We start from the raw sequence: 72,089 nt of genomic DNA, 5'->3' as shown, positions 1-72,089 counted from the left end.
AATCATAAATAACGCAATGAGAAAGATAATACTGGTCATGCACTTCCAATATTTAAAATTAATTAAAACCCCAGGATTATTATGGATTCCATTTTGCATATGCCATTTTAGTGATCAGTACAATGTACAACCATAGATGTTTTGCTTTATGTATAGAACATTGCATTTGAATGCATCAATATATCAGTACATACACACTACATTGGATGCATTTAACTTTCTCTTACCATCATAACAGAGAAGAAAAGCGCAGAGATGTGTTTTATTTTTTTACAAATTTATCAAGTAAATGTTTTCACAAAACATTTTCTCCCATAAACAGACTGCAATCTTCCATATCAAATATAATAAATCATTCATTTTTGAGTACAAATATGGCTTCTTTCAGTTGTTACTATCATTGCTTGTATTTTGAACCCTTTTCCTTTTATTTCCTAAAATATGGATAAAAGGAAAAAAAGTAAAAGTCTAAAATATAACTTTAGGGAACAACAAATTTGCTTTTTATCGAAATACTTGTTATATTTTTACAAATTTTTAAAAATTATGCTTATCATGATTTTACTGAATATGAAAGCACATTATTGTGTTAGAAAGCAATAGCTAGAAGTAACTTGAAATTAAACAATTGATTAATTATCAAAACTAAAATCTTATTTGTATATTCAAAAGGAAAATATTTTTTCATTAATTTCTAGCATTAAAATATCCACTTCGTTTTCGTATCGAAGTTCACATTTCGCTTAATGAATAGGATGAAGATAAGATCTAAAAAATAAAATGTAGTACACCTTCTTGGCTGCCTTTTCCTCCTCCTTACGACGACGCTCCTCTTTCCTATTCTTATTTTTAAGTTCCTTTTTACGAGCACTGGCAACACATTCAATGTAAGTAAAAAGAAGTTAGATTGATAATCAAATTAGCCAATACTTTTTATTCTCTTCTGATTTCCAAGTTTATTTTCTTAAGAAACAAACAAGTAGAGACGGAGGGAGGAAATGAAATGTACTTTTTCTCTGTGTTTCACCGGGAACAGACGAATCCAATGCTAAATCAAAAACAACTTTCTCCGTTTCTTCGACGGAGCCTTCCATGTTGACAGTACGCGACAAAGAGAGTTTGGCGTCTAGATAAAGTGAAATGTTAAAGAAAAGACAACCTGAGCTAGGGTTTTAAAACAAAGTGTTGACCTTTTTTTGGTAAAGTATACAAATTGTCCCTCAATTATAGGGTTTTACTTTGTTGAGTCCCTCGGTTATTAAAAGTTATAAAATGGTCATTCAACTATAGGGTGTTGTTTTGTTGAGTTTCCTGACTATTAAAAGTTACAAAATGATTATTCGACTAGTCGTATGTTAGAAACTTATCATTTTTCGTTAAAAATTAATAGTCTTTTAATCTAGATGTTAGCCTGTTGATTAAGGGTTGATCCACAAAATAGAGCTAAAGTGGTTTGGTGATCAGATTTTAGCATATGACATTCAACAGATTAATGTCTAGCTCATATGATCGCCAATTTTTTAACAGAAAATGATGAATTCGAAATATATGAATAATCAGATGATCATTTTATAACTTTTAATAGTTAGCGGACTCAACAAAGGAACATCTTATAGTTGAGAGACCATTTTGTAACTTTTAGTAGTCAAATGACTTAATAACATTACTCTATAATCGAATGACCATTATTGTACTTATTCTTTTTTTTCAATATAAATATTGGACTATGTTAGTATAGTAAATCCATATAATAATACAAGTTTTTACTATATGAAAATAGTAATGATTATCAATAATCTCTAGAGTAAAGTGGTTAAAAGTTCTTATTTGACATTTCATTTTTCTCCTAAATTGTAAGTTCAATAATTATTATGAATAAAATCTCACTTATCCCTCCATATAGATAGGTTTTGTTCAAAAAAAAAAAGGAAAAAAAAGAAAAACAATGATAATGATTTGATGAACCCGGGAATGGAGTTCCCTTAGGGCCCAAAGTGATTCGGTCTATGTAAAAATTTATATATTCGATAAATTTTAGTCTACTATTATTTTGGTTCATGTAAAAATAAATATTTAAATTAAAAAATAAAAAAAAAAATATTAAATATTTAATTGAGTAGGGACCATACTAAAGATGAATAATCTCATGTTATCAATTTTTTGCTCTAATAACAATTTAGGTCATTGTAAGTTTAAATATGAGACAAATAAGCACTGTCTTGTGAATTTTGAGTTTAAATCCTAATAAGTCATTATATTTTTCTTAAAAGATTCAATATTTTGGCCCATACCAATATTTAATCATGGCTCCGTCCCTGGTTGAACTCATCAAATATCATTAATGATAAAATAGAATGCTATTATTCTCTTTAAAGATTTTGGATTCGAGAAGCTATGTATGCATAATGTTGTCAATTGATTAAGAAAATTCTATGCATATACTATTTTTAGTCACCTTTTTATACTGATAAGATTTAAAGTTAAAAACGGTTATCATTTTATTTATTTTATTTGGTAAAAACCGGTTTAAAATGTTAGGATTCATATGTTACATTTGAATTTAATAAAAAAATTCATGTGTTTTCAAGGGGTTTTTTATTTAAATATTCCTTCATAGAAGATTACTATCAAAACAATATTTATTTTAAATTATCTTCTAAATTAATATTCTTACATCACTTTAGATAAAAATTAATATTCCTGCAATGACCTTGAAAGGCTGACTAGGAATTTTATTTGGGGCCATACGAATGAGAAGAATAGTGTCCACCTTGTTAGCTGGAATGTTCTTTGCAGCTCGGTCAAAGGAGGTGGACAAAAGCATCTACGGACCCAAAACGAGGCTTTCCTTTTTCAAACTTGCATATAAACTTACTAATAGAAATGATCTTTTGTGGGTGTAGGTTGTGTGTAATAAATACAAGATGGACAAGTTACTTCCGGAAGAATTGCAAAAACGGGTGTAGTAACCGATTTTCGACGATACGAATTTTTTGGAAAAAAATGAACTAAGAAAAGAAATGAGAGTCGCCATCAATCATTTTTAAGGTAAGATTGGACACTTAAAATCATGTAAATTTAATAAAATATTTTATTTTATCAAAAATACCAAGTTTTGGTATGCAAAATCAGAAATTTGGTTCGGGAGTCAGTTACGCGTGGGGAAGGATTAGCACCCCACAGAGCCCAAAATTGGTACCTACTCGATTACCCTATATTTTAAAAATTGAAAGTTTTGAGTTCAAAATTTTATTTAATTTAAAATTCACTATGTATGCATATTTTAAAAAAAGATGTCGATTTACCAAAACTAATAACGACCACCCCAAGCAAAAGCGGAAGTTTCGTTATCAATCACAATAAATTGACATTGCCTTAGTAATTAAAAAAATCATGATGTGGGGCTTTGCAAAGGATGTTGATTTACTTTGAGAATCAATAGCGGTTACCCCGGACAAAAACGGGGATACACTATTAACCTTTAATAAAATGAACATTGTAGAATGAAATAAATCAAAATATAAAATTTAAAATAAGATACTTCAGAAAATTAAAAGATGGAATTTAAAGGATTGAAATTTCAATACTAATAAGTAAAGGCACAAATTAAAATAACATAAATTTAAAGGTTAGAAATGTAAATAACAGAAAATAAATCAATCGAAATATAAAATTTGAAGTTAGGGGTTATTAAATAGAATTTTACCTAGACCATGAATAATGTGGATCATACCCAAGGCGGGTCACCATAAGGTCATATTATAATAAATAAATAGAACGATAGCCAAATTAGGAAATAAACAGTGGCCAAAATGCATAAATTAAAACTACCATGTCAAAATCATAGGTAAATAAAGAAAATTGAACTGATTAGTGACTAAAATAAAACAAAATAAAAATAGGGATCAATTTCAAATACAGAGCAAACGGATGATGACTAAATTGAAACAAATAAGAATAATGAGTCAAAATAAGAATAAACCAACAAAATGAGATCCCAGTGACCAAAACGTAAAAACACAGTTAATTAAGGGGGCCTATATAGTGTTTGACCCTAAATCTAATGACTTAAACATAAAACGTGGGAAAAAAGGGATCTAAATAGGATTAACCCCAAAACTTTAATATCTAACCTAAATATATTAAAGTAAAAAACACTAAAATTAAACTAACCTAAAGTAAACTTATATCCAAATCATATTCAATCATGCATTGACCAATTATCGACATGTACCGTAAAGCATGCATAGAGTAGTAAAGTATTACCTCAAATTTCGAGCTACATCGATCGATCATTTACTCCATTCGATCACTCTCGAACTTGAATTCGATGTCCCATGATATCTCGGATACATAACAAAAGAAATTACATCAGAAATGGAACTTAATCATGAAAATAATATCGAATAAGGTAAATAAGTGAAAAATATCTTATCGGATTTGAATTTGGAAAATTTACATTGGATTCAGACTCATGATGTTGAAAAACATATAATATGACATTTCAAAAATTTTGAATTTTTAGTCAAAGTTAACGATCAAACTTGATCAAAGTCAAAGTTAACAGATCAGGTCAAAGGATCAGATCGATTTTGGTTGACTCAGACCGGTTCGGGTTAACTCGGCTTGATGTGATAAACTCTTGCAGTAGTTTTCGATGCAGCCTCAAAATGTACCAGGCCTGCCACCTTTTCCACTTCTAGCCTTCTGAGGTCCTGCTACAGACTGCTTTGGAAATAATTCTGGACACTCCCTTTTAAAATGACCAGGTTGTTTGCAATGAAAATATTTTCCCTCAGCAACCAAACACTGGCCTGTATGTCGCTTTCCACAATATTCGCATTCAGGAACAAGTCGTACTCCTGAACTTCTAGTACCCATTGAAATTGCCTGTCTCTGCTTAAACTTTCCTCCAGAAAATCATTTTCTGCCCGTGGATACTGAGGAAGCATAATTTTTCTGTTGCTGACCCTTGTTGCGTTTGGTAAAGGGTGCAGGTGCAAAGTATGAGCTTCCAAACCTTTTGTTAGTCTGAGCCTTCTTCGCCTCTATATCTTTAAGGTCAACTTTTTCCATAGCTTTAACCTTGTTTACCGCTTCTTGAAAAACAGTGAAATGATGAGAAACCAAAATTCTCTTATACTGAGAATCCAATCCAGAAACAAATCTATAAATTCTAGATTTCTCAGTCGGAATAAGCTCCGAAACAAAATGACCCAGCTTGTGAAATTCACATTCATACTCATAAACTGTTATGCGGGATTGCTTTAAATTTAGGAATTGTGGCATCATCTCATTGACAAATACGTCCCCAATATACTTTTCCTTGAATTCACTCAGAAAGAATTCCCATGTTATCTACTCAGTGAAAACTCATGCGACTGCTGTATTCCACCACACACTGGCTTGCTCCATCAGTAGAGACACAACCCCTTCTAATTTTCCTTGATCATCACAAGGAATCTTGTTGAGCATATTATTGATATCATTCAACCAGAAATCAGGAGCCATCGGATTAGCATCCGAATCACCTCGAAATTCAGGTGCTCTCATCTTCCTCAGTTCTTTCGGAACTGACACTAGGGGTCGACGGTTAATAATAGTGTCTAGTGCTTGTATGAACAATCCCCGATCTTGAACATGCATATCCTGTTGATTCAGATTAGACAGCTCTACATTCGGCTGAGCATTGGGTGGATTCTGATTCACCTCGTTACTCCCACTCTGTACAGGAGTAACATGCTCGCCTGCCCTACTCGATTCTTGATGATCTGACATCTGAACACAGTCAAAATCATCGTCCATTAGTAAAGAGTAACTTTACTCCTAATAAGCTTCATCACAATATATATACAACTATCAGTAACTTTTGACATCCTAGTGGCATGTATATACTTTTTATTTCAAAACAAACTCGGTTTAGTCCTAGAATTGGCTAAATCTGTAGCTCTGATGCCAATAAATGTAACACCCATAATTCGTATAATTATACCTGTACTGATTATAAATGTTATCCGAATTTCTAAAACCATTTTACAATTCAAAAACGATTTAAAATTTATTTTCTTAAAATGATAAATGATATTATAAAATATTGTATCAAATAAACCATGTTTTGTTGTAACCAATTTAGTTCAAAAGATTTCTTTATGAATAGTGAACAATACCCGTGAACAGTGGGGGAATCGGTTCCCTGTTGGGGGGAATCGGTTCCCCTTTTACATTCTGGAAAATTTGCTAAAACGTGGTTACTGTTCATTGCTTCAGTAACTCCGAAAATACATATATGTTCATAAAATTCCATTTTTTTTTATGTTTTCCAATTTTTGTTCAACAAAGCAAATAAAAAATAATAATTACATGCCACTAATTAAGTCTACAATACGTCTTAGGATGTCTTACTGATAAAGAAATATACTTCTTGATGCTTGATGTTGCTTTGAACTCTCTATTCCTCTACGGGCTTTTTACCTACGCGTGAAAATCATCACACACTAAGTATATAATTAGTGAGGCAATTAAAACAATAAATAGTGCAATACAATTCATGCATGAATTTATATTTCAAATCTAATGCCATAAAACCATGCTAATAGCATATTCAATATTTTTACCATGATCAAAATATCATAATTGAATATAAAAATATTATTTCCAAAATACTTGCCATTCATTCCAATAACTCGTAAGCTTATTTGTAAAACTTACCATTTATTAACCAATAAACCATAAACCATAGACAATAGCCCAATATAAAACCCCGAGGACCCTGGGTACACGAGTCGAATATAAGCACCGTAGTGCTATCCCGTATGACAGATAAGTTCGTGTCCACCATAATCCGTATGACACATAAGGTCGTGTCCACCATCTGTACTAAGTATCCTTAAGTACAGTCCCGTATGGCACATAAGGTCGTACCCACCATATACACTAGGTATCCTTTAGTGTATCCCGTATACAGCCTGCTGCTGGACTCTATGGCATGCCAACTATACCCTGTCCCTCAATGACTTACTTGGGTGTACAACCTATTTTATTTGATCCATCCATGGCAAAGTATATTATCAATATTTGACATTGGGCAGTTCATACCCGAAATAACATTCCTGGTAAAATATCACATTTTCCAACTCAATGCATTATAATTTCAATCTCTGACATATCAATGTCATGTCAATTTATAAAAAATATGATATAATATCATGTTGTATTGCACTCACCTTGACACTTTATAATTTCATGCATGTATTGCACCCACCTTGACACTTTATAATTTTCCAAAATATAAGCCTCACTATTATCCACAATAACCCTTTTCTTTTATACTCGAATCGTTTTGAACACCGAGTAAATCACTCTGTACAAAATATAAATTCATACCTATATATGTTAGTATTGTACTAACATAAAAATATTTCCAAAATAAATTCCATAATCGTACTTCAACTATTCACCATAAAAATACTTTATTAGTATTGGAACCAATTTTTCCAATTTACTCAAAATGGTCCTTCACCATTTTACCACCTAAATCCTTAATACCAAAAATTCCAGCATAACACATCAATTATATAACACTTACACAACAATCCCTCAATTTTCTAGAATTTACAAATTAATCTCCAACTTTTCAAAACTTACAAAATGATCCTCAAATTTTCTAAAACTTGTAGCATACTTCCTTCATCATTTTCAACCCATGTATAATTTTTCCATAATTTTTCTCACTCAAACAATCCATGACCAAAACTCATTGAACAAGTTCTAAAAAGATTAAACATGTTCTAATCATCACACATGCTTGAATATGAATCTACTACCCCACAACAATAAAAAATCCATCATCAATTTCATGATCATTTATAAGAATACAAACCCTTAAATTTTGGATCTTTGAACACCAACAAGATTACCATGCAATATTGGTACCAAAAGATAGAGTTTTTCATGTATAACAATTTTCTATTTACAACTTACTCAAAATCCTAAGTAAATTACTTGAAATTTGAGTTTAATCTTTCCCTTACCTTGAAAGAGAACCCACGGCTGATTTGGAGAAAAAGATAGCAAATTTGGGTGCATTCATCTTATTTTACTCTATATTCCACTATAAATGAATATTATATTCATTTAATTGGGATATGACCAACTCACCCTTAATGAATCTTCCTATTTACTATAAAACCATGACAACTCATCCTCATCATAATTCAAAGTCAAAGATGAAATATTTTGACTTTAAATTTCCGAATTTTCCCATGAAATTTCAAAACTTGCATTTTAGTCACTAAATTCCACTGTTTCGATTAAATCTAAAAAACTGCATATTTCTAGACCAAAATTATCTGATCCAAAATATTAAAATAATATTTCCAACTATTTTATAACATCTTTCAAATTTTTGTAATATTCCAATTCAATCTGAAATTACCGATTCCTTACCGGTTTTAACCATTTCTAATTTTTTCTTTACCAAATTCCAAATTCAAAATATAATTCTATAAAACCCCACTCTCAAGAGTAAACTATATATTTATGAAATAAAATTCTTTTCAAGAACTTTACCACTTAATTACCTAAAATTTCTTCCAAGTTTTATACTTTGACCATCAAACTTTCAAAAGTTACATTTTGGTCACTAACCAAAATTTGGGGTATTACAATTGTCCTCTCCATAAATAAAATTCGTCCTCGAATTTTTTTAGTACATTTATGATAAAAACATATGAGGATATTGCTTCCTCAAGTCTTCCTCTCTTTCCCACATAGCTTCCTCGACTTTATGATTTCACCAAAGTACTTTAACAAGGCGAATTGTCTTGCTACGCAATTCTTTGATTTCTCTAGCTAAGATCCGAACTGGTTCTTCTTCATAAGTCAAATCTGGTTGGATCTCAAATTTCTCTGGTGCAATGACATGTGAAGCATTTGATCAATACTTTCTAAGCATTGACACATGAAACACATTATGAACCTTATCCAATTCTGGAGGTAACGCTAACTGATACGCCACCGGTCCAACTCTCTTTAATATTTCATAAGGTTCAATGAATCTTGGACTTAGTTTTCCCTTATGCCCAAAACGAAATATCTTTTTCCAAGGTGATACTTTAAGAAAAACTTTATCACCTTCATGGAATTCAATCTCTTTTCGTTTTAAATCTGCATAAGACTTCTGACGATCAACTACAATCTTGAGATTATCTTGGATTATTCTCACTTTATCCTCAACCTCCTTCAATAAATCAGAACCAACAAGATTTTGATATTTCAACTCGAACCAATTTAACGGTGTCCGACACTTTCTTCCGTATAAAGCTTCGTAAGGAGCCATCTTAATGCTCGATTGATAGCTGTTGTTGTAAGCAAATTTTGCTAGAGGCAAATACTTTTCCCAAGATCATTCAAAATCAATCACACAAGCCCTCAACATATCCTCAAATATCTGGATAGTTCGCTCAGACTGACCATCTGTCTGTGGATGAAATGCCGTACTGAAATTCAATCGAGTACCCAAAGCTTTATGCAAAGAATTCCAAAATCTTGAAGTGAACCTTGGATCCCTGTCAGATACGATTGATACTGGTACTCCATGTAACTGAACTATCTCCTTGATATACAACTCTGCATATTTATCCAAGGCATAGTCCATTCGCACCGGAATGAAATGTGCCGATTTAGTTAACCGATCAACTATCACCCAAATGGAATCCTTCTTATTTGATGTCAATGGTAGCCATGCGACAAAATCCATAGTAATTCTCTCCCACTTCCATTCTGGAATAGAAATTGGTTGTAACAATCCCGAAGGCACCTGATGTTCAGCTTTCACTCGCTGACACGTCAGACATGTCGTAACAAATTCAGAAATGGCTCTTTTCATACCCGGCCACCAAAATCGACTCTTTACATCCTGATACATTTTTCTCCCACCTGGATGCATAGTCAGTGGACTATAATGTGCCTCAGAAATAATATCTTTCTTTAACTCATCATCATGTCGAATACAAATTCTTCCTCGATAATACAGACATCCATCTGACTTGACTTTAAAGTCCTTATTATCACCTTTTTCCACTAGTGAAATCTTTTCCAAGCATCTGTCATCTTTCCTTTGTAGCTCTATTATCCGATCTAAAAGCATCGACTTAATTTTTAATTCATCCAATAGTGAACCATTTTCTTTCAACAATAGTCGCACATCCATAACTCGCAAAGCTGCAAAAGTTTTCCGACTAAGTGCATCTGCTACAACATTTGCTTTACCTGGATGATAATCAATGATCAAATCATAATCCTTTAAAAGTTCTATCCATCTTCTCTGTCTCAAATTGAGCTCTTTTTGAGTCAACATATATTTCAAGCTCTTATGATCCGTGTAGATGTGGCATCTCTCACCATATAAATAATGATGCCAAATCTTTAGAGCAAAAACTACCGCTGCTAACTCAAGATCATGAGTAGGATAATTCCTCTCGTGTGTCTTTAATTGTCGAGAAGTATAGGCTGCCACCTTACCGTATTGCATAAGTACACAACCCAAACCATTACGAGATGCATCACTATACACCACATACTCTTTACCCGATTCCGGTTGTAACAACACGGGTGCTTCTGTTAAAATCTTCTTTAGAGCTTCAAAATTATCTTGACATTTTTCAGTCCAAACAAATGAGACATCCTTTCTCAAGAGCTTGGTCAAAGGAGAAGCAATCATCGAAAAGTTTTTCACAAACCTTCGATAATAACCAGCAAGTCCCAAAAAACTTCGGACCTCTGTAACATTCTTTGGAGGTTTCCACTCCAATATTGCTTGAACTTTCTTAGGATCAACTCTTATGCCTTCAGCTGAGACAACATGACCAAGAAAAGAAACTTCAGATAACCAAAACTCACACTTTGACAGTTTGGCATATAACTTTTTATCATTAAGTATTTCGAGCACAGTACGAAGATGAACATCATGTTCCATCTTTGTCTTTGAGTATACCAGAATATCATCAATAAAGACCACCACAAATTGATCTAAATAAGGTTGAAATACTCTATTCATCAAATCCATGAATACTGCTGGAGCATTTGTCAACCCAAACGACATTACTACGAACTCGTATTGTCTATACCATGTTCTGAAAGCTGTCTTTGGAACATCTTCCTCTTTAATCTTTAACTGATGATATCCCGATCGAAGATCAATCTTAGAGAAAACAGATGCTCCCTTAAGTTGATCAACCAAATCATCAATCCTCAGAAGAGGATACTTGTTCTTTATCGTCACCTTGTTCAATTGTCGATAATCTATGCATAAACACATTGATCCATCTTTTTTTTCACGAACAACACCGGTGCACCCCAAGGTGAAATACTTGGTCTTATAAATCATCTATCCAGTAGCTCTTGCAATTAATCCTTTAATTCTCTTAACTCTGTTGGGGCCATTCGATAAGGAGCCATCGAAATAGGTGTTGCACCTGGGAATACATCAATCCCAAACTCCACCTCTCTATCTGGAGGTAATCCAGGTAGCTCATCCGGAAATACCTCTGGATATTCTCGCACAGTTGGAATACTTTCGAACTTAATTTCTACAGTTCTGGTATCCAACACATTTACTAAAATTGCCTGACATCCCCGAACAATAATTTCTTAACAGTTAAAGCTGAAATCACATTGGATAAGGGATTTAACCTTTCTCCAACAAATATGATCTCTAAACCCGTTGTATCCTTTAAAAACAATCTCTTCAGATGACAATCTACCCAACCATAGTAGGAAGATAGCCAATCCATGCCTAAGATTATCCCGAATTCCTCAAAAGGTAATTCTAACAGGTTTGCAGGAAATTTCACTCCTTGTATCTTTATCGAACATTTGTTACTAATCCGACAGATTTTCGCACTATGGCCCAATGGATTGATTGCCACAATATCCCTAGAAATAGGTTCTAAGAAAATTCCCCTATCTCTTACCAGTTTTGTACTTATATACGAGTATGTAGAACCGGGATCAATTAATACAAAAACATGTTCATCATATAGATAAAAGGTACCCGCTACAATCTCAGGAGCATCTCTGTCATCATCAGTCTTGATGTGATAAACTCTTGCAGTAGTTTTCGATGCAGCCTCAAATGTACCAGGCATGCCACCTTTTCCACTTCTAGCCTTCTGAGGTCCTGCTACAGACTGCTATGGAAATAATTTTGGACACTCCCTTTTAAAATGACCAGGTTGTTTGCAAGGAAAACATTTTCCCTCAGTAACCAAACACTGGCATGTATGTCGCTTTCCACAATATTCGCATTCAGGCACAAGTCGTACTCCTGAACCTCTAGTACCCATTGAAATTGCCTGTCTCTGCTTAAACTTTCCTCCAGAAAATCCTTTTATGCCCGTGGATATTGAGGAAGCATAATTTTTCTGTTGCTGACCCTTGTTGCATTTGGTAAAGGGTGCAGGTGCAGAGTATGAGCTTCCAAACCTTTTGTTAGTATGAGTCTTCTTCGCCTCCATATCTTCAAGGTCAACTTTTTCCATAGCTTTAACCTTGTTTACCGCTCAGTGGAAACTCGTTCGACGACTGTATTCCACCACACACTGGCTTGCTCCATCAGTAGAGACATAACCCCTTCTAATTTTCCTTGATCATCACAAGGAATCCTATTGAGCATATTCTTGACATCATTCAACCAGATATCAGCAGCCATCAGATTAGCATCCGAATCACCTCGAAATTCAGGTGCTCTCATCTTCCTCAGTTCTTTCGGAACTGACATTGGGGGTCGACGGTTATTAATAGTGTCTAGTGCTTGTAAGAACAATCCCCGATGTTGAACAGACATATCCTGTTGATTCATATTAGACAGCTCTATATTCGGCTGAGCATTGGGTGGATTCTGATTCACCTCGTTACTCCCACTCTATACAGGAGTAATATGCTCGTCTGCCCTACTCGATTCTTGATGATCTGACATCTGAACACAGTCAAAATCATCGTCCATTAGTAAAGAGTAACTTTAATCCTAATAAGCATCATCACAATATATATACAACTATCAGTAACTTTTGACATCCTAGTGGCATGTATATACTTTTTATTTCAAAACAAACTCAGTTTAGTCCTAGAATCAGCTAAACCTGTAGCTCTGATGCCAATAAATGTAAAACCCATAATCCGTATAAATATACCTATACTGATTATAAATGTTATCCGAATTTGTAAAACCATTTTACAATTCAAAAATGATTTAAAATTTATTTTCTTAAAATGATAAATGATATTATAAAATATTGTATCATATAAATCATGTTTTGTTGTAACCAATTTAATTCAAAAGATTTTTTTTATGAATAGTGAACAATACCTGTGAACAGTGGGGGAATCGGTTCCCTATTGGGGGGAATCGGTTCCCCTTTTATATTCTAGAAAATTTGCTAAAACGTGGTTACTGTTCATTGCTTCAGTAACCGCTACAGTAACTCCGAAAATACATATATGTTCATAAAATTCCATTTTTTTATGTTTTCCAATTTTTGTTCAACAAAGCAAATAAAACATAATAATTACATGCCACTAATTAAGTCTACAATACGTCTTAAGATGTCTTACTGATAAAGAAATATACTTATTGATGCTTGATGTTGCCTTGAACTCTCTATTCCTCTACGGGCTTTTTACCTACGCGTGAAAATCATCACAAGCTAAGTATGTACTTAGTGAGGCAATTAAAACAATAAATAGTGCAATACAATTCATGCATGAATTTAGAGTTCAAATCTAATGCCATAAAACCATGCTAATAGCATATTTAATATTTTTACCATGATAAAATATCATAATTGAATATAAAAATATTCTTTCCAAAATACTTGCCATTCATTCCAATAACTCGTAAGCTTATTTGCAAAACTTACCATTTATTAACCAATTAACCATAAACCATAGACAATAGCCCAATATAAAACCTCGAGGACCCTGGGTACACGAGTCGAATATAAGCACCGTAGTGCTATCCCGTATGACAGATAAGGTCGTGTCCACCATAATCCGTATGACAGATAAGGTCGTGTCTACCATCTGTACAAAGTATCCTTAAGTACAGTCCCCTATGGAACATAAGGTCGTACCCACCATATACACTAGGTATCCTTTAGTGTATCCCATATGCAGCCTGCTGTTGGACTCTATGGCATGCCAACTATACCCTGTTCCTCAATGACTTACTTGGGTGTACAACCTATTTATTTGACCCATCCATGGCAAAGTATATTATCAATATTTGACATTGGGCAGTTCATACCTGAAATAACATTCATGGTAAAATATCACATTTTCCAACTCAATGCATTATAATTTCAATCTCTGACATATCAATGTCATGTCAATTTATAAAATATATGATATAATATCATGCTGATAAAACAAGGTCGACTTATCGCAAGTCTTCCTAATGATGTATAAAACATCCATATATAATTTCATGCACGTATTGCACTCACCTTGACACTTTATAATTTTCCAAAATATAAGCCTCACTATTGTCCACAATAACCCTTTTCTTTTATACTCGAATCGTTTTGAACACCGAGTAAATCACAATCTGTACAAAATATAAATTCATACCTATATATGTTAGTATTGTACTAACATAAAAATATTTCCAAAATAAATCCCATAATCGTACTTCAACTATTCACCATAAAAATATTTTAACATCTATTAATTTTTTTTAGTATTGGAACCAATTTTTCCAATTTACTCAAAATGGTCCTTTACCATTTTACCACCTAAATCCTTAATACCAAAAATTCCAGCATAGCACATCAATTATATAACACTTACACAACAATCCCTCAATTTTCTAGAATTTACAAATTGTTATCCAACTTTTCAAAACTTACGAAATGATCCTCAAATTTTCTAAAACTTGTAGCATACTTTCTTCATCATTTTCAACCTATGTATAATTTTTCTCACTCAAACAATCCATGACCAAAACTCATAGAACAAGTTCTAAAAAGATTAAAAATGTTCTATTCATCACACATGCTTGAATATAAATCTACTACCCCACAACCATAAAAAATCCATCATCAATTTCATGATCCTTTATAAGAATACAAACCCTTAAATTTGGGATCTTTGAACACCAACAAGATTACCATGCAATATTGGTACCAAAAGATAGAGTTTTTCATATATAACAATTTTCTATTTACAACTTACTCAAAATCCTAAGTAAATTACTTGAAATTTGAGTTGAATCTTTCCCTTACCTTGAAAGAGAACCCACGACTGATTTGGAGAAGTAGATAGCAAATTTGGGTGCATTCATCTTATTTTACTCTATATTCCACTATAAATGAATATTATATTCATTTAATTGGGATATGACCAACTCACCCTTAATAAATCTTCCTATTTACTATAAAACTATGACAACTCATCCTTATCATAATTCAAAGTCAAATATGAAATATTTTGACTTTAAATTTCTGAATTTTCCCATGAAATTTCAAAACTTGTATTTTAGTCACTAAATTCCAATGTTTCGATTAAATTTGAAAAACTGCATTTTTCCAGACCAAAATTATCTGATCCAAAATATTAAAATAATATTTCCAACTATTTTATAACATCCTTCAAATTTTTGTAATATTCCAATTCAATCTGAAATTACCGATTCCTTACCGATTTTAACCATTTCTAATTTTTTTTTCTTTACCAAATTCCAAATTCAAAATATAATTCCATAAAACCCCACTCTCAAGAGTAAACTATATATTTATGAAATAAAATTCTTTTCAAGAACTTTACCACTTAATTACCTAAAATTTCTTCCAAGTTTTATACTTTGACCATCAAACTTTCAAAAGTTATATTTTGGTCACTAACCAAAATTTGGGGTATTACAATACATACTGTGAATTTGCTTTTGATCTGATCTTCGAGTGGATGTATGTTGCTCTGCAGATCTTATGTCTGACCCTCTTGCTTCTCAGTACCTAGTTTAAAATGGTTACACGCTAAGTCATAGACTTAGTGAGGCATAAAACTACTATAATGCATTTCCTATAAATATGAACATGCAATGTAATTATTCAAATAAAATCATAACTATCATATCATGATTCCATCATATTACATATGATTCATTATAAACAATAATAACATGATAACATATAATAATGTAACCAAACTTATCATGATTCCATCATATTCCCTCATAATTCCTTCATCTTACAGTTTTAAGATAACTTAAGCTTTCCTTAAGTTTATGTATCATCCAATGATCATAAACCAAACTTAAATTCAACAACTAATCAACTCAGAATAAAACTTACCTTTGCTATAGTAGCTCACGGCTGAAGAAGAATAAGAGAGTTTTCTTGAGAAATCTTCATTTTCCCCTTTTTACACATCTCCACGTGTATATATCTCCTCTATATCTCATTTTTAATTCATTTATAGGTCAAATGACCATTTTGACCTTTCATTAATCCTTATTTTCTATTTAGTCATGTGCAAAATTTTCTATATAAGTCCCTGAACTATTCAATTTATATACTTTAGTCACTAAATCCTGAAATTTTACAATTTGGCCACTAACCCAGTTTTTAGGAAGTTACAAATCTCTCTCCCTTAAGTAAATATTTCCTCGAATTTTCACTGCACAAAGAGATGGGGGTACTGATTCCTCATGTCCTCTTCACGCTCCCACGTTGCTTCCTCTACGTTGTGATTCCTCCATAATACATTGACCAATGGAATAGTCTTGTTCCTTAACTATTTTACCTCATGAGCTATATTTGGACTGGTTATTCTTCATAAGTCAGGTCAAGATGAACCTCTATCTCTTATGGTGTTACAATATGGGAGGGATCGGGCATATATCTCCAAAGTATTAAAACGTGGAAAACATCATGGCTCTTCTCCATTTCAGGTGGCAAAGTTAATTGGTATGCCACTAGTCCCACTCTCTTAACGATCTCATAGGGTCCAATAAACCAAGGACTAAGCTTTCCTTTTCGCCCAAACCACAACACTTTCTTCCATAGAGACACCTTTAAGAATGATTTATCTCCAGCTTGAAATTTTATCTCTTTTCTCTTAAGATCGACATATGATTTCTGTCTATCAGCCGCTAGTTTGAGGTTATTATGAATCACTTAAACTTTTTCTTCCATTCATGAATTAATTCAGGACCAAGAACTTCTCGGACTTTAAGCTCATACCAATTCAAGGGCGTATTACACTTTCTCCCATATAGAGCCTCATAAGGAGCCATCTTGATACTTGACAGGTAGCTATAGTTGTAAGCAAATTCCGTAAGTGGCAAGTATTTTTCCCATGATCCCTTGAACTCTATTATACAGGCTCTCAACATATCCTCCAAAATTTGGATAGTCCGCTCAGATTTCCCATCGATTTGAGGATGGAAAATTTTGCTAAAATTCAATCAAGTTCCTAACGCTCCATGTAAAGTCTTCCAAAACCTCGATGTGAATCTGTTATCCCGATTAGAAAAAATTGAAACTGGTACACCATGTAATCTAATAATCTCCCTGATATACAATTCAACATACTTATCCATGGAGAAATCAGCTCTTACTGGAATGAAATAAGCTGATTTAGTCAATCTATCCACAATCACCCAAATTGAATATCTCTTGTTTAGTGTCAATGGCAATCCTGTCACAAAATCTATTATCATATTTTCCTATTTCCATTGAGGAATAGACATTGGTTGTAATAATCTTGATGGAACCTGATTCTCAGCTTTGACTTTCTGACAAGTCAAGCACTTGGATACAAATTTCGCAATACTTATTTTCATTCCTGACCACCAATATCGACTTTTGAGATCCATATACATATTGTTTCCACATGGGGGCATCGTCAATGGACTACAGTGATATTCTGTTAATAGTTCATTTTTCAACTCAACATCATCTAGAATCACTAATCTCCCTCGGCAATACAGATTCCCATCAGCTTTAATCTCATAATCATTAAGCTCTCCATTCTTTACTTACTGTAGCCTCTTCAAACACTTTTCATATTTGGTTTGCATTTCCTTAATTCTATCTAGCCATGTTGGCTTAAGGGTCAAATCTGCACATACTGCACCATCTCCATCAAATGAAAACCTGACATCTAAAGCTTGTAAGGATGAAAACATCTTCCGACTTAAAGCATCTTCCACCACATTTGCTTTTCCAAGATGGAAATCGATTACCACATCATAATCTTTTAGAAATTACACACATATCCTCTGTCTTAAATTCAACTCTTTCTTGGTCATCAAATACTTCAAGCTCTTATGATCAGTATATAAATAGCAACGTTCACCATATAAGTAGTGACACCAGATTTTAAGAGTAAACACTACTGTGGCCAACTCTAGATCGTGCGTTAGATAGTTCTTCTCATACAGTTTCAATTGTCTCGACACATAAGCCACCATCTTTCCCCCTTTCATCAATAACATCCCAAGCCATTATGGGACATCTCGCTATAAACCAAGTAGTTCTTGCAAAATTCAGGTTGAACCAATATTGGAGCTTCTGTCAAAATTTTCTTCAACGTTTCAAAACTTTCTTAACACTCAGGAGTCTAAGTAAATGGCACATCTTTCCTCATCAACCTAGTTAAAGGTAAAGCTATCATTGAAAGTTCTTAAGGAATCTTCGATAATAACCTGCAAGTCCCATAATACTTCAGATACATTCTTTGGAACCTCCCATTCTAGAATGGCTTTTATCTTCTGAGGATTAACCCGAATTCCTTCCGCATAAATCACATGTCCAAGGAATGTTACTTTATTCAACCAAAATTCGCATTTAGGTTGAGTTACATATAGTTAATGCAGAGACGCGTTGAACTATATTTCTTCTTGATAAACAATACTGGATCTCCCCATGGCAATACACTTGGTATAATGAATTCTTTATCCAACAATTCCTGAAATTGATTATTTAACTCCTACAACTCTTTTGGAGCCATTCTATACGGTGCCATTGCAATGGGTGCGGTTCCAGGAATTATCTGAATCTAAAATTCCACCTCTCTATTTGGAGGTAAACCTGAGAACTCTGTCAGAAAGACATCTGGAAATTTTCTAACTATAGGAATTTCTTCTAACCCTTTCTCCTTGGTTCTAGTATCCAGCACATTAGCAATAAAACCATGAAATCATTATAGTAATAACTTCTTTGCTGACATTACTGATATAATGTTTGCCAATTGATTACATCTTTCACTGTACACTATTACTTCCAATCCGTCTGAACTGATTAATGTTACCCTTTTCAGTCTACAATCAATATTAGCGTGATAAAGGTATAACCAGTCCATTCTCATTATCACTTCAAATTCCTCAAAGGGTAATTCCATCAGATTAGTAGGAAATTCAATTCCCTAAATTCGTATGGGACACCCTTGACACACTCTATTTACACAAGCATTGTGTCCTAATGGATTTGTCACTATCACATCACTACTAATAGCTCCTAATTGAATTCCTAATTCTCTCACCAATTTACTACTAATATATGAGTATGTAGAACCCATATCAATCAATACGGCAACACATTTATCATACAGTAAGAAAATGCCTACAATTATCTTTGGATCATTACGATCTTCATTAGTCTTTATATTATACACTAGGACAGTAGAGCACACTTATTTTTGAGTAGAGAATTCGGGCTGACTTCTTCCTCTACCCCTTATCCTTCTTCTATGAGACATCAAACCAGATCGCTTTGACTGTGCAGGTTCTTCGGCCCTCAATAGATAATCCCTCATGTAATGTCCTGCTTCCACACATCTAAAACAAGCTCCAGAGATTACTCTACATATTCCATTATGACTTCTTCCACAAAGTTGTTATTGTTTAACTTGACCCTGATTTGTTATTCCAGTACCAGACCCCACTGATTGAGTCTGTCTAGCTCTCATCTGATTTGATCCTCTAATAGAGAATTCCACTAACTTAGACCTCGTCTGAGATCGAAAACCAGAATCTCTACTTCTCTTGGGTGGTGCAGAACTTGATGAAGCCCCAATTTTTTTAGAAGGTTGGGCTTTTTTCTCCCTAAACCATTCATTATGAGCTATCTCTACAGCTTTAGCACGATTAACTACCTCCTAAAATGGGGACAAGTTCAACACAATCAACATCTCCTTTAACCTCTGGCGCAAGCCCTCAACAAACCACTCGCATGCGTCTTTCTCTGACGAAACCAACACAGCCGCAAAATGACTTCACTTGTTGAACTCGAACTCGTATTCATATACAGTACGATTTACTTACTTCATGTTCAAGAATTCTTGCTTCATCTGCTTAATGAATTGATCTTCTATATACTTGTGTATGAACTCTTCTAAGAACAAGGACCAGGTTACTTGATCACTAGTCATCCTCAGGGTAACATTTTTCCACCAAATTCTCGCTTGCCCACAAAGCAATGAGACCACTTCATCTAACTTTTCCACATCCGAACAGTGGAGTCCATCTAACATGATCTTCACATCATTGAGCCAAAGGTTCACAGCAACAGGACCTTCATTGGTTTCACCTTTGAACTCATGAGCTCCTAATCCCTTTAACTCATTTGCTATATTCATTCTCTGAGTAGAAGGAACATGAGGTTGGAAACGCTTTAGAATACAGTCCAACGTTTTGAAGAAAATGTCTTGGTCTTGTACATGCACTCCAGAAGGAGCATGTTCTTCACCTTGCCTGGCCAGGGCAGGTGAATTACTACTCTTAACTAGCCTATCATCTCCTGCTTCACTTCGGTAGCTACCTTGTCCGAACATCTAATAAGATATAACCATATAGTTCTATTAGCAAAACAACATACTCATTACCCTATCAGAATAGAAGTTCTCACATTTATGTTGGCATTTAAATGTAACACCCCCAACCCGTACCTGACCCGAATACAAATCCGAGGTGTCACATCAACTATTCAAAATTTTTAAAACTTATAAAAATAATGAAAATTCAAACTTTCATTAAAAAAAGTTAATAATTTACATAAGTACGATCAAAACATTACAAAACTAATTAGAGCATATGTGAATTACACTTTCCTACATGCCAACGCCTTTGATACAACAAAATAAATACTGTGAATTTACTTCTGATCTTCGAGTGGATGTATGCTGCTCTGCAGATCTTAGGTCTGATCCTCTTGCTTCTCAGTACCTACGTGTAAAACGCTTACACGCTATGTCATAGACTTCGTGAGGCATAAAACTATAATAATGCATTTCCTATAAATATGAACATGCAATGTAATTATTCAAATAAAATCATAACTATCATATCATGATTCCATCATATTACATATGATTCATTGTAAACAATAATAGCATGATAGCATATAATAATGTAACCACTTTTTATATCTTTTATAGGCCCATGTATATCACTTAGAACTTAAGGTATGCGAGTATATTGAGATTATGCACATATGTTGTCACCACAGCTCGTATAAGGGTCCACTTAGTGTCATGTGAGATATGTCCCGAAGGACCTATGTAACCCTCGACTCTTATATCACATAACATGAGCAATATTATTATACTTCATATATTCATGTACTCATGTCATTTCTCCTATAATCACATATTACATGTACATATAACCATTAACTTCATATCATATAACATATGTTATTTGAGTATGTTTACATGATTTATATAACATATATCAAACCATAATAACATATATAACTTATGCATGTGTTTATAATGACCATAATGTATGCATGTTCATAACTATTGGACTATGAAACTAACATAGGAAATAGACTTATCACTAGTCTTATTTCCACTGAACTATACTTATAGTATGCACTCACCTTAGCCTCACTTAATTCCAAATCCACTTCTATGATTTAATCTATTTGGATTGATCCTAACTCTACGTTGTTTCGGAACTTGCTTGTGCTCGATATCTACACAATCATACATATTATATACATATCAACATTCCAAATATCATGATTCGATCCTTATGTTCTTAGGCTAAAAGAAAGGTTTAATTCTATTTTCCACTTGAAGTAGTATCGGTACCCAATGTATGGTACTGATACTTCCCTAGTTGTGGTATCGATACCAAGCCTGTGTATCGATACTCATTTTGTATTTTGTAATCCTCATTTCAAAAATGGTATCGATACTGACCTTACGGTATCGGTACCCTTAGTATCTGTTAAGTTAATCGATCGATGGAATAGGCCGGCCAAGAGGGGGTGAATTGGCAATTAAAATTTTGGTGGAAGCTTTTACAGAAAATTGAAAAAATTTGTACAACGATTTAGAGTGGTTTGACTATCTCAACCAAAGTCTACGTCCACTACCTTAGCTATCCACACTAAGTATTTTCCAACAAATTCACTAATTTGTTCTTTCTTTTTGAGGCCAAAGAGATAACCTTACGACTCCCTCAAAAATATACCCCAATTCTTAAGAACACTCTTTTTCAAAGAGAAAACCACAAATTTGCAAACTTACAAGGAAAACCTCACAATGTAGATTGTTTGCACAATTCTAGAACAAAGAAAGAACACTCAAGAATGAATACAATTGAGTACAAGTAGTGTTCTTGAAAGCAAAATGAATATTGAATGAAAAATAGGCTTGAAGTGCTCAAACAATAAGTTTGATGCTTTCTCTTTGATTCTCTCTTGATTCTAGTTGATTGTTGTTTCTTCTTGTTTTTCCTTATAGATCAATGGCTTCTAAGCTTGTTTAAATACTCCTTCAATTGATTCTGAATGTTGGGAATGATTACTGGAGTCAATAGAGCCGTTTAAGTGTGAAAAACAATTAATAAAAAACAATGGGAGCGTCTGGTGCATCGATGCATAAGGCTAGTGCATCGGTATACTATGTGTAAAATTCAAATATTTCGACCGTTGACCCTTAGTGCATCGGTACACTGATGGTACATCGATGCAAAATATACTTTGATGTTTTGAGAAAGCCTGGGTGCATCGATGCATGGCTTGTGCATCGGTGCATAAAATCAATTCGATGTTTTAATATATATGGAGTACATCGATGCATGGTATATGCATCGGTACACAAAAGCCATTCGATGTTCAATTAAAACAAGGATGCATTGATTCATTGATTCATGCATCGGTACACTTACCTGAAAAATTGATTTTAGGCTCGTTTTTTGTTCGAAATACTTTGTGAAAATTATTTCAAAAATATTTTAAGTATAAAACACAATTTTACACATTAGTAAGGATTGAGATTGAACTTTGAAAGACTTGGAGTAATATTTTGATATTCAAATAATTATATCGAATATACTTTAGAAAATAATTTGTAAAATCTTAAAATTCATTTAAACTTAGTTTGTTAAATCGAAACATCAAAATATTTTCAACAATCTCCCCCCTTTTTGATATAACAAAACATTTGTGTAATTTTAAGATTTTCTTTTGAAATCAAGTTTTAAAATTACTCCCCCTTACTATGATACATCTTCTCCCCCCTTTTTGTTAAATCAAAAAGACTTTAATAAAAGCATTTGTAGAACAAGTTTTGAAACATAGCCAATTGATATTTATAAATGTAGCTTAAGCTGCTAAGATCACAATCAAAATAGAGATTAGTCGTTAGTTTAATAAAACAATATTCATAATAAAACGAAATGTTATATGGTAAAATTGGTCATATGCTAAATGATACAAAAAAACTAATAAACCAATATAAGTTCAACAACCAAATATATATAATAAGTTCTAAAATCCAAGCATCCAAAACATAAATCGAAACATATAATCATTCAAAATCAAAAATAATCCAAGAACATCAAAATGTTTATCAATCCAAGGTCTAAGTTCAAGAAAGCATGGCAAGTAAAGATCTACTCCATCAGAGGGTCGGGAGGAGGAGGATGATGTGCTCGTACTTAAAAGTGAGAGCGTTCATACATTCACGCATCTCCCATTGAAATTCAGTTAGCTAAGACTCCATGGAAGCAAACCTCAGATCAAACAATTATAGGAAAAATAAAAAATATGGAGGCGTTTGATCTTTTTGTTGTGCTGGATCCGGTGCAGGCTCATCGTTTGGTACGTGATTGTCAATATCTTGCATAAGCTGTTGAAGCTCGGGATCATCGTCAGCAGTCGGTCCCGGAGGAGGAAGAGGAGCACGAAAAGAGCTAGGAGCAGCTCGTGAAAAACTGGCTCCCGAAGTTTGCTTATTGGGTCGAAAGACCCATTGACCAGTTTCCTTGTCTTGTTTCCAGTCAGCTTTCTTTAAGGAATTGAGATTGATTTGGTTTTGAAGAGGGATGGGACTGTCGAGAGAAACTCTAAGACCGAGTTTGATAAAAAGATTACTAAATAGACACCCATATACTAAAGTTTTGACATGTTTAGAAGGGACTACAATGATGGTATCTGCTAGTTCACTAAAAATGATTTGTGGAAAATATATCTTTCTATTATGCTGGATACAATGTATCCACCATAAATCTCTGACACAAAGAATGGAGTACCTACCTCCGGATGGTCGAAACCACCAAGGGATCATTAAATGCAGAAAACGATCGTGATGTGTACGTAAGGTACTAATACTAGCATTAGGAATATAGGGATATGCCATATTCTCTTTCTCATTAAATAAACCATTGTCATCTAGCCCAAATTGTTTAGCTATAGTCTCAGAGTCAATATGAATATATTGTCCTAAAAGGTAGGATCAAATTCCTATAGTCCCACATTGACTCTCGTTTTGAATGCATACCACATTAGAGTAGAAAATGCAGACAAACTGATGATAGACAATAGGTTTAAGGTGAAACAATTTATCAAACTTCCAGGATTTTAGAGTTGGTAGGTATTCAAAGTTGATATCTACCATGGCTTGAACAGAGGGAATATGTTCTTCCCAGATTTTGTAAGCTCGGAAGGAATCCGTGTACCTATGGTAGAGTTCTTCTCTATGATGACCAGACATATTAAAACAGGAGTTTAGAATGGTCATATTGGGATCGTTTGGATTTGGAGGGTGAGGAGGAATAGGATTAGGATGTCGGTTAAAATGACTCGAAGAAGTCCTAGGGCGCTTAGGGTTTGACATAGTTTAAGAAATCCGAATTAGGAATGTAACCTGCAATTTTGAAACACATGTATGCAATATAATCAATCCCAAAACTCAGTTGAGTCCGTAATAATTCAAGGTTCTCTGAACCGAATCCTAATGGGCAAAGTTTTTGAAAATTTTTGAAAACAACATTTGAAAAATCAATGTATAGTTTTCAAATCAACATAATTAGAACAAAAACATCAAATTAAATTAAAATTTTCGAATATTATATTTTTTATTTCGAAATTCTTGAAAATTCTTGAAAAATTTAGTGTTTTTGATGAAATTGATTATAAAATATAGTTTCTAAACACTAAACAATCAATGCTCGATGTAATGTTCATCCTAGAACTAATCTAAACTAGTTCTAAAATCAAAATTTGATAAAATATGAGTTTTTAGAAGAATACCTTGAAAAATCTTGGATTGAGAGGAATGTGATGATGTTTTGCAAGTTTTGATGATGTTAGCAGGATTTGGAAATGTAAAACTCGAAGATTCCGACTATTTTTCGTTGATTTTGAGCAAAAGGAGAGTATAGGAAGAGAGAGAAACGAACGATGGCTAAGAGTGTTTCAAGGGTTTTGAGAAAATGAAGAAGAAATAGGATTTTTAACCAAAAACCCGACGGATGCATCGATGCATGGCCTAGTGCATCGATGCACACTCAAGGAGTGCATCGGTGCATCTTCATGATGTACCGATGCACATTCAAGGAGTGCATCGATGCATCTTCATGATGTATCGATGCACATTCAAAGGGATGCATCGATGCACTTTCATAGTGTATCGATGCCTTATGCACAAAAATGTCAAAAATCCGTTTTAAACACTTAAAATGCTAAATAATTTAGCTCTAGTGGTATTGGCAACTCATATATTGAAAATTAATCAAGTTCAATCAATCAATTTTATCCTTAAACTACATTTGAACATAAAATCAATTTTCACCAAAGATTATAAACTCCCCCTAACTATTAGCAAAGAATGCAATCAAAACTGTTATTTTATAAGCATTTTTCATTTATTCTTAAAACTTCTAAAATTATTTAAACACTAAGTGATGATAGGTTAGTTAAACTTAATTCTCTCCTAAGAGTCAAAAATCTTTCTTTGTCTAAAGGTTTTGTAAAGATATCCGCTAATTGGTGCAAAGTATCAACAAATTATAGAACTACATCTTCCTTAGCGACATAATCTCTAATGAAGTGATGTCTAATTTCAATATGCTTAGTTCTAGAGTGTTGGATGGGATTTTTAGTGAGACAAATAGCACTAGTACTATCACACTTGATAGGAATGGTACCTACTTCAATTCCATAATCAAAAAGTTGTTGTTTCATCCATAAAACTTATGTACAACAACTACCAACTGAAATGTATTCCGCTTCAGTGGTAGATAATGCAACACAATTTTGTTTCTTTGAAAACCAAGAAATTAGCATATTTCCAAAGAATTGGCAAGTACCAGAGGTGCTTTTCCTATCTAATTTGCATTCTCCATAATACGCATCAGAGAAGGCATGCAAGCTATAGCTAGAGTCTCTAGGATACCAAAGTCCTAAACTAGGAGTGTCCTTAAGGTATTTAAAGATCCTCTTAACAGCTAGTAAATGTGATTCCTTAGGACATGATTGAAATCTAGCACATAAGCAAACACTAAACATAATGTTCGGTCTACTTGAAGTTAGATAAAGAAAAGAGCCAATCATTGACCTATATAATTTAACATCCACACAATTACCTCCTTCATCTATGTCAAGCTTTGTCGATGAGCTCATTGGAGTGTCATCAGGTTTCCCATTTTCCAGTCCAAACTTCTTGAGCATATCTTTGATGTACTTAGCTTGATTGATGAAGATGACATCTTTTCTTTGCTTGATTTGGAGTCCCAAGAAGAATGAGAGCTCCCCCATCATGCTCATCTTAAATTCTCTTTGCATTAGCTTAAAAAATTCTTGGCGAATAACATCATTAGTAGAACCAAATATTATATCATCAACATAAATTTGAACTACTAATAAATCTTTACCTTTATGCTTTAAAACAATGTAGTGTCAACATTCTCTTTTGAAAAAACTTTATCAATTAAAAAATTTGACAATCTTTCATACCAAGCTCTAGGAGCTTGTTTTAAACCATAAAGTGCTTTTGTCAATTTAAGAACATTATTTTGAAATTTTGAATCTTCAAAACCGGGAGCTTGTTCCACATACAGTTCTTCTTTTATAAAACCATTTAAAAATGCACTTTTAACATCTATTTGATATAATTTAAACTCATTGAAACATGCAAATGCTAATAACATTCTAATTGCTTCCATCCTAGCTACGGGAGTGTATGTTTCATCATAGTCTATGTCCTCTTCTTGAGTATAGCCTTGAGCAACAAGTCTAGCCTTGTTTCTCACTATATTACCAATTTCATCGAGCTTATTCCTAAATACTCATCTAATACCTACAGTAGATTTATTACTAGGCGTTTCAACTAATGTTCATACTTTGCTTCTCTCAATTTGATTTAACTCTTCTTGCATAGCCATAATCCAATGTTCATCATTTAATGCTACTTTAATATTCTTAGGCTCTATGCATGAGATAAATGCAACATAATTACAAATATTTCTAAGAGAAGATCGAGTTATTGCCCCTTTGGATGGATCACTTATAATCTCACCATCCTTGACATAGTTGTACTCTCTTGGGTAAAATACTTCCCTTTCTTCAATGGTTGGATTCTCGAGGGGATCATGAATTTCCTCATCTTTTGTTTCTTCCTTTGATGATGGTTCTTCAACGTCATTTGCTTGTATAATACCTACATCATCATCAACATAAGAATTCTTCCTCGGAAGGAGATTATCATCGAAAACAACATGTATAAACTCTTCTACAACTAAAGTTCTTTTATTAAATACTCGATAAAATTTAGAATTTAAGGAAACACCCATAAAAAATTCTTCATCACTTTTAGCATCAAATTTGCCAAGATTGTCTTTACTGTTGTTTAAAACAAAACATTTACATCCAAAAGGATGAAAATAGCTAATATTAGGCTTTTTAATTTTAAAAAGTTCATATGGAGTTTTCTTTAAAATAGGCCTAATCATTACTCGATTAACAACATAACAAGCGGTATTTGTGGCTTCCGCCCAAAAATATTTTGGCAAATTGTTTTCACAAAGCATGGTTCTAGCCATTTCTTCTAAAGTTCGATTTTTCCTCTCAACAACTCCATTTTGTTGAGGTGTTCTAGGTGCTGAAAAATTATGGCTAATACCATTAGAATTACAAAATTCAGTAAATCCAAGATTTTCAAATTCAGTTCCATGATCACTCCTAGCACTAGTTATAAAGTAACATTTTTCATTTTGGATTACTTTTGAAAACGTGATGAATTTTTCTAATGTTTCATCTTTAGTATTTAAGAATATAACCCAAGTATATCTAGAATAGTCATCTACCAAGACAAATGCATATTGTTTTCCACCCAAGCTAGTAGTCCTAGTTAGCCCAAAAAGATCTATATAAATCAATTCTAATACTCTACTAGTGGATACGTCATTAATGGATTTAAAAGAAATTCATTTTTTCCTTTAGCACAAGCATCACAGATTTTATCATTATCAAATTTAAGCTTAGGCAACCCTCGAACTATATCTCCTTGAATCAATCGTTGCAAAACACTCATACTAGCAAGTCCTAGTCTCCTATGTCATAACCAACTATCATGCTCATCCTTATCAACTAGGCATAAATTAGTCATATTTATGGAATCTAAATGTACAATGTAAATGTTTCCTATTCTATGACCAACAAGCATAATCCGATTAGATGCAATGTCAATGACTTTGCAACCATTAGTATCAAACATGACATTGAATCCCTTATCGCACAATTGACTAATACTCAATAGATTATGCTTTAATCCATTCACATATAAAACATTCTTAATTTTTATGGAAGAGGTATTACCTATAGTTCCTATACCTTCAATGTGACTTTTTGAGTTATCACCAAAAGTCACTTCTCCTCTATTTTTGGCGTTGAGCTCTATGAACCAACTTTTTTCTCTGGTCATGTGTCTTGAGCATCCACTATCAAGGTACCATTAATTTGAACTTGTTTCCCTTGCCTTGTAGCAATGCTCCTTTCCTACAAACATAGATTAATTTTTGATTTTTGGTACCCAAATTCTTTTGGGTCAATATTCATTAGTTTCCAAAATTCTAGTCCCCTAAGGTATTCATTTGTGTAGGATATCCTTATCTTTGGTAGCAATGAGTTCTTTAGGAACCCATATACTTGTAACAATCTTTCCATTAGAGGTTATTTGGGGACCTCTATGATTGTAGTTTTTAAAACTTTTTCTAACAAAGTTGCATTTTGAATTTTCTCCATTTTCAAAACGTTTTGTTCCAACTTTATCAAAAGAAGCTTTAATATCATTATTTTTCTTTTGATGATCATCATTGACCTTTGAAAGTAAATTTTGCAAATCCGAATTTTTCTTTTCAAACTCTTCTGGTTTGATTTCCAAATTTTTTATTTTACTTTCAAGATCATTGTTGGTCTTGGATATGAGATGATTTTCATTTTTTAATTTCAAAATATCATTTTTTATATTTTAAAAACAATTTCTCATAATCCGAAGCCAACCCATTATATTCCTCTAATAATTCATCATAAGATAAATCATCTAAATCAAATGAGTTAGAGGTTACCTGAGAATCTTTCCCGAATGCCATCAAGCACAAGTTTTCTACTTCTTGTTCCTCTTCATCAGAACATTCTTCATCGCTCCATGTAGCCATGTGAGCCTTGTGCTTATTCTTTGATTGACCCTTTCTCTTCAAATGTGGGCAATCATATTTGACATGCCCCGGTTTCTTGCATTCATAGCAAAAGATCGGGTCCTTTTCTTTTGGTTCATTTTTGAAGCCTTCATTTTGTTTGAATTTTCTTCCTCGGTTTGGCCTCATCATTTTTCTGAACCGTTTGGCAAACAATGACATTTCCTCGACATCGTCATCTTCATCCGAATCACTCTCATCTTTTGTTGATTTAAGAGCAATTCTCATGTTCTTCTTCTTCTTCTTCGTATCCTTCTATGGCTCGTCTCTTTTCTCAAGGTCTTTCTCTCATTTAAGCATCATTTCATGTGTGAGGAGAGAGCCAATAAGTTCATCGAGGGTCAAGTATTTTAAGTTCTTAGCCTCAATGATCGCCGTCTTCTTTATTTGCCAAGCTTTCGGAAGTGAGTAAATTAACTTCCTTACAAGCTTGTCATTTGGAATGATTTATCCATATGATTTGAGACTATTGACAATCATGGAGAATCTATCCGTGATTTCATTGACATCTTCATCCAGTTTCATCCTGAAATTTTCATAGCTATGAGTTAGAAGACTAATTTTAGATTCTTTTACCTCGTTTGTGCCTTCATGGGTGACTTGTAATTTGTCCCATATCTCCTTGGCGGTTATTCATGATGAAACTTTCCCATATTCATCTGGTCCAAGAGCACAAAAGATCATATGGATAGCTTTGGAGTTGAGCTGGAACATTCTTGTCTCTCCTTCACTCTACAATCTCGGGTGAGTGGAGGGTTTGATGTATCCATCTTCTATAACATTCCATGCTCCCATGTCACTTGCTTGAATGAAATAAATCATTCTATTATTCCAATAAGCATAGTTAGCTCTATTGAAGAAATGAGGTTTGTTGACGGGCATTGAATCGAGAATGAAGTTGGAGTTTGAAGCGTCGGCCATTAATGACTTGAATATCGATGTAACTCTTCCCGAATCAACTTAAGAGGTAGTTAAACCTTTAAATGAGTGAGGCTCTGATACCAATTATTGAGTTAATTGATCGATGGAATAGGCTAAGAGGGGGGTGAATTGGCAATTAAAATTTTGGTGGAAGCTTTTGCAGAAAATTGAAAACATTTGCACAGCGATTTAGAGTGGTTCGACTTTCTCAACCAAAGTTTACGTCCACTACCTTAGCTATCCACACTAAGGATTTTCCAACAAATTCACTAATTTATTCTTTTTTTAGGCCAAAGAGATAACCTTACAACTCCCTCAAGAATATACCCCAATTCTTAAGAACACTCTTTTTCAAAGAGAAAACCATAAATTTGCAAACTTAAAAGGAAACCTCACAAGGTAGATTGTTTGCACAATTCTAGAAAAAAGAAAGAACACTCAAGAATGAATACAATTGAGCACAAGTAGTGTTCTTGAAAGCAAAATGAATATTGAATGAAAAATTGGCTTGAAGTGCTCAAACAATGAGTTTGATGCTTTCTCTTTGATTCTCTCTTGATTCTAGTTGATTGTTGTTTCTTCTTGTTTTTCCTTATAAATCAATGCCTTCTAAGCTTGTTTAAATACTCATTCAATTGATTCTGAATGTTGGGAATGATTAGTGGAGTCAATAGAGTCATTTAAGTGTAAAAAACAATGAATAAAATAGTGGGAGCGTCTGGTGCATCGATGCATAAGGCTAGTGCATCAGTACACTATGTGTAAAATTCAAATATTTTGATCGTTGGACCCTTAGTGCATCGGTACACTGATGGTGTATCGATGCTTTGATGGTGCATCGATGCATAAATATGCTTTGATATTTTGAAAAAGCCTGGGTGCATCGATACATGGCTTGTGCATCGGTGCATAAAATCAATTTGATGTTTTAATATATATGGAGTGTATCGATGCATGGTATCTGCATCGGTACACAAGCCATTCGATGTTCAATTAAAACAAGGGTGCATCGATACATTGATTCATGCATCAGTACACTTACCTTAAAAATTGATTTTAGGCTCATTTTTGGTTCGAAATACTTTGTGAAAATTGTTTCAAAAATATTTTAAGTATAAAACATAATTTTACACATTAGTAAGGATTGAAATTGAACTTTGAAAGACTTGGAGTAATATTTTGATATTCAAATAATTATATCGAATATATTTTAGAAAATCATTTGTAAAATCTTAAAATTTATTTAAACTTAGTTTGTTATATCGAAACATCAAAATGTTTTCAACAGTATCGATACTACCTTTCCAGGTATTGATACCCCATGAATGAGCATGTCAAATTTAGGCTTATGGTATCGATAATGTTCAACCCATATCGATACCCCTATACTAAATATCACTCTTTTACTCTTGAAGTATTGGTACTAGATGAAGCAGTATCCATTTTTAACCAATATTTCACTTTTTAAACCTAAAATTTTACCCATATCAGCTCAAATCCTTCATGTCTTATCCCCTTCTATACTCTTAACTCAAGTACACATACTCTAACCAATTTCTATTCATTTAACACATCTTTATCTTCAAAATTCTCCTTGTATATCTTGAATTTAAGAATCCTACCAAATTTCCAAAATGTTCTAATTTCAATTCTAACACTTTATACTTCTTAATTCAACTAATGACAAGTCAAATTTAGTTTCAAATTCTACTTATCAACTATTTTCCAAGATTTCATTTAGAAACTCCTTATCTTTAATCCCTCCTAATTCCTTCATCTTATAGTTTTAAGATAACTTATGCTTTCCTTAAGCTTAAGTATCATCCAAGGATCATAAACCAAACTTAAATTCAACAACTAATCAACTAACAATAAAACTCACCTTTGCTATAGTAGCTCATGACTGAAGAATAAGAGAGTTTTCTTGAGAAATCTTTCATTTCCCCCTTTTTACATATCTTCACAGGTATATATCTCCTCCATATCTCATTTTTAATTCATTTCTAGGTCAAATGACTATTTTTCCCTTTCATTCATCCTTCTTTTTTATTTAGTTCTACATAGAATTTTCTATATAAGTCCCTAAACTATTCAATTTATATACTTTAGTCAATAAATCTTGAAATTTTACAATTTGATCACTAAAACGGTTTTTAGGATGTTACACCTTTGCACATAGCAGAGGATCCTGCAGTAACGGTAAGGACGCACCCTTATACATAGCAGAGGAGCCTACGGTAACGGTAAGGACTAACCCTTGCACATAGCAGAGGAGCCTACGGTAACGATAAGGATATGCATGTCATAGACTAGGCCAGAAATACTTCCTCCAATCATACCCCCAATGAAAATAATAAACATGTGTGTATTAGAGTGAAAACGGTAATTAATCCATTAAAATATAAAAATGTTCATATTTAGAAATCAGGTACAAAAATATCGTAACCAAAAATCATATAATAAATATGCGGTAAATCAGATATCAAATAAATTGTATTCAGAACATAGGGTATTGTCTCATAAAAATATTCAGTATGTGATTTTTTAGGATCATATATTATTCGGACATTTTTCGGAGGCTCCAAGTAATCAGAAGGGTATTCAAAATCCTTTGCATATGAGTTGCTTATGTGTTCATATATGGCTGGAGTGATTCTATTATTCATGAAAATTAGAAGCATTTTGGGTATTAGATTTTTGGAGAATTCATAGTGATTTGAGCTGATAAGGAAGAAATGAAGATTCAAAACATTTACAATCTATGTTGATTTATCGGATTATCGAACAACTCCCAAAACTGATGCGTGTCGACTGGTTAATTCATTGCCATTCCAGGGTATTCACTCTTTAATACTAAAAATTATTGTCCATAGATCATATTCAGAATCATCGCTGAATAGATCTTCCAATGGTCTTTATTTCATTTCTACACTTCAACGATATCAGGAAATACTGATGTACTTGATTCGTGGTTTATGAACCATAAGAACAATACATCATGTAAGTTCAACAGCGTTCCCAGACACATCCAAATCACTTATTTAATCCTCAGCCATTCAGGTTACTTAGTTCATTTAGCAGTCAAGTCTATCATGTTTACTTCAGAGCTTTCCAAAGTAATTCAGACGTTTCTGAATTTCGGATACATATTGTACTTCCGTTCAGTTCAATTTGATCATATAAAAAATCATTTTAGAGACTGAGGATATCCAATCATTCCTGAGCTTGGTGATATTCTTCGGTCAATTACATTCCAAGGGTATTTTGGTCATTTTATAGATCCAGGGTGTTTCAATCCTTTCATTCCTTCTGATCTTTTTATTCAATTCATAGTTACCATTTATTTCAGTCATTTCAAACAATTCCGACAAAAGAGCAACATTGATAGATTATTCCTCATGTATTTACTTATAACTCAGAGATTTTCGGATTATCAGGAATTTTCTGAACAAATATAGGATCTAACAATTAAATCAGTAATTTATCGGGTTCGACATGACTTCTTAGGGTACTTTCTCATTCAGAGTCAACTCGAACTATTTTTACCTCTCAAGGGCATTTTCAAAATTTCTTAACCAAGTAATTTCGGTATTAACTCTTAACGATGATAATTATAATTTAGATATTCTAGGGTTAATCATTTTCCCAGATAATCTCTAAACTTGGATTTATTTTTTTTATCACACTTCTAATATCTTGTACAAGCCATCTTGGGTTTAGAAATCGGTTATCTAGATTTTCTAAGCAAACTAGCATTTTCTATGCACATTAATAATTTCATCGGATCAATATGTCTTTCAAAGTTATTATCCAACGTCCAAGATCAATTCTTATCTTTTTACAATGTAAGGGTATTTTTGTAATTTTACCTAACCGGAGTATTCTCATAATTTCTCATCTAAGTACTTTTGGTATTTAACCTTTAATGATATAAATTATAATTTACATATCCAGGGCTAATTTCTTTATCACTTAATCAAATAACTTGTAATTTAATTCCAACTGTCCTCCAATTTCTTATATTAGTCATCTGAGCCATATTCAGTTACTGAATTTTTATCGTATTCGGATCGAGGGTAGAAATTAATTAACTACACAAATGAGACTAAACATTATCTTGTTCATGCATTTACCAATATCAATATGTTCCATAAAGCATAAAGAGGTAGTAATGTATTACCTCGGTTTCTGTGCCCCCCGATTAAACATTTAAACTCCATTCGATCACCCTTTATCTTTAATTCAACTTCCAATAATTCCTATGATACATATCAACAGAAATTTCATCTGAAACGAAGCTTAATTGTGAAAAACGGATCAAATCGGGTGATTAATCAATTAAAAATATCTTACCGAGTTTGAATTTGGCAAAACGGACCTTAAAAACGGACTCAGGATGTCGAAAAAATGTCAGGATAGGTGTACCCAGAAAAATTCAACAGTCAGTCAACGGTCGGTCAATAGTGGTCAACAGTTAACGGTGGTCAGTGGTCAACGGCTACGCTTGGCTCAGACCGGTCCATTCGATTCAGACTGGTTCAGCCGGTTTAGACCGGTCCAATCGGTCAGTATATTTGTTGCGTATTGTGAGTACTATAAAATTATACGCAAATAATGTGCAAGTATACACAATTGCTCAAGTAATAAAGTGATGAGTGAGTATCGTCTCCACAGGGATTAGAAGGATATTGAGTGAAGTTTATGCACTATTCTATCAAAGTATAGTTAGTCTTGATATATACAAATGTCACGACAAATGAAAAATGTATGATGGTGGATATGATTGATGGTCTGATGGTGTAGCAGGTGGAAATGCAGTGGCAAGAACAGATGTTCAATGTTGGAAATGATGAAATGTCAAGGCAATGAAAAGTGGTAAAAACAGAAAATAAATAACAAATAAAATAAAAAGAAGATAATCCTCACGTGACAAGCTTCTAATGGAATGAATGGTAGAGATTGATTTGAGGATGCTAAACTTATTTCTCAGGCATATTTAAGTTTTTTGGACTTCACTTACTCGACAGGGCTTTCCTAGAGTGTTCTTAAAGGAACCTAACAAAATAGGATGCCAAGGCATCTACTCTCACTCAACGATGTTGGTCAGCCTACCCTATTGATAAATATGCCCTTTTTAGTCGTTGAAATCTTATCCTAGTCTCTCGCGAGATCTAAGGGATTAGGTTATAATATTCCTAGGCCGGTTCAAAGCCCCTTGAAAATACTATAACCCATTTCTTATGAGGATCTTGTCTTGTGTTTCTCTCGAATACTACAAGTATTTTTAGTTTAGGTTTCTCTCGAACACCTAACCTTCATCTAAGAAATAGACACTCCCATGCCTCTTACAAGCCTAGATGGTGAAGCATTCATAAGCAAAGCAAATAAAGAGCCAAGATAAACTTAAATATATACCATTAAAATAAAGTTTAAACAACCATAAAAACAACCACCACCAAATAAGTTAGTTCATGGTGGGGTTCGAAATATTCATAGAAAAATCCATAAAATATTTGTTCCAACAACCCACATAAAATAATTAAAAATAACAGCAAATGGATGGAGGAAAAAGCCTTCAACGCGCGTTATCGGAGCTCCCCTCGGCCACCACGAACCATCTTAGCTTGCTAGTTCCTCTCGGTGCCTAGCTCGCCACTCCTTGGAGCTTTATTAATGGAGGAAAACCCAAGGAAGAAGAAAGGGAAAAGGAAAATAAAAATGAGATTTTTCTGCTCTACTCTATGTATCTCCTTTCTTCCACACACACTCTCTCTTGTGAGGTGTAATATATAATAAAAATATCTAGGGGTAATGATGAGGTTGTTGGGATATTATTGGGTGCAAATACCCCTCATACCCCTAAGATCACACCTTGTGTGTGAACCTTATCCTCCAGGTGGCAGTGGTCCCCTAACAGGTTGTTACAGCCATCATTTCACGTACAGAGCCATCTGTCCTCGTACAGATGTATCTTTTTGTCGTTTTCTGTGCCAGAAATACTAAGGCATTTCAATATGCTTCAGCTACGTGTGATGCCTCGGCATTACTTCCCAAAGAGACCTTTTGCTTGTTATTTTCTGCACATCACTAAAAACTACACCTTTCTCCCCATATAGCACCGTAATAAAATAAAATAACACAACCACAAAAAATGCAATGATATGCAGCTACATACATCTAAAATGACCTATATGTACCCTTAAACAAACAATAACTTAAGTAAAAAAGGCCTTAAAAGTAGTGTTTTTACGGAGTTGTCACACCCCCAAACTTAAGCTATTGCTTGTCCTCAAGCAATGGATAACAATTAACACAATCAAAATGTCATGGAAATTTTCATTAATAGGACAACAAGACAAAAATTGAATTTCAACCCTCAGAAAAATTGGCTTCAACATGCTAGACATATCAAGAATTCAAGTACTTTTCCGTATGTAAATATTCTTTATGGTGTTTTGTGTGCTTGATTGTATATAATCTATACTTAACAAATTTAGGCAATTTCTAATTGAGTTCCCTAGCTTCGCCACGGCATTAACTTATTCATTAAGCACATTTATACTCCCTTTTCACTTACTACACATTTTATTCTCTTTTTCTTCTTTTTTTTTCTTCTTTTTTTTACGCTGCTACGAAGGGAGTCGGCTCATCACACCTACCATCCCACACTCTAGGTGAAAGGGAGCATACCTTTCACCCCCAAGCTAGTCAGGCGGAGTTATCCCGTGACTACTTTCATTCACTCATATACTCGTGGCTGCCATTTATTAAAGAGAGTTCCAGGCAATGCCACGGCAAAGAGGAGTGTCCCTCTACAGCTATGTCGAAGTATTTATTCACGATTAAACAAAATTCAGACATAAGGGAGTTCTTAAACAGTGATTTATAATTTAAGCATAATAACATATTTTAATGCCAAGGCTAACTAGAGTTCTTTCATAAAAACTTCCTAAGTTCCTTAAGTATAGAGAACATACAAATCGTGTAAGAATAATTCATAAAACATCAAGCCCTAGAGTCAGTTCTATCATTCTCAATAGTCATTTACATTCAATTTCTAGCCTAAAAAATTCATCATCATAGGGTATCATTAAAACATTTCATCTAATTGTCCTATCATTTACTGATGCCATGGCATAACATTATGCTAATATTATCATGCACATGTTCTACAAAGAACACTACCTCCCCCAAACTTGAGAGAAGCATTATCCTCAATGCTGGATAAAAACTAAGTTAAAACTAGACTACATGATATGTGATGCAATGCAAGGTACCTTGTCTTCCTAAGATGGTGGTAGAGTCACGTTGGCAGTGCTAGTAGTATTGCGCCTGGTGTACTTCCTCAGTGATGTGGGGCTTTTGTCAGGATCAGAATTGATTTCAGTAGGTGGTGTGCTAGGGCCTTCAGTGTTCTTAGATGCTAGGGTCTCCATACGCCCAACAGATGACTTCAGACGTCATCTAGTCCGTGTTGACTGGGTTAGCATAATTTGGCTTAGGTGTATTATCTTGCTGAGTGACATTTGGAAATGTCGTGGCATCCTTATATGCTGGTAAAACCACGTCCATGATGACTGGAAGATTATAAGTCAAATGTAGGAGCATCTCCTTATGAACAAGTGACATGACTGCATCTTGTTAGAGCCTCGATTGCATCTAGCTTTGTCGTGGCATATTGGTTTGCAGCAGCCTGTGAAGTTCCCTCGTGAGATTTCATCATACTCATCCTATAAAATACCCTTCGTTCTAAAAGATAATATTAAAATTAAAAATAAAGAAATAAAACAAAGAAAAATAAACAAACAAACACTCACAACAAAACAAAACTTTTAAAACATAAATTAAAAAGGGTTCAAGGGATGCAAACTCCAAAACATCATGAATTGTTATGTCATTTTTTTCGCGTTCGATTGGAGCACCAGTATAGACCAAAATGCTCCACACATATAACAACGCCACCTTTAGTGTAAGTTGATAGAACCCGATTTGTAGGACCTTTGCAGTAGTCCTCTCTTTTCTCTCCACGTTACCGTGGCATCTTTTAATTGCTTGGGCAACAAAGTCGTTCAAGAAGTAGGGGTCATCATCCTGTATCAATCTGTTCATGCCCTGGCTATTCAAGTACGGAAGCAAAACACCACTAACGAGAAAATTTACAATGTCAACATACCACGACGATGCCATGACAAATAATAATTTCTCACGACGAGAAAAATGAGCAGCTACTTGGGGTTTAGGATGAGTAAATTCAATGAAATCCAAAGGTTCAATTTTTTACCTGGTCTAGCTATGAGTAAGCTATACTGACCCGTCTCCTTTGAAATATCCTTAAGCTCATCTTTGTCTTCTTCATCGAGCTTCAAGTACTCACCAGTGCATGAAAAATTGTCGTGGCAAAATTCTGCAGCTTCCTTTTGGTCATCAACTTCTGCTAATGGGGGTTTTCTTTTGCCGTGGCATTATTTTGTATACCACAATTGTGGTTACTCACTGAACCTTCAACTTTGTTCTCTAGCAAATGTGTGTCCTCTTACAAATGAGATTCTTCATGCACAATCTCATAGCTAGGTTCTTTGAGTATTTCTCCCCCAAACTTAGCATCTTCGTAGATCTGGGTGCCACTCCCTAAGGTGAATGTACTAAATTGCTCACTGCCTTTAGCCTTAGTGACTTCAGTATCACTAGGCAATATGTCTGGTTGGTATTCTTGTAATGCCGTGGCAATTTGATCCACTTGCATTTCCAAAGCTCTCAAAGACAAATTATGACTTTGCAACAATGCCCCTTGGCTTTGTAATAATTCTTCTTGACCCTTACTAGATGCATCATGATCTTGTAATAGAGCCTTTGTAGTTGCCATAAAGTCTTGCATAGTGGCATCTAAAGAACTTGTATTAAGTGAAGATGTTGTCCCCTTATTATGCCATGGCATATTCATTTGAAAGACTGGAGGCTCATCCATATACTGTTGCTGAGGGAGATGACTAACATTACGAGCTCCTTGATTTTCCCATGAGAAATTGGGATGCTGACTCCATCCATTGAAGCTTCCCACATAATTAATGGACTTTTGATTGTTCGGGCATTCACATTCATGGTGATTGCCTTGGCATAACAGACATGCCAAGCTATCAACCTTCACTTCTTTCACCTCATTAGAATGTTGCAAATTCTTTAACATATTGGTGATGGTAGAGAGTTGGGTCGACACTGAATCTTCAGCTTCTAACTTGAATGTCCCAGATGCCTTCCTTCTAGTTTCAAACCTTGAAGATGGAAATTGGTGATCATGGTTAGCAATTCGATCAAGAATGCCAAAAGCCTCTTCAGGTGATTTGTCAAGTAAAGTGCCATTTGTCCAGGCATCTAGCGTCATCCTCGTAGGTGCATTGGTTCCATTGTTGAACATCATGACTTGAATCCAGTCGTGGAATCCATAGTTGGTACATATGCGAAGCAATTCTTTGTAGTGGTCCCAACACTCATACATTGACTCATCATCAGCTTGGTGAAAAGATGTTATGGAATTCCTAAGATGGTTGTTCATATTCAGTGGATTATGCCGTAGCAAAAATATTTTGTACAATTCAACCCAAGACCTTATCGAGCTGGAAGGTAATCCATTGAGCCATGCCCTGGCATTATCTTTCAAAGAATATGGAAATAACTTCTATTTCAGCACATCTTCGTGCACACCTTCTTGTCGAAAGGAGTCACAAACCTCCAAAAATAATCGAACATGTTCCTTGCATCCTCATGAGGAGCACCACCAAACTTTCCAATCAAGTCCAACATGTCGAACATAATCGGTTTGAGCTCGAATTGGGTTGCCTGAATCTTGGGAGGTATAATAGAAGGTTTTAAGTCATCCAAGGTGGGAGCTAAGTAATCTCTAACAGTTTGTGGTCGAGTAACATTCCCAGCATTTGGAATTATTGTGGCATTTAGAACTGCAGGATACTTCACTTGATTTTGAACAACCTGAGCCTCAGGTTCTATATAAAATAATGGTTCTTTGGGTCTTTTATGTGTCATGTGACAACGTAACACCTCAAAAGGGTAAACACAAAAACAAGTAACTATGTACAAAGAAAAGAAATAAAACGGTACAACAACTAAACTCAACATCGCCAATTGCCAATCCCCGGCAACGGCGCCAAAAACTTGGTCGCGTATTGTGAGTACTATAAAATTATACGCAAATAATGTGCAAGTATACAAAATCACTCAAGTAATAAAGTGATGAGTGAGTATCGTCTCCACAGGGATTGGAAGGATATTGAGTGAAGTTTATGCACTATTCTATCTAAGTATAGTTAGTCTTGATATATACAAATGTCACGGCAAATGAAAAATGTATGATGGTGGATATAAATTGATGGTCTGATGGTGTAGCAGGTGGAAATGCAGTGGCAAGAACAGATGTTCAATGTTGGAAATGATGAAATGTCAAGGCAATGAAAAGTGGTAAAAACATAAAATAAATAACAAATAAAATAAAAAGAAGATAATCCTCACGTGACAAGCTTCTAATGGAATGAATGGCAGAGATTGATTTGAGGATGCTAAACTTATTTCTCAGGCATATTTAAGTTTTTTGGACTTCACTTACTCGACAGGGCTTTCCTAGAGTGTTCTTAAAGGAACCTAACAAAATAGGATGCCAAGGCATCTGCTCTCACTCAACGATGTTGGCCTACCTACCCTATTGATAAATACACCCTTTTTAGTCGTTGAAATCCTATCCTAGTCTCTCCCGAGATCTAAGGGATTAGGTTATAATATTCCTAGGCCAGTTCAAAGCCCCTTGAAAATACTATAACCCATTGCTTATGAGGATATTGTCTTGTGTTTCTCTCGAATACTACAAGTATTTTTAGTTTAGGTTTCTCTTGAACACCTAACCTTCATCTAAGAAATGGACACTCTCATGCCTCTTACAAGCCTAGCTGGAGAAGCATTCATAAGCAAAGCAAATAAAGAGCCAAGATAAACTTAAATATACCATTAAAATAAAGTTTAATTAACCAGAAAAACAACCACCACCAAATAAGTTAGTTCATGGTGGGGTTCAAAATATTCATAGAAAAATCCATAAAATATTTGTTCCAACAACCCACATAAAATAAATAAAATAACAGCAAAGGGACGGAGGAAAAATCCTTCGATGCGCGCTATCGGAGCTCCCCTCGGCCACTACGAACCACCTTAGCTCGCTAGCTCCTCTCGACGCCTAGCTCGCCACTCCTTGGAGCTTTATCAATGGAGGAAAACCCAAAGAAGAAGAAAGGGAAAAGGAAAATAAAAATGAGATTTTTCTGCTCTACTCTATGCGTCTCCTTTCTTCCACACACTCTCTCTCTTGTGAGGTGTAATATATAAAAAAAATATCTAGGGGGATATTGTTGGGTGCAAAATACCCCTCATACCGCTAAGATCACACCTTGTGTGTGAACCTTATCCTCCAGGTGGCAGTGGTCCCCTAACATGTTGTTACAGCCATCATTTCACGTGTAGAGCCAGCTGTCCTCGTACAACTGTATCTGTTTGTCGTTTTCTGTGCCAGAAATACCAAGGCATTTTAATATGCTTCAGCAACATGTGATGCCTCGGCATTACTTCCCAAAGAGACCTTTTGCTTGTTATTTTCTGCACATCACTAAAAACTACACCTTTCTCCTCATATAGCACTCTAATAAAATAAAATAACACAACCACAAAAAATGCAATGATATGCAGCTACATACATCTAAAATGACCTATATGTACCCTTAAACAAACAATAACTTAAGTCAAAAAGGCCTTAAAAGTAGTGTTTTTACGGAGTTGTCAATATTCCCTGGCTGGCAGACAACGCTCACGCGCAGAGAGCGGCGCGTGTGGCACATGCGGCGGCTATGGTCAGCAATTCTACACGAAATTTTCCAGATTGCTAGATCGGGACCTCGGGATTCTCGTGCAAGTGTTATTTTTCAATGAAACATAACATATTTTAGAATTTTAAAACGTACGAACCTCTTTAACGGTGGTCAGCGAGTGAAGATGACGGAGCAACAATGACGTGATGATTTCAGTCAGGTTTTGAGTGCACGGTGACGGTGAGTCCGATGGTGTAGGAGGTGTGATGAACGGGTGGTCGAATCAACCAGAATCGACAAAAACAATCGGCGGTCAAGTTAAAACCAACGAAGCTTCTGGTTGAGTTTTATGACAAATGGTGCCGATTCATGACAGGATAGAGGTCGGGTTTTGTTCTCTTATCAATGGTGGAGAATCGGGGCTATAAAAGTGGACCGACAGGGTTGGGAATTTTGGGAAAATTGGGGGAGGAAATTGCTTTGTTTCTGGTTTGAAACCAAAACATTTTTTTTCTCTGCCGACACAAATTTGATAGATTCGGGTTCAAGTCCCTGAATTTTCTTGTATTTCCTAAAATGGTTTGTGAGCTTTGTGATTTTACACATTAATCCTCAATTTCTTCCAAAATACCACTTTAATTCAATACTTTATAATTTCTAAAACTTAGCCCAAAATTGGGGTGTGACATGTGTTATATGTTTATATTCATATTAACAAACTAGAGGTTTAAAATACTTAGGGTAAATATATATTTTTTTGTTTTAACGTATAATTTGGTGTCTAAACTTTTTTAATTAAATTAGATACTTGAACTTAACTTTAAGGTTTAATGCTATATTTGAATTATTATTTTTATTCAATTAGGTATATGAACTTGACTTTTAAGATCAAATTGATACTTAAACTTAGTGTCGTAGTTCATCATTTACCAACAGTACCAATTTAGACTAAAAGGTGAAGTTTGATTACCAATTTGAATCAGTAAGTTTAGTTTGGACATCTAATTAAATAAAAAAATTAAAGACTAAATTACTACTTGAAATAAAATTAAAGTACCTAAATATATGTTTACCCAAATAATTAATGCATAAACTTATTTTCTATAAAACATTAAACGTATGTGTGCATGTGAATAAATAAAGCATGTGTTCAAAGTTGCAAGTCTTATGGATGTGTTTGAATTTTTTATTTTTCTATTTTTAGAATTTTGAAATCAAATATGTTGTCGTCAATTTGAAAACAAGGGGTTTAATAATTACCTTTTGAAATGGAATTTTGAACATTGAGATAAAATTATAAACAGAAAATAAAAACAATTACATGTGAGAAAGAAGAAAAATGAATATTTGAAGTCTATATTTGTAACTTGGCAATTAAAAAAAGAGTGTGTATTTGTAGTTTGAGATGATCTATAATAAATGAAAAAAAAGGTTGAATAACGATATTCCAATGATCGTCAGAATTTTGCAATGTGATTGAAACAAGGGTAAATTATAAATTTGATAAATAAATTTTACTCTCTCATATTTCACTCATTGCACTTTAATTTTTTTTTTACTCTCTCTCATATTTCACCATGAATACATTAGGTTTTTTAGTCACTCGGTCATTTTCTCACTAACAATATTATAAATTGATGCAAAATGACGTCGTTTTGGTGAAACTTTTGCTTTTTTAAAACGGTGTCGTTTTAACACTGTTAACTATTTAACGACGGAGTGACCAAAATAACTTAATGTATTAAGTTTAGTGAGAAAATTGAAAACTTTTAAAATTTAGTGAGCAAAATAAGAGAGAAAGATGAAATTTGTAATTTACCCTTGAAACAGAATGAAGGGATTATATGTTATTTTTATTTTATATGCACATGCAACAATTATACATACAAATTATCATAGTCATTAATTTAGCCCTCAATACTTGCATTTTTATCAATTAAGCCCTCAATACTTGCATTTTTATCAATTAAGCCCTCAACGCTTATATCAATTAAACGAAAAACATAGTTTACACGTGTTTAAATTAAAGGAAAGAACATGTAAAAGATGGATTAATTGGTATTTGTGTACTTTTTTATGGTCAACCTCATCAATTTCTTCTTATTTTTTATTTTATTGTTTAAATATAATTTAAAAAAAACATTAAAAACTTTATAATTTGATATTTCTTGGTTACGCCTAAGATTCAGTCTATATTTTTTTCTTCAAATTATTTACAACAACAACAAACTCTATTCCCATATGCAATGGGGTAAGGGGAGGTAGGGTAGTAGGCTGCCTCCAACGCCAGGTTGAGTGCAGCTTCCGTGGAAGACCTCCGGCAGTCAGAAAATTAAAAATAAAGATGAAATGCAATGCATGTATAAATAAATAAATAGTTGAACAGTCTTCATATGCAGTCTTCACATGCGCGTCTGTAATGGGAATTAATCCCTGCAAATAAATCCCTGCGTAAAAATCTCTGCATCTAGACATAAACGTAAGATCCATCGAAATTTAAAAAGAGGAAACCTGAAGAGAAAATGATACAGAAGTCAACGATAACAAGCTACGAGAAGGAATAAATTCAAATGGGTTAAGACCTAAACTAAGGCCACACTACTCCACTACCCTAGTCTTAAGCCTTCATAATTTCCAATGACAGAAACATATATAAAGTAGAAGCCATGGAAATTACTACAAAGGCATTAAAAAGGAGACAGAGATGATACACCCTATGGCTGTGACCCGCACTACTCGGCTACCCAGGTCTTAAATCTCCATACTTTCCTATCAGAGGTCATGTCCTCGGTAAGGGCTAAATCCTTCAAATCAGATCTCAAGCAGTCTTCCCACTTCCGCCTTGGTCGTCCTCTCCTTCTGACACCGTCGACTGTAATCGACTCTACCCTCCTGACTGCATCAGACAGTTGTCGCCTAAGGACATGTCCAAACCACCGTAGTCTTCCCTCCCTCAATTTTTCGGATACAGGCACCACCCCCAAGGACATTCTTCAAATTATTTGCAATATATTAATGATCACAATTGAAATGGATATATCTACCAATTAATTATTAAACTCTAAGTTTATATTAAATATTAATGGATAAAAAAATAATAGAATGGAACTTAAGTCGTTGTGGTCATGTGAATAAATTAATTAGGTCAATCAACGAGAGTGGATTCAAGTGGTAAGCAACTTAATATCATTTAAGTAAGTTTTGAGTTCGAGTCCTTATGTATACAAAAAAATTTCCGTTGGGAGACTCACCCACCAAAGCCAAGTGTGCGATACGGGTCGGTCCGAAATAATCAGGGCAAAACCCTGGAACCTGGAGCAAAACCAATTAAAATAAATTAATAAGTTAATATTATTCCGATATGTTTGAATGGAAATTTGTTTTGAAAATGTGAAATTTACTTTCATCAAAGTAACTTTTGAATAATTAGTTTTATTAAAATGGAATTTTGAATATTATTATTAAATGAGATAACATAATAAAGTCAATGATATGAGAAAGGGAAAATAAATAAAATATATATTAAATAAAAAAGCTTAAATTTTGTAGTTTGACATATGAGAATAATAAACACAAAAACGTTGAAAATTGGTATTTTGACGAGCGTCCTTTGAAGAAGGCAATTTGGTTTAAATAAAATAAAGTATATTACCTTTTATTTTATATGCACATGTAAATACATGCATTCAGTTATATTGATGCATACGTAAAATATTTTATTTTAAAAAAAGTAAAACATTTGATATTAAGTTGTGTTAATATCGAATTTGATAATAGGGTTTGTCCTATTTTCCTTCTTCTTTTTCTTACTTGTAGTTAGTCACTTTTTTTCTTTATTTTTGTGATCCGCGGTACCAGCTTGGTGTTGGTCATAGACCTCCGATATTTATTGTTTTTCCTTTGTTTTATTATAGCTTATCTTTATTTTGTTTTTGTTTTTTTAATAATTACACCTTTACGACACATATTCTTTTGTCTTTGTGGCTAGTGTTGGGTCGATTGGTCATTATTTTCGTTTATCTTTTTTCAGGGTTTGATTAGACATCGTCACGACTGATCAAGATGAAACTTATTTGTTATCATGCTGATCTTCCCTGCTTTGTTCCCACGGATTGGAATTGGATACGCGATTTGCGTTCATGTATAGTATTTTCACGTCGCTCAATTCTGGTTTTCGCTTTATCGGTGGTCTTTCAATAGTTTCATCCCCTTTTATGGTTTGTTTGCCGATACGGTTAGATATATTCGTATCTACCTTTTGTTCGAGTTTATTTGATTAGGTATTTTGTTGAGTTAATCGATCGACGAAATAGTCAAGAGGGGGTGAATTGGCAATAAAAATTTTGGTGGAAGCTTTTGCAAAAAATAATTGCACAGCGATTTAGAGTGGTTCGACTTTCTCAACCAAAGTCTACGTCCACTACCTTAGCTATCCACACTAAGGATTTTACACAAATTCACTAATTTTTCTTTTTTTTTAGGACAAAGAGTAACCTTACAAATCCCTCAAGAATTATACCTCAAATTCTTGAGAACACTCTCTCCCAAAGAGAACAATACAAATTTCGCAAACTTACAGAAAAACCTCACAAGGCAATATGTTTGCACAATTTGTGAACAAAGAAAGAACACTCAAGAATGAATAAAATTGAGCACCAATGGTGTTCTTGAAAGCAAAATGAATATTTAATGAAAATAGGCTTGAAAATGCTCAAACAATAAGTTCAAGGCTTTCTCTTTGATTCTCTAGCTTCTCTTCTTAATTGTTGTTGATCAATGGATCCTAAGCTTGTTTAAATACACCTTGAATCACTTATGAACGTTGGGGATCATTGGTGAAGTCAATAGAGTCGTTATTGTGTAATTATCATTTAAAAATCAGTTGGGAGTATAGGTGCATCGGTACACTCTCAAGGATGTATCGGTACACTGTGTATAAAATTCAAATATTCCGACCGTTAGTTGAGCTAGTGTATCGATGCACTTGGGGTGCATCGGTACACTAATTACATTCGATGTTTCAAAAGAGCCAGGAGTGCATCGATGCATCAGCTGTGTATCGGTACACAAAATGCATTCAATGTTTCAATAAAATTAGGAGTGTATCGATGCATTCAATAGTGTATCGGTACATTCCTTTGAAAAATTAATTTTTGGCTCGATTATGGTTCGAAATAGTTTGTAAAAATTGTTTCAAAATATTTTAAGTTTAAAACACAATTTTACACTTTAGTAAGGTTTGAAATTGACCTTTGAAAAACGTGGAGTAATATTTTTTATATTTGAATAATTTAATCGAATATACTTTAAAAATGATTGTAAAATTTTAAAATTCAATAACACTTAATTTGTTATATCGAAACATCAAAATGTTTTCAACAATCTCCCCCTTTTATATAACAAAACATTTGAGTAATTTTAAGATTTTTCTTTCAAAAAGTATTTTTGAAAAACAATTTTGATTACTCCCCCTTACTATATTCTCCCCTTTTTTGTTAAATCAAAAAGACTCTATAAAACGTTTTTAAACAAGTTTATAAGAAAATTAGCCAATTGATATTTAGATAAAGCTTAAGTTGCTAAGATCACAATCAAGATAAAGATTAGTCATTAGTTCCATAAATCAATATTCATAAATAATATGAGATGGTAAATTGGTCATATTTATATAAAATGTAAAATGATGCAAACATTAATAAACCAATATAAAATAATCAAACCAAAACCAAATATGTATATATAAGCATTCAAGTTCAAATCAAATATAAAATTCAAACATTCAAACATCCAAAATGTTTTAACAATGGGTCCTAAGTTCAATCCAAGAAAACTAAAGCAATAAAGGTCTAATGTCCATCGAAGGATCTAGAAGAAATAAATGTTCCCATATATTGGCCACACCACGTGTAAGAGCATCGACCCTTTCGTCCATAGCGTCAAGACGATGATTCATCGCTTCGTTGTTAGCAGTTAAATGCGACTCGATGGAAGCAAACCTCATGTCAAGATTCTCCATAAAAAATCAGAAATATGAAGGCATTTGACTTTCTTGATGTGCCTGCTCGTCCTCGGGTACATGATCATCTATATCGCGCATGAGTTGTTCAAGCTCTGGATCATCATCCACTGTCGGTGCCGGAGGAGCTCGTGAAGAGCTGGCTCCTGGTGTTTTCTCGATGGATCGAACCCATTAATCCTTGTCCTTGGACCATCCCGATTTCTTTAAGGATGTGAGATTTATTTGGTTCTTAAGAGGGATGGGAATATCAAGCGTGACCCTAAGGTTTAATTTGATAAACAAGTTACTAAGGAGAACCGTAAACTAAGGTTTCTACATTTTTGGATGAAACAATGTTTAAGGTATCTACTAATTCACTGAAAATGATCTGTGGAAAATTTATTTGCTTTTTATGTTGGATACAATGTATCCACAATAAATCTAAGACTCTAAGGGAGGAGAAACTACCTCTGATGGTCTAAACCACCAAGAGATTATCAAGTGAAGAAAACGCTCGTGATGAGTCCTTAAAGTACTTTCACTAGCCTTAGCTTTATAAGGTGTTGCCACAGTCTCTTTTTCATTATCTAAACCTATGTTATCTAGTCCAAAGTTGGTAGTGATTGTGTCAGATTCAATATAAACGAATTGACGTAGAAGATAGGATCGAATTCCTATGGTTTCGGTACAAGCTTCGTTTTGGACAGAAACCGCATTGGAATAGAAAATACGGAGTAGTTGGTGATAAACGATAGGTTTGAGGTGAAAGAGTTTATCAAATTTCCAGAATTTAAGGGTAGAAAGATATTGAAAATTCATATCAACCATAGCTTGGATTGAGGGGATACGCTCTTCCCGGATTTTATATGACTCAAATAAATTATGGTAACTATGGTAGAGATCTTGTCTACGACCAGGCTCATTAAAAAAAAGAATTTAAAATGGTCATATCGGAAGCGTTTGGGTTTGGATTTGGATTTGGATTTGGTAGAGGAATAGGAGGTCGGTTTTGAGGTTGGTTTGAATACCGACTAGAGGATGACCTAGCGCATTTAGACATGATTAAAGGTCAAAATGGATAGGGTTACCTGCAATTTAAAAAAACACATGTATGCAATACAATCAATCCCAAAACTCAATATGAGTCCTCAATATTCAAGGTTCTCTAAACCGAATCCTAATGGGAAAAATTTTGAAAACTATTTTGAAAACAATATTTGAAAAATCATAATATGTATAGTTTTCAAAGAATAATATAATTCAATCAAAAACAACACTTTTAAAATCAAAAATAAAATTTTTTTATTTCAAAAATTTCAAAATATTTTGAAGAATTGTGTGTTTTTGATTAAATTAGTTGTAGATTATAGTTCTAAACTATAGTCTAACAAATGTCCGATATATAATTCAACCTATAACTAATTAAAACTAGTCCTAAGTTCAAAATTAATAAAATAGTAGTGTTTAGAAAAATACGTTGAAGATTTTCGGATTTGAGAGGAATGTGATGATTTTTTCACTAATTTGATGATTCCAAAAGGTTTAGAAGTTGAAGAACAGTTGGATTTCGACTTAAAATCGTTGATTTAAGAAAAAATGGAGATTTTGGGTGAGAGAGGGACGAACGGCGGGTGTTTTAGAGTTTTAGGGGTTTTTATAAAATGAAGATTTTAGGGTTTAAAACAAATATAATGCTAAATTAATTAGCTCTAGTGGTATTGGCAACTCATAGATCGAAAATTAACTATGTTCAATTAATCAAATCTATCCTTAAATTTTATTTGAACATACAATTAATTTTCACTAAAGAATCATAAACTCCCCCTAACTATTAGCAAAGAATGCAATCAAAAATATTATTTTTATAAGTATTTTTCAAAACTAATTAAAAGTGCTAAAAATCATTTTAAACACTAAGTCAAGGTAGGTTTGTTAAACCTAATTCTCTCCTAAGTGTCCAAAATCTTTCTTTATCTAAAGTTTTGTAAAAATATCCGCTAATTGATGCAAAGTATCAACATATTCTAGAATTACATCTCCTTTAGTGACATGATCTCTAATGAAATGATGTCTAATTTCAATGTGCTTAGTTCTAGAGTGTTGGATGGGATTTTTAGTGAGACAAATAGCACTAGTATTGTCACACTTGATAGGTACGATACCTACTTCAATTCCATAATCTAAAAGTTATTGTTTCATCAATAAAACTTGTACACAACAACTATCAGCTGAAATGTATTCCGCTTCATTGGTAGATAATGCAACACAATTTTGTTTCTTTCAAAACCATGAAATCAGCATATTTCCTAGGAATTGACAAGTACCGGAGGTGCTTTTCCTATCTATTTTGTATCCTCCATAATCCGCATCAGAGAAGGCTTGCAAGCTAAAGCTAGAGTCTCTAAGATACCAAAGTCCTAAACTAGGAGTGTCCTTAAGGTATCTAAAGATTCTCTTAACGGCTAGTAAATGTGATTCCTTAGGGCATGATTGAAATCTAGCACATAAGCAAACACTAAACATAATGTCTGGTCTACTTGCGGTTAGATAAAGCAATGAGCCAATCATGGATCTATATAATTTAACATATACACATTTACCTCCTTCATCTTTGTCAAGCTTTGTAGAAGAGCTCATTGGAGTGGCATGAGGTTTTTCATTTTCCAATCCAAACTTCTTAAGCATATCCTTGACGTACTTTGCTTGATTGATGAAGATGCCATCTTTTCATTGCTTGATTTGGAGTCCCAAGAAAAATGAGAGCTCTCTCATCATGCTCATCTCGAATTCACTCTGCATTAGTTTAGAAAATTCTTGGCAAATAGCATCATTAGTAGAACCAAATATTATATCATCAACATAAATTTGAACTACTAATAAATCGTTACCTTTTCTCTTTAAAAACAATGTAGTGTCAACCTTCCCTTTTGAAAAACCTTTTTCAATTAAAAATTTTGACAATCTTTCATACCAAGCTCTAGGAGCTTGTTTTAAACCATAAAGTGTTTTTGTCAATTTAAAAACATGATCTGGAAATTTTGAATCATCAAAACCAGGAGGTTGTTCCATGTACACTTCTTCTTTTATAAAACAATTTAAAAATGCACTTTTAACATCCATTTGATATAATTTAAATTCATGAAAACATGCAATGTTAATAACATTCTAATTGCTTCCATCCTAGCTATGGGAGCGTATGTTTCATCATAGTATATGCCTTCTTCTTGAGTATAGCCTTGAGCAACAAGTCTAGCATTGTTCCTCATTATATTATCACTTTCATTAAGCTTATTCCTAAATACCCATCTAGTACCTATAGTAGATTTATTAATAGGCCTTTCAACTAATGTCCATACTTTACTTCTCTCAAATTAATTTAACTCTTCTTGCATAGCCATTATCAAATTTTCATTAACTAATGCTTCTTGAATATTCTTAGGCTCTATGCATTAGATAAATGCAACATAATTACATATATTTTTAAGAGAAGATCGAGTTGTTATTCTTTTTTATGGATCACATATGATCTCACCATCCTTGACATAGTTGTACTCTCATGGGTAAGAGACTTCTCTTTCTTCAATGGTTTGATTCTTGAGAATATCATGAGTTTCCTCATCTTTCACTTCTTCCTTTGATGATGATTCTCCAACATCATGTCTAACATCATGTGTGTTTACAATACCTACATCATCATCAACACAAGAATCCTTCCTCGGAAGGGGATTATCATCGAAAACAATATGTATAGACTCTTATACAACTAAAGTTCTTTTATTAAATACTCGATAAGCTTTAGAATTTAAGGAATAACCCAGAAAAATTCCTTCATCACTCTTAGCATCAAATTTGCCAAGATTGTCTTTACCGTTGCTTAAAAAAACATTTACATCCAAATGGATGAAAATAGCTAATGTTAGGCTTTTTATTTTTGAAAAGTTCATATGGAGTTCTCTTCAAAATAGACCTAATCCTTACATGATTTATAACATAACAAGCGGTATTTGTGGCTTCCGCCCAAAAATATTTTGGCAAATTGTTTTCACAAAGCATGGTTATAACCATTTCTTCTAAAGTTCAATTTTTCCTCTCAACAACTCCATTTTGTTGAGGGGTTCTAGGTACTAAAAAATAATGGCTAATACCATTAGAATTACAAAACTCAGTAAATCCAAGATTTTCAAATTCAGTGCCATGATCACACTCCTAACACTAGAGATGGAGTAACCTTTTTTCAATTTGTATTATTTTTGAAAACGTGATGAATTTTTCTAATGCTTCATCTTTAGTACTTAAGAATAGAACCCAAGTATATCTAGAATAGTCATCTACCAAGACAAATGCATATTGTTTTCCACCCAAGCTAGTAGTCGTAGTTGACCCAAAAATATCTATATGGATCAATTGTAAAACTCTACTAGTTGATACATCATTAATGGATTTAAAGGAAGCTCTTTGATGTTTTCCTTTAGTACATGCATCACAGATTTTATCATTATCAAATTTTAGTTTTGGCAATCCTCTTACTAAATCTCCTTGAATAAGTCGTTGTAAAACACTCATGCTAGTGTGTCCTAGTCTCCTATGCCATAACCAACTATCATGTTCATCCTTAGAAACTAGGCATAAATTAGTCATATTTATAGAATCTAAATGCACCATGTAAATGTTTCCTATTCTATGACCAACAAGCATAATCCGATTAGATTCAATGTCGATTACTTTACAACCATTAGTTTCAAACATGACATTGTATCCCTTATCTCATAATTGACTAATACTCATTAGATTATGCTTTAATCCATTCACATACAACACATTTTTAATTTTTATGGAAGAGGTATTACCTATAGTACTTATACCTTCAATGTGACCTTTTGAATTATCACCAAAAGTTACCTCTCCTCCATTTTTGTCGTTTAGCTCTACGAACTGATTCTTGTCTCCGGTCATGTGTCTTGAGCATCCACTATCAAGGTACCATGAGTTTGAATTTGTTTCCCGTGCTTTGTAGCAATGCTCCTTTCCCTATAAATATAGATTAATTTTTTATTTTTGGTACCCAAATTCTTTTGGGTCCATATTCATTAGTCTCCAAAATTCTAGTCCCCTTGGGTATCCATTTGTGTAGGATATTCTTATCTTTAGTAGTAATGAGTTCTTTAGGAACCCATATACTTCTAACGATTTTTCCATTAGAGGTTCTTTGGGGACCTCTATGATTGTAGTTTTTAAAACTTTTTCTAACACAGTTGGATTTTGAATTTTCTCCTTTTTCAAAATGTTTTGTTCCAACTTTATCAAAACAAGCTTTAAGATCATCAATTTCTTTTTGATGATCGTCACTTACTCTTGAAAGTAAGTTATGCAAATCAATATTTTTCTTTTCAAATTCATTTAATTTGATTTGCAATTATGTGGTCTTACTTTCAAGATCATTGTTGGTTTTGGATATGAGATTATTTTCATTTTTCAATTTTGAAATATCATTCTTGTATTTTAAAAATAATTTCTCATAATCCGAAACCAACTCAGTATATTCCTCTACTAACTCATCAAAAGAATAATCATCAAAGTTGGATGAGTTAGATGTTACCTGAGAATTCTCCCTGATGGCCATTAAGCAAAATTTTGTTACTTCGTGTTCCTCTTCATCGGATTGTTCATCATCGCTCCATGTAGCCAGGTGAGCCTTGTGTTTTTTCTTCGATTGACTCTTCTTCTTCAATTGTGGACAATCGTATTTTACATGACCCAACTTTTTGCATTCGTAGCAAATGATCGGGTCTTTTTCCTTTAGTTCATTCTTGAAGCCTTCATTTCGTTTGGATTTTCTTCCTCTGTTGGCCTTCATTAGTTTTCTGAAGCGTTTGGAAAATAATGCCATTTCCTCATCATCGTCATCTTCATCCGAATCACTCTCATCTTTTGTAGATTTGAGAGCAATTCCAAGGTTTTTCTTCTTCATCATCTCCTTCTTTGTCTCATCCTTCTTATCGAGGTCTACCTCATCTTGAAGCATCATTTCATGCATGAGGAGAGAACCAATTAACTCATAGAGAGTTAAAGACTTTAAGTTCTTAGCCTCGATGATTGTCGTCTTCTTTGACTGCCAAGCTTTTAGAAGAGAATAAATCAACTTCCTTACAAGCTTCTCATTTGGAATGATCTCTCCATATGATTTGAGACCATTGACAATCGTGGAAAATATATATGTCATACTTTTTATATCTTCATCCGGTTTCATCCTGAAATTTTCATAGATATAAGTTAGAGGACTAATTTTAGATTCTTTTACCTCGTTTGTGCCTTCATGAGTGACTTGTAGTTTATCCCATATCTCCTTGGCAGTTGTACAAGATGAAACACTTATGTATTCATCTGGTCCAAAAGCGCAAAATATAATATGGATAGCCTTTGAGTTGAGCTGGAACATTCTTGTGTCTTCTTCACTCCACAATCTTGAATGAGTGGAAGGTATGGTGTATCCGGCTTCCATGATATTCCATGCTCTCATGTCACTTGCTTGAATGAAGTACCTCATTCTATTCTTCCAATAAGCATAATTAGCTCCATTGAAGAAATGAGGCTTCTTGACTGGAATTGAATCAATACCAAAGTCGAAATTTGAAGTGGAGGCCATTGATTACTTGAATATCAATATAACTCTTCCTGAATCAACTCAAGAGGTGGTTAAACCTTCAAATGAGTGAGGCTATGATACCAATTGTTGAGTTAATCGATCGACAAAATAGCCAAGAGGGGTGAATTGGCAATAAAACTTTTGGTGGAAGCTTTTGCAGAAAATAGAAAATAATTACACAGCGATTTAGAGTGGTTTGACTTTCTCAACCAAAGTCTACGTCCACTACCTTAGCTATCCACACTAAAGATTTTCCACAAATTCACTAATTTGTCTTTCTTTTGAGGACAAAGAGTAACCTTACAAATCCCTCAAGAATTATACCCCAAATTCTTGAGAACACTCTCTCCTAAAGAGAACAATACAAATTTCACAAACTTACGGAAAAACCTCACAAGACAAGATGTTTGCACAATTCTAGAACAAATAAAGAACACTCAAGAATGAATAAAATTGTGCACAAATGGTGTTCTTGAAAGTAAAATGAATATTTAATGAAAATAGGCTTGAAAATGCTCAAACGATAAGTTCAAGGCTTTCTCTTTGATTGTCTAGCTTCTCTTCTTAATTGTTGTTGATCAATGGCTCCTAAGCTTGTTTAAATACACCTTGAATCACTTATGAACGTTGGTGATCATTGATGAAGTCAATAGAGTCGTTATTGTGTAATTATCATTTAAAAATCAGTTGGGAGTGTAGGTGCATCGGCACACTCTCAAGGATGTATCGGTACACTGTGTATAAAATTCAAATATTTCGACTGTTAGTTGACCTAGTGTATCGGTACACTTGGGGTACATCGGCACACTAATTATATTCGATGTTTCAAAAGAGCCAGGAGTGCATCGATGCATCAGTTGTGTATCGGCACACAAAATGTATTCGATGTTTCAATAAAATTAGGAGTGTATCGATGCATTCAATAGTGTATCGGTACATTCCTTTGGAAAATTAATTTTTGGCTCGATTAAGGTTTGAAATACTTTGTAAAAATTGTTTCAAAAATATTGTAAGTTTAAAACACAATTTTACACTTTAGTAAAGTTTGAAATTAACCTTTGAAAAACTTGGAGTAATATTTTTTATATTTGAATAATTTAATCGAATATACTTTAAAAATTATTGTAAAACCTTAAAATTCAATAACACTTAATTTGTTATATCGAAACATCAAAATGTTTTCAACATATTTTAACATTTCCCTTGTTTGGTCCTTATGTGTTCTTAAGTGGCTACTCTTCTTGTGTTTAGGAAAATAATTTTATTATATGTATAGTCTATGGTTATAGTTGTAAACTTTCGTTGTAATTTAGATATTTTCCAATTTTTAATAAAATTAGCGTTTTCTATAAGAAAATATCAAATTTGATATTGAAATAAATAACTCTTATTTATTTATATAAAAACCATATATATATTTAAAATTAATAAAATTATTTAGTAATAATTTAGGTATAATTGTAAAAACATCCCTCAACATTTATCACTTTTTCTGTTGCCTTTTAGAGTCTTTTCATTGCCTACTAATATTTTATTTTATTTTATTTTTAAAATAAGTCCTTATTAGGTGGTTAATTGACAATCAACTAATAGTCAATATTTTTACTGATGTAACATGACAACATTAAGGGTACAATTAAAAAATAAAATGTTGAGTACTTTTTTGTTATTATGTATTTTTACTTTTGATTTATAATTTTATCTTATATTTAAATAAAACAACTAAAAACCATTATTTAATTATCAAACATAATATTAGAACATCCATGTATCATGTATGTATGGAATTTTTTATCACTCCATCGCGGTCATCCATCAGATAATTAGCTATAAATATATTTTTTTGTCTAAAATATTTTTCTGTGACAAAATTAAACGCTATAACAAAATTTAATATTTTTTATTTTTAAACTCTTGCCTACATGCTAATAAATCACAAGCTCAACGATATAATGATAAATAAAATAATTTTAAAATATGACTCATAATTATCAAATATGCTCTAAGTTTAGAGAAATTTAGATGTGAATTTAATTTAAAAGTTTAGGAAGTTTTACAATATATCATTTCTTCCCAAATAAATAAAATACTAAGAAATATTAATCACTTGGCCATAAAATCAAAGATTTTTTTTAATTATGAGTACAAAGATATTTAGTCCTTTTATTTATGTTCAAAATTGAATTATATCACTATTTTTTAATAGTATGGGTAATTACAAGCGTTGGTGGATCTATGTTTTGGTGAGGGAGTGTATCTGATTTTTTTTAGATAATTACATATTTTATTGAGTGTGTATATCTAGAAATTTTATTTATATTCATCCCATATAAAGATTTTATAATGTTAATGTATATGTGTTCTCCATAAACAATTTATAGATGCACCACTTATTACAAAATAGTATATGTTCATAATTATAACACTATTTTTTTATTAATTTAGGGTACATACAAGACAATATCTATTCAAAAACAACTCTCAATCATTTGACATTAAACACTCACACCCTTGACAAGTCTGTCCCAAAAAATGTGGAGACAATGTGTTACTTTTTAAAATAAGACACTTAAAATATGTTATAATATTGTAAAATATCAAAATTTATCATATTATGATTATTTCTTAAAAATTTAAAAAATCCAAACATACAAGTTTTCTTCACTCATACGTATGATAGGAATAAAAAAATTTTGGGTTACAAGATTTTTCAAAGTGTGGGCCCCTAAATTTTGAAGTCCGGAGACATGTCACAAGTTACACTTACTAATGGACGAGTCCGACCCCTGACATTCATGGTGTTCGAACCCAAAACCTCAAAAAATAATGACAATTCATTTACCATCAACATTGTTTGATTTGTGCAATTATAATACTATTTTCTTAATTCCAAATGGCAACTTTGCTCATAAGAAAAAAATTTATTTGTAGATTTACATTTGCATATAATGTTATATATGCAATATGCTGCAGCTGCATCATATAAACTTGAACCTACCTATAATTAAAAAAGAAATAAAACAATAATAAATAATAAATAATAAATAACAAAGTACAACTTTCTTCTAGTCTGCATAATCGACCCATTACTGGATTTTCCAGACTTGAACCATTCTAGTGACCAGGTCCTCTAGGACTGGGTCCAGACGCCAAGCGCTCGAGCCAGCACGACATGGTGAACTTGGCCTTCTCGTACACCGACGAGTATGTCTCCAAGTGATTTGCTTTAGCAAAATCTTCGCTCAAAACTCGCGTCGCCTCGACTTGAACATGGCTCGTAATGGCCACCGAAATTGCGAAAATGATCAAAAGGGTGCACAATTTTCTGCTGTTCATCTTTTGAAATCGCCCTTGTTTTCCTTCACCTGATAGCTCAAACTATAACCTTTTTTTTGTTGCTGAAAGCTATATATGTAGGTTTTTTATTTTTTGGTATGAAGTATGGAAGAGAAATGAAGTGTATATATATAGGCAAGGTTGGTAGAGTTGGAGTCTAGTAAAATGGTTTGAATATATTAGTTGTGATTTTGGCAATTGGTTTTGAACAGATTACGTGTTGACCAAGGAGTTTTGAACCAGTCATGCATGCAGCAGGCATAAAAAAAGGAAAAAAACTGTGGAAATGGCGTTTGAAAATGGGGTTTAGGGTTTTGAATGTGTCAGAAGGACGAGTTGTTTGAATACTTGAATTCATACTGCATCCATGCAGGGTTTTGTACAGGGTGGATATTGAAATTCAAATTTTTTTAGTAATTTATTTTTTTGAAGGCATCTATCTTGAAAATTTATTTGTTTCCACCTCATACGAAAAATTTATATTATTAATATATATGTACTCGCTTTCAAAAATATTTTTAAATCTAACACTACATACATGTAATTCCCTTTTCCATAAGGTAGATAGTTGGTTTCTGTCGTGTTTAAGATACTATACATAAATCACATTAGTCAACAATTAGGAAGTCATAAATTACAATTTAAATAGTTGCAATCGGTTGTAGTGAAGATCCATAAATATTTTTCAGAGTGGACACACATATATATTAATCACAATTTTTTTATACGGGATGGACACATAAAAAATTTTAGGATGGGCATAATCACTAAAATACGTAATTATTCAAAGAAAATTCAGATTTTAGGGTTGGCACGTGCCTACTTTGAATCCTTAATGGTTTCGTCACTGATACGTTGTAACTGAAAAATTTATTAATTACGTAACTCTTTAGAATAAATTGAGTAACATTTTAGATTAAAATTGAAAATATTACATTCTCCATAACAAATAAGGTAAATTACATAATCATTATAATTGCAACATAAAAATTTACCGTCAATAAACTTATATAACATTTTCGCTTGTAAATGAAATTATTTTCAATTGTATAAGCTTTTAGAGTAGACAAAATAATATTTTAGGATAAAACCTACGTTAATATAACATTTTCAATTGTAATTAAAATTACTATCAATTATGTACTTTTTAAAATAAACTTGATAATATTTTTGGTATCATACAAAACTGAAGTAATTAATAATGAAGTCCAATGTTTGCTTATTTTGAATGGAATGGCGTGCAAGAAAACTGAAACCCTAACTATTACAGTGAAGCTACAGTGACGGCACTTCATTTTTCGTTCAATGACCGCTAATTATATTTTATGCTTTGAATTTTATAGCCTCCCTCTGCTAAAAGTTTTGACACGTTTCCTCCTTTTTTTTTTTTCTTCCTAAGCAATTTCTATAGTGTCTAAGGCTCCCAATTGAACAGCTCCATGTCAATTAAACAAGGCAATTTCAAGTTTAAAACTCAGTCTCAGCATCTGCACTCTTCTCTCTTATCCCGAACTGTGACCTCTATACCAAATGAAATCTGCCCGAATATCGCAAGCTTCAGTTTTATGATAAACTTGGGAATTCATCCAGGTATAACAACGATCCTTTGCCGTTCGTAATAGGCGGCAGCTATCGGTTAGATACTCGAAAGGTGTGAAACAGATTAAAAAAGGCCTTAGAAAATAATAGCATGTGGATTCTCACAAAACTACAACAAAGGAAGAAAACAATAGGTTGTAAGTGGATATTCAGTCAAATACAAGGCAAACAGAAGTGTTGAAATATTCAAAGCTAGTGGTGGCAAAAGGGTTCATTCAATCATACGGGATTGATTACCATAAGGCATTTTCTCCTGTTGCCAAACTAAACACAGTTCAAGTACTGCTATCATTGGCATTAAATGAAGAGTGGCTTTTATATCAACTAGACATCAAAAATACATTTTTATATCAACTAGACATCAATAATACATTTTTAAACGAGGACCTTGAAAAAATTTACATGAACATACCTCCAGGCTTAGAAAGTCATGCTACTAGCTACAAAGTATGCAAATTGAAGAAATCACTATATGGTTTAAAACAGCCTCCTCGTGCTTGGCTTGATAGGTTTACCAAAGCTGGTGGTGGCAAAAGGGTTCATTCAATCATACGGATTGATTACCATAAGGCATTTTCTCCTGTTGCCAAACTAAACACAGTTCAAGTACTGCTGTCATTGGCATTAAATGAAGAGTGGCTTTTATATCAACTAGACATCAAAAATACATTTTATATCAACTAGACATCAATAATTCATTTTTAAACGAGGGCCTTGAATAAATTTACATGAACATACCTCGAGGCTTAGAAAGTAATGCTACTAGCTACAAAGTATGCAAATTGAAGAAATCACTATATGGTTTAAAACAGTCTCCTAGTGCACAGTTTGATAGGTTTACCAAAGCAGTGGTCACTTATGGATACAATCAGTGTCAAGCAGATCACAACTTGTTCGTGAAAACCTCGTCAAAAGGTAAGAAGATCATTTTTGTTGTTTATGTTATGATATTATCATATGAAGAGATGACACAAGAAATCATCGAGGTAAAACGTCGACTTGCAACTGACTTTGAAATCAAAGACCTTGGTTCTCTCAAATATTTCCTAAGGATGGGGGTTGCTCAATATGAAGCAGAAATTGTGATCTTTTAAAGAAAGTATATTCTGGACTTGTTAACCAAGACTAGAATTCTTGGGTGCAAACCAGTAGAAACTCTCATGGATCCTAATCTAAAATTAAGAATAACGGAGTGCCAATTTACAAATAGCAATGCCAAAGACTAGTAAGCAAGCTCATCTTTCACACAATACCAAACATTGCATTTTCAGTGAGTATTATTAGCCACCATATGAATGACCACGAGAAGAGCATCTAGAGGCTGTAAACTAAAATCTAAGATACCTAAAGAAGGCAACAGGTCAAGGTTTACTCTTTAAAAGGAGTGAACTGTGAGGTAGATGTATATACTGATGCAAGTTGGGCTGGAGAGTTAATCGTAAGATCTACAAGTGGCTATCACTCCATTGCTTGGGGTAATCTTCTTACATGGAGAAGCAAAAAGCAGTCTGTGGTTTAAAGCAATGTAGAGGCTGAATTTCAAGCTCTTACCTGATGAATCTGTGAAGGAATATGGATTCAGAGACTGTTCAAGGAATTAAGGGTTGATTTTAAGGATTATTTCACGGTAAAAAGTGACGATCAATCATGTTGAGATGGAGACACTTTATTTCGGAGAAAGTCAACAATAGGACTGTTGAATTGAGCTACATTCCAACTCAAATGTAACTTGCGGACATTTTTACAAGCCCTCCAAGAGCTAACTTTGATGGATTCAAGTCCAAGCTGGGTTTATATAACATATACACCTAGTTTGAGGGGAGTTTAGGAAGCCTTCTATAATTAGGAATTTTATTTCACTTGGAAGTTTAATTTATTTAGGAGATAAAGTTTAATTTATATATAATTTATCTATATTGTACTATTAGGATTAAATTTCTTATGAACTGAGATAAGATTTAGGAGATAAAAGTTAGGAAGAAAAGAAACCTCGTAGGACTCTAACTTGTAATCTATAGCCTATAAAAATAGGCTGTGTTTTCTCTTCCATCTTCTCAAAAGCTGCTAAAGCACTGCCAGTGTTGACATCTCCCACCATCTCCTTGACTTTAGTTGCAGTTCTGAAGCAACATCAAACTGAGCATGACCAGAAAGTTCAATTTAAAAAACACACTAAATCAGGTAGCAATGGGAATATTGGGTATCACCTTGCAGACTGAGCACGAGCTTTCAAAGTGTCTTTCTTTGACTTTGCCTCTTGTATCTTGCTCTCCAAAAGCTATACAACATGGAATTCAGGGAATGCAACCACAACAAATCCATCAATGTACAACTAATAACAAGGTAAAAATAATTATATAGAAAATTCTCTTATTATATGTATTATTTCATCAAATTTATTTTCATCAAAATCATGTCATAATTATAAGGAAAAAATGTCTCAGTCTAACAAAGTGACCTACAAAGTATGCTAAAAGGTATGCAAAGAAAGATAGAGAGGATGATTCTCAAGCTAGTTGGCATCCTGCAAGTTCTCAACACATTGCTGAGATGAAGCATCACTGTTAATTCGGCCAATTAAGAAGGCAACTAGAACTGCTCCATTTCTATTCAGAATGATTTCATACCTCTAACTAATGGATCATATATAGAAAGAGTTCAGTTCCATCTCCTAACCAGGTTCTCATTTAAACAATAATTCAGAACACCAAGATCAACAAAGTGCTAGTACAACATTCTTTCCTCTTCCCTAGCCTTTTTATTCAAAACAAATCTTAACCTTTAGATGCTTGTGTTTCATACATATCCAAAACATAATAATCATATATTTCAATTCATGCCAAACATGAAACAAAGTGAACTAAAACCTAAGGCAATATATGTCATGGTAAAAATCCCAACCAAATTATCTAAGTAGATAATAATTCAATCAAATTAATAATCAAAAAGTTAAATAGAAACAAGTTTTAAAAAAAAAGGTTAAACAGAAACCTACTCGCGTGTTAGAGACGAGATTATCAACAACACTTTTCTGTTGATCAAGCTGAGCTTTCAATGAATTAGCATTATCCTGCAACAAAATGGGAAAATGGCAATTTATCAATTATTCAGCCAGAAAGATGCTATTTACTTTATGAACTACGAATTGTAATAGGTTCTAAAACAAGAGAAGAAATAGGGCACTTTCAATCCATTGAAAATTACATGAATCAGTTACACAGGCATAGTCTCTTTAGCCAATAAATCAGATCATCATGCCAACTGGTCATTTTGTAAATTTTGTTGCTAGAACAAGCCTAAGTTGGGAAACACGAGGAAATAGATAGGAGACATAGAGGAACCAAATTAAACTCAAAAACCTCAAATCTCAAGTTTAATCCCAATGCAAACCAAACGGAAATTAATGTTATTGAAATAACATTAATATTTATATCTACAACTTAGATCTTAAAATTCAAAATACCAATTTGAATCCTAAAATACCTTACAAATTGAAGATTAGAATTTGAACCATGAGATATGCCAAAGTAATTGAAAATGTTCCAAATGACTTTATTTCTTCAATTAGCCTTTTTTTTACCCATCAACTCGTCTTCTCTTTTCTTTATTCCTTTTCTATCTCCATATAAATTCAGCATCCTTTCGTAGTCTTCCTCTACTTTTCCATGAGAAGAAGTACTAGAACCATAAAAACCCAAGCCCAACAAATCTGATCAGATTTTCTTTGTTGCCAACCCAAACCAAACTTTCTCCTTACATTGATTATGTAAAATATAAAAAAATAGTCACCCCAATCAATGGCTAAACCATGCTAAGTTTGTTAATTTAAATTTCTGGTTTCCTCAATCCTTTAAAAAGCCACAAAATAGTTCAGGTAAAGACTTGACTAGGAAAATTTTATTACTTGCATATCAAATTTTAAGTGTCCTGTCAGCTTATGAAATCAAATATTTGGAAGACAACTTGACTAATGTTCTTTTACAAATTTCGAGGGTTGTAGATATGGAATGATTTTAGATGAGTGCTCAGAGAAACGATTTCAGCATGAAGTCATCTTACAGCAAGAGATTTACGCCTCTTGAAGGCTTCACGTGCAAGATCCTCCTCTCCTATCTGCAGAGCCAACTGTGCTTTGCGGTACCTTTATGAAATCAAAAACTTAAAGGGAACATTTAAATAATAGCATATTTCACAGACTAAAGACAAAAAACCCTTGATCAATTACCACTCTTCAGAAGCCTGTTGTGCAGCATTGTACTTGTTTTCCAACCGCTTTTGAGACGCTAATACCTTCAAAAAGAGAGAAGAAAAAAGATCAAATGTATAGTAATGTCGGAAGAAAATTACACTGAAACTGCAGAATAACATATCAAATAGGATTCTAAGAATATATAGGCATGCACAGTTGAGTACATATGCTATGCAATTATGAATAAAAGTGAATAAAAGAATATAAAAAAACAGTGAAAAGGAAGGTGAGAAAAAGGAAATTATGTGAACAAAAAGAAAGGAACCAAAAGAAAATTTTAAAATGGAACACAAGAAATAAAAAATTACGCGGCTTACTTGTGCAGTGGCCTGTCTCATCTTCACTAAGTCATTATTCATTTCGAGCACAGCTTGATCCAAAATTTTCTCAGGGTCTTCAAAGGAACTTAAGATTGAATTTGCATATGACTGCCGTTATCAGTGAACTAAATCGAGTTATTGATATAACACACCAAAAGTTGGAATTAGAAGCCACGATATCATTACTTGGATTATATATAAATAGTTCCTAAACTCTGACCTTAACAACTCTAGCAAATCGATCAAAAAGGTTCATGCGTGTACCAAGAGCGCCTCCACCTTGTCTATGACAATGAGATCTTCCTGGAAGGGTCCTTGTGCTGGTAACTTTTAGGGCAGCCACTATTTTATAAAATAAAAAAATCTATATTTTAAAGTATAGATTGAACCTATTATAAATGTTTGTATTTAGCCTTTTTTAAGATGATGTTAGATGGTCCTTTGAATTTAGTATTGTCATATACTAGAATGAGAAAATGTTGTTTTTCACAGGAGTTCCAATCTTACTTTACACTGCCTATCATCAGCCAGAATGTGAATAAAACAGTCAAATCAATAGAAAAATGGAAGAAAATAGGCTGAAAAGATGGTGGCTCACATGATTACCAGTTCAAAATTTCATTACCCAAACCAAGCACACTTATTGCAGGAGAACTGATCAGTTCATCAATAGTATTTTATTTTATAGAATTGATTTATCTTTTTTGAGACGTAAATCATTCAACTGCTGTTACTCAGCAAACTGTTTATGCTTTAATATATTAATGTCTTCAAGAACGCATTTGATTCACCATATAACTAAGCTTTAGCTTTGCTCACGGAATATATAAATGTGATCATCAATAAAACCAGTTCAACTTGAAAAGTATTTTTTTGCATTCCATTTGAGTGAAGTCAGCAGGCTAGCCAATATACTTATCAAATACACATTCATTGGCAACCCTCTTTTCTCTAATCAGGCAAAGACACGATTGCTCTAGATTTACAGTAACAATCGAAGCGTATTTCTTTAGGGGAAAAAGCATAAATTCGATATATCCCATCACAATAAGCAAAATTTAGTTCCAAATTCCAATATTAATCTTACTCCAAAGGCGAGTACAAGAGGAAAATAGAAAACACTTCATTAACTATATTAGAAAGAAAAATGAGAAAATACCCATTAAAATTGAAAGAAAGAAAAGGCCAAAGGAAGAGTACCTACGCCATTGAATAAGGAAGAAGTGAGTGGTTTCTTAACTAAAGAGAGGCTGCTACTACTCCCAGAGCTTGAAGAAGAAGCAGTGGGTTTCAAAGGATTGATAAATCCAGTAATTATGAGAGACTTGACAGACATCTTAGGATTAACAGAAAGAAAAATTGAAATCTTTATTGCTGTGAGAAAATAAGAAAAGAAAAGAATGTTGTAATTCATAGAAATGGAAGAGATGATGAATGAAATCACTCTCTCGCGAATAGGCGCTTTTATTTCCTTTTTATCTCCTTTTATTTGTGTGAATTGTGTTTGATTTTGATTTGGGTAAAAATTACTTGTAGTCCCTTTTGTTTTAAGTATATTTTCCTTTTGGTCACCAATTTTGAAAAAGTTACATTACAAATCACTTATTGATTGATTGTATTCTAGTCACTCAGTCGTTGACGCATGTCTGTTTGATGATATGATCCGTTAGTTGAAAGGGTTAATTTTGAATTTAGCTCTTAAAATTTAGATAAAATATCAATTTAACTCTTGTTTTTATAATATAAATTTTTTTTCTTTTGTCGATGGTGATAACGCTAGTACAACGAGTTGTTCCAAGAATAGTGCTAAGTTCGAGGAGTTCTGTCAGAATACCGAGAAAGAATTTAAATAGCGGCTGTTATATAGCGGTAAAGGTGTCATTTGAAACCATTAATGCAATCATCATACTCACAATGACTAACACAATACCCGCTATTGCCACAATTGCAATAAATACAATGCAATCGAAAATGTGATTGCAATCGTAACTTAAATCCCTGATACCGAGTGCGACAACCGATAGTGTTGTTATCCGCTGTTGTTGTCCTTGTTCCATAGCGAATGGACATCGTCGAGCATTATAACAAATGGAGAGTTTAAGGTGGTGATCTCATTTCGTTCACAAACACTTCGACATAGTTTCGATGAACCAGACATAACTATCGAGCATTAAAACAAACGGATATCATCACGGACTGAAACGAGCTTCACCCGACCCGAAGGCCAAAAAATATTGTATTTAAAGCAATGTACATACCGTGTGACAACCTACGACGACAACAAATGGAACAGCATGCCTTTTGGCAGCAAGGGAAACCATGTTCAACCCAACAGGTCCTATGATCCCCACTACTTGCCATCATTGTGAATGTCGTGGAATTGACGATCAATGCAGTGGCGGATCTACAACTGAGCAAATGACGTGTTGTGGTACTATACAAAGCAACTTGAAGGATAATATAGCATAGTAGAAGTAGTTACTTATGATGAATAAGCTCCATTGCTTGTTCTGCAATTTGGTCATCAGAGTTCTTTATTGCATCAGTAAGGTAAGCATATTACTATAAACGCCGCTATTGATTAACCCTTCTGTGGCGTTTGTCTAAAAACAACGCAAAAGTATTCTTCATTGTGGCGTTTATTGGAAAAATGCCACTATTAACCACCATATTGCGGCGTTTTTGGTAAAAACACCGCTATATTTCTACTCTATTGTTGCGTTTGTACAAAAAAACACCGTTAAAGTATCAATTTGTGGCATTTGGATTGTAAACGCTGCTATATGTTTAACTTTTGTGGCGTTTACTCTCCAAACACCGCTAAAAACGTCGCTACAGAACAATTTTGCTGTAGTGTACTCACCCCTTTCGATCCATCCCTAAAAGTGATATCTTTCTTTATACGTAATCGCACTCCTGAACTAAGCTTTAATTTTGTATATCAAAATTATTGTTTTAGTAAAATTTTCAAAAGAAAATTATTATAATAACTCATTTTCTTGATTGTAACCCCCCTCAGACCAATGCGGATAGCCCGATCCGATCTGGAGTGTCACATTTAGGCCACCGGAGCGACCCACCGTAAAAATAGCGGGAATTTTAAAACTTTTATTAAAACATGTCAAATCATAAAACGATTTATTATTATTCAGAAATAAAACAGGTTTTTCAAACTCAGATATAAAACAAAATACAATTACATGCCCCCTAATAACATGTACCATACTCTGCAAGCAACGCCGGAAGAACTCCCTTACTGATGTTGATAGCTATACTGGTACAATTCTTTTAACCTGTAATGATGAGTAATAGAGTGAGCTTCGGAAAGCTCAGTAATACAGAACTACCAGATTATGCTACATGACATGCAGATAAATGGAAAGCCATATAATTTCCTTATTGAATCATTCGTATACCCATTATGGAATAATCTAGGGTTTCATAAGTAGTTCATCAAGTTGAAGCCAAGAAGATCACAGTTCATAGGAATCATTCAAAGTATCTCATTTTTATGAGTCGAAAAGGATGTCTAGTGTGTTCCAATCAAAACCAGCGAAAAGATATAAATCTTTTTAAAATTATAGTGGAACCTTCCAACCAAACTCCATTATGCAGTTCCCTAGAACTGCGTCCGTAGGGCTTACCATAAGCACACAACAAAGGGAGCCAACCTAAGGATATACCTTGGATCTACCCAAGGACATCCTTAGATCCGTAGGGTTACCTTAAGCACACATCTATAAGGATATACCTTGGGGCCTACCCAAGATATCCTTAGGTCCGTAGGGTTACCTTATGCACACAACAAAGGAAAAACCAACCTAAGGATATACCTTGGGACCTACCCAAGATATCCTTAGGTCCGTAGGGTTACCTTATGCACACAGCAAAGGGAACTAACCTAAGGATATGCCTTGGGGCCTACCCAAGATATCCTTAGGTCTGTAAGGACTTACAGTCGAATCAGGGTTGTGCCTCCATACTCCAAATTCCTATTCATATAAAAATCCAGTAGAAATCAGTTTTATTCGTAAATCGTAATACATGGATCGTGATCCAGTAATATGTCATATCTGTTATCATGAAATAAATCGTATATCAAATTTCCACCTGTACACCATAAGTAGTCAAATGATTAACCCAAGGGAGTACCTTGGGCCTGAAAGCCTACCCAAAGATCCCCTTAGGTCCGTAAGAAATTTCTAGCTTGATCAGAGCTGTACCTCTAGTCTACTCATATAATATCCCAGTAAAACAGTTCTAGTATAACCAGTGAAACATAGAACCATAATTAATAAACCAGTAGTTTCTGTGATTCCATAAATCAGAAACAATTTATATTTTCGATAAAACCATAATCATAAATCACTTACCATGTTGCCATGGTTCATAAGCCAATAAATCAATACTTGTACTAAACTCATTTCAAAACATATAAAATTGTCATGTAATTCATTTGGAACACACTAGAGTATCCACATATATTTTTCAGAGGCATTTATCGTTATCAATAAGAACAACATGAAACTCGAGCAATTTGATCGGATTCCAGGAACAAGGTTCTATTGAGGAAAATCGATTACTAACCGATCTAGCCAGACATTTAAGGTTGATACTTTAGAATCCCACTATATATCAGGAAAGTGTTCCAGAATGCACAGAATGATTTGAGCTAATAAAGGAGAAATAAAGCTTTAAGATATTTACAATCCATATTAATCGATCGGTTTATCGAATAATTTGAGCTGAACAATCTCTCAGAACTAATGCATGTCCACCCGTCAATTTACTGCCTTTTCAGAGTATTTACTCTTTAATACCAAAAATTCTTGTCCATAAATCATCTTCGTAAACATCGTTGAATAGATCCTCCAATAGTCTTTATTTCATTTCCATATTTTAACGATATCAGGAAATACATACGTACTTGATTCATGTTTTATGACCCATAAGGATAATTCATCATGTAAGTTCAACAATGTTCCCAAACTCATCCAATCACCTATTTAATCCTCAGTCATTGAGGTTACTCATTTCGTTTATGAGTCAAGTCTATCCCGGTTACTTCAGAGCTTTCCAGATAATCCAAACGTTTCTGAATTTCATATACATATTGTACTTCCGTTTAATTTAATTTGGTCTTCGTGGTTGATTTGTCTAACAAATATCCATTTCTTATTATCGAATGCGACCTAGAGTTGGGCTGAGCTGAGTACTTTCAAAATTATCATCAAACCACACTTGAGAAGACGAACATGCATTCAAGTAACATCTATGCCATTCAGGTACTGACATATCCTTAAGATTGATCAACTCACTTAAGTTGTATTCCATAACTTCTAAAGGTAATCCAACACCTATGCTTATTTGGATTCCTTAATTAAACCAAGACATTTACTTAATATAGGCCATAAGGGTATTTTGGTAATTTTGGTGTTCAGTTTTATTCCATTCATTTCAGAGCTCGAGGATATCCAATCATTCCTGAGCTTGGTGATATTCCTGAGTCATTTTCATTACAGGGGTATTTTGGTCATTTTACAGATCTACGGTATTTCAATCTTTTCCTTCCATCCGGTCTTATTATTTAATTCCAATTTATCATCTATTTCAGTCTTTTCAAACAATTTGGATAAAAGAGCACCCTCCGATAAATTGTTCTTTAGGTATTTACTCATAACTCGGATATTTTCGGGTCAAATGTCTTCTCAGATTTTACAAACGGAATATCAAGAATTTTTCTACACTAAGTCAGGATCTTAACAATCAAATCTGTAGTTAATCGAGATAATTACGAATCATCAAAGTACTTTCTCATTCAAGGTCAACTCGGATTATTTTACCTCACAATGACATTTTCGTAATTTCTTAACCAGATAATTTCAGTATTTACTCTTAACAAAAATAAATATAATTTTGAGATCCTATGGTTAATTTCTTTTTGGAACATTCTCAAATCTTGAAATGATTCCTTAACAGACTTCTAGTATCGTGCATAAACCCTATTGGGGTTAAAAACCGGTTAACCAAATTTTCCAAGTAAAACTAGCAGTTCTTATGCACATCTGTAAATTTATCAGATCAATATGCCTTTTCAGAGTTATTAACCAACTTCCAGAGACAATTCTTGTCATCCTACAATATAAGGGTATTTTTGTAATTTTACCCTATCAGAATATTCTTGTAATTTCCCATCCAAATATCTTTGATGAAATAGATTATATGATACATATCTAAATTCATTCATTTATCACTAAACACATAACTTGTAATTTTAATTCTAACAATTCCCCAGTTTCTTATAAAAGTCATCTGAACCATAATCAGTTACTGAACCTTTTTACCGTATTCAGATCGAGTGTAGAAATTAATCAACTCCACAAAATTGACCAACATTATCTTATTCATGCATTTACCAATATCAACATATTCCAATAAGCATAAAGAGGTAGTAAAGTATTACCTCGATTTCCGTGCAATACTGATCGACCATTAAATTTCATTCGAATGCCCTCGATCTTGAAATCATCTTTCAATATTTCCTTGGATCCATATCAACAGAAATTACATAAAAAACGAAGCTTAATTCTGAAAAATGGATCGAATAGGATGATAAATCAGTGAAAAACAGCTTACCGGGTTCGAATTTGGCGAAACGAACTTCGGATTCGGATTCAGGACATCGAAAGCATAAAATATGACTTTTCAAAAATTTGGAATTTTCGGTCAAAATCAAAGTCAATGGGTTTGACCGACAATTTCAAGGCCTTCGGGTCTAAATTTCGAAATATAGACTGCAGAATCGAATTTAGAACGTCGAAAAATGTGAGGTTAGGTATACTCGGTCAAAGTTAAAGGTCGTTTAATGCCCGATCAAAGCCAGTCAAGTGTGGTCAATACCGGTCAATGGTCAACAGTCGACCATTTTACACAAATATCACCCTAACAGAAATTAATTACCAAATTAGCCACATTATGCACACATTTACTAAACTAACACCCAAATTTTACACAAATAGCACCCAAACAGAAATTATTTACAAAATTATCACCCAGACGATGCCCACCGACGTGTGAACAGTGCTACGGTGTCAAAAAATTCTCGAAAAAATTCCTAAAAATTATTTTATACGATTTTAAGGCACTAACAAAGCTCGGTTCACAATTTTGAACGGCGGA

At 33.5% G+C, this 72,089-nt stretch overlaps 1 protein-coding gene and 1 pseudogene across 1 annotated transcript; both read right to left on the bottom strand.

Moving 5' to 3' along the window:
* The window catches only part of LOC120176621, a 7,491-nt pseudogene extending 6,397 nt beyond the window's left edge, over nt 1-1,094 (bottom strand).
* Nucleotides 1,095-19,689: 18,595 nt separating this feature from the next.
* Nucleotides 19,690-66,306, bottom strand: LOC120176134 (membrane-associated protein VIPP1, chloroplastic-like). The gene is made up of 13 exons (XM_039182635.1): nt 66,111-66,306; nt 65,131-65,252; nt 64,908-65,018; nt 64,567-64,631; nt 64,401-64,482; nt 63,337-63,411; nt 62,549-62,619; nt 62,331-62,461; nt 61,830-61,901; nt 20,817-20,829; nt 20,560-20,749; nt 19,932-20,154; nt 19,690-19,820 (listed from the first exon to the last, which is right to left on the bottom strand). Exons 1-13 carry the CDS (start codon nt 66,244-66,246, stop codon nt 19,690-19,692), a joined length of 1,422 nt encoding a protein of 473 aa, XP_039038566.1. The 5' UTR covers nt 66,247-66,306.
* Nucleotides 66,307-72,089: the final 5,783 nt, after the last annotated feature.

Source organism: Hibiscus syriacus, unplaced genomic scaffold (genome assembly GCF_006381635.1).
Source record: "Hibiscus syriacus cultivar Baekdansim isolate YM2019G1 unplaced genomic scaffold, ASM638163v2 tig00003398_pilon, whole genome shotgun sequence".
Taxonomy (NCBI): domain Eukaryota; kingdom Viridiplantae; phylum Streptophyta; class Magnoliopsida; order Malvales; family Malvaceae; genus Hibiscus; species Hibiscus syriacus.
This window is presented reverse-complemented; position numbering and strand designations above follow the sequence as displayed.

What these genes read in the sequence shown, in the direction of transcription:
- LOC120176134 (XM_039182635.1), bottom strand. Translation starts at nt 66,246, where the DNA reads ATGTCTGTCAAGTCTCTCATAATTACTGGATTTATCAATCCTTTGAAA. An exon ending in TTCCTTATTCAATGGCGTAG is followed by an intron (nt 65,253 to 66,110) that starts GTACTCTTCCTT and finishes TTTATAAAATAG; the next exon opens with TGGCTGCCCTAAAAGTTACC. An exon ending in ATCTCGTCTCTAACACGCGA is followed by an intron (nt 62,620 to 63,336) that starts GTAGGTTTCTGT and finishes CATGTTGTATAG; the next exon opens with CTTTTGGAGAGCAAGATACA.